We start from the raw sequence: 72,089 nt of genomic DNA on the forward strand, positions 1-72,089 counted from the left end.
AAAATCAAGAGTCATATGATTAAGTGTCTTAAGTCAAATGGATTGACTATGACTATGTCTGATAAAGTTATTAAAACTAAAATTATGTATTTCGAATTGTACCACAAGAAAGCAAATTTTTTCTCAGTATAGCACCAATGTTGTCATGTTCTTTATCCTGTCCCCAAGTACTCTTCTCTGCCTTCCTGACAGTAATAATTCTACCAGAACAACCAGATCTCACTGATGAATGTTCAGTCTTATGTGAATTTACCAGTCTCAATTCTAAACTGTTTTATACCATTATGTCACGTGTTAACCTCATCAATATTTTGTATATTCCACATGTCATTTGAATAGTCAACAATAAAGTGTCTCTACATCAGGAATCATGTATCCCCAAGAGACCAAGAGAAGTTCAAACACATAGGAGATAATAAATAACTATGATAAACAAATTGCCACAAAACCTGTACATAAAATTCTGTCTTCTCTTTAATGTATATTTTATCAAATCCATCTGTATAAACTTCCATGTCCAGATTATTATGAGTATCATATAAATACATGCCAACAAAAGGTACAAAGAGCTATGATCAAGCTTACTCAGCATGTGATGTAAGCATCAGAAACTAGAACATCTTCTCAGAAAAAAGAAAGTAAACTAAGATTTGAATCCTGGTGGTGAGTCATGCAAAGGTCTGATGATCAACACCAGGGTTACCAGCTGGTACTGATGAACCATGTCAGAAAGGTGTCCCCAAGTCTAATCACCTGTTCTCTCTGAAACAGAGTAGCAGGGAGGCAGGAAAAGTGTCATGGGTTTCATTCTCTGCCTTTAACACAACAAGGAATTAACACAAGAGTAGCTCACAACTGAAGAAGAGCTAGACTTCTGGAATGCCAAACAACCTAAGCTTAGGCAGAATAATGAAGCAGCGGGCTGGGAAACACTCACATTCTCAGCAACTTGGGGTTCAATTTCCACAGGTACAGGCAATGTTTCTTCCCAAAGTAACTTCTTTCCTTAAAACCTCCACTATTAAACAGTTCAAGTGCTCTCCAGGTTATGGACAGAAGAGTGGCAGGAATCATTAAGTAAAGCAAAGAGAATTTCTACATTTATGAAAAAAGCCAATTCATCTCAAATCATCCAAGGAGAGTTCTACCTAATTATATTTACGTTAGGGAGGGCCATGTTGACCTTTTTTGCTTTATTTATTTATTATTCTTTTGTAAAAATCCAAAATTTATTTTAAAATGCCCTATAGCTGTGAATATTTTCTATTTATGTATTCATTTACATCCCAATATCTGCCACCTTCCCCTCCTAGTACCCTCTCATGCAGATCCTCTCTCAACTCCCTCTCCTTCTCCTCTGAAGAGACTGAGCCCTCCCCTAGGTATCACCCCCACCCAAATTCCAAACACTCATCCCCACCTCCCCCTATCCCATCTTTGGCACATCAAGTCACTGCAGGACTTGGTGACCCCTGAGGTCAGATGAGAGGCCCCAACTAGGGGAAGGGGAGCAACAGGTAGACAACAGCCTCATGGCCAGTCCCCTGCTCCAGTTGTTGGGGATGCCACATAAAGACCAGCTGCATATCTGCTACATACATGTGAGCGGCCTAGGCTTGGTCCATAGTCACACTTTGGTTGCTGGTTCAGTCTCTAGGAACTTCCAAGACTCCATGTTAGTTGACTCTGTTCATCTTCCTGTGGAGGCCCAGACCTCTTGGCCCCTCAAATCCTTCTCTTACCTCTTCCTTAAGACTCTCTGAGCATTGTCTATTCGTTGGCTGTAAATCTCTGCATGTCTTTCCACTGTCTGCAGGGTGGAACTTCCCAGAGGACAGTTATGCTAGGTTCCTGTCTCTGCTGGCTATGCTCAAAGGAGACCAGACTGAGAAGTGCCCACATTCATTTTTAAATACAGTTTATTAAAAAGCTTCAATTTCATAAAGTTCCTATGCAACTCAATATTGGGTTATGCATGAAATGGACATGTTAAATCTAATATATTGCATTTAAATACTTGGCAATTCTAATTATACTTTATTAAGAGAATGTTATTACAGTTCAGTACTCCATGTAGTTACCCTACAAAAACAACATATCAGAGTAGTACAAAACCAAACCCACTCCTACAGAGACAGTGATTAAGGCCTCACAAAGTTCATTCCTGCTGAGTCATTGCAACTCACTGCCACTCTCCAGTCTAACTGTCTGAATTGGTTTTTATGTAAAGCACTCTTCACATTCTTGGTTAGGTTAGTTGGTTAGGTAGTTAGCTAGCTACAAAGTTACTTGTCAAACAACCTTTTATTTGCATAATATTTGAGTCTACTTATTCAATTTTCCAAAACTTATATATGTAGATGTCCAAATATATTCTGTTACTGAAAGTCAACATTACAAGAGAATAACAGCCAAATATTCCTTTTCATAGTCTTCGCTGAAAAGATTCATTTCTTCAACCTGCTTCAAGAAGCCCCATAAAGCCAGGAGTCTTAAACTGAGCACAAATATGTTCCTCCAGTTACATTATACCAGAATATGCCAGAAAGAATCAATATGTAGCCTAACATAGAGGTGACTTATCTGCCAAATGTTGTTTCTGTATAACTTACAATCAATTTGTTTTCACCAACTGTGAATTCCATTTGAATAGATTAGAAAGGACCTGATGGGTTGATGATTGAAATGATCGCATGCCTAATCTTGGCTTTGTACCTTAACAACCATTGTCACTTGAGAAAGTCAACCTTTCTGTGAAATGCTTCCTTGCATATAAGATAAAGATCAAATTTCCATATTTCTGCTTTTCTTGAATATGCTAAAATAAGGTGCAAACTACTGATTTCCCATCTTAGACTCTACTTCCACTTCAACTATACATTCATCCTTCCATTAGCAAGTAAGTAATGATCAGTAACCTATATGTCAGATGCCACTAAGTAAAGTGTTTTAACTGTCTTCTAAACTACCATGATGAGATGTGGAAAGCAATCTTGCAACCAATACAGTGTTATTATTACTATAATGGGGGAAAAGGCTCAAGAGTTACAGGAAAACAGATATAGAGCTCTTTAATGGTAAACAAAAGTCACATAATAATGTAAATGTTTTGATGACTTCAAAAATGAATCTCTCTCTCTCTCTCTCTCTCTCTCTCTCTCTCTCTCTCTCTCTCTCTCTCTCTCCCTCTCTCCCTCCCTCCCTCCCTCCTCCTCCCCTCCCCCAGTCTCCCTCCCTCCCTTTTTTTTCCAAATTACCTGTAACTTGCCTACTTTAATGGATATTTGGCCTTCCTTAATGACTCCTTGCAAACTAATACTCCAGCAAAGAAAACATCCCTCTAAACAGAATTTCCCTCTGACTACATAGCAGTAACCAACTAGCTAAAATGAAAACACTTTATTTCTGCTGTAGTGTGACAGCAATTCAGATGATGACATTGAAATATGGAGATGGCCTAAGGATATACAGACAATAAAGTCATCCAAAGGACCTATGAGTCCCAACTCTCAAAATATAATCTAGTTTTTAAAAGGGGATTATTTGTGAATTAGAGAGGTAACATAAAAGTGCAGGGAGGTATAAAAATAGAGGCTTACAAGGGATGGATATGATCAAATTATGGAAAATGTAATAAAACTTATTTTTATAATAAATACTAATGGAACAGTCTAAAAATAAACTATTTGATAATGCCTGTAGATACCATGGGACTTCATCACAGCCTTTATTTAAATGGGCTTGAATTTTTATTTCAGTTTGTTTTCAAAAACTAAAAGAATATATTTTGTAATGCATGATAGCACATTGGCTCAAAAGCTTCTGTCAGCAAATGTTTAACAGTGCATTTGGACAGGCACTGATGCCAGCACTGTACATCTAACTAGACACTTGGACTTAGGTTTTAAAATAGATTAATAAACATTTCCTTTTCAATATCTTCACATGACTTAGACCACAACAGATGAACAACAGAATGCAAAATTATTATAGGAAGCCTTTCATGAAGTTAGTATGTTAGACAGCTAACATAGAGGCAGTGGTTATGAAACACATGCCCTACAAGGCATGCACTAATCAATAATGGACTCGTTGTAAGCTTTCTCTAACATATACTTCATATATTAGAACTGAATGACACATTATATGTTTTAGCCTCACAGGTTCAATAAGGCAGGCATTTTAGATCCTTGATAAACCATATATGTAATTTTCCTAATTGAATCAATGATGCCAACCATTACATGCAGTTAAAACTCTTTTAAATTATCTCAGACTATAGTGTTTCTCTTGCTTCTGATGTTTGCAGGATAATCCTTGGGACCTTGATGCTGACTTGGCGCTACTCTTCATCTTTGAACATTTCTGAGGGTTTTCAACTGAAGAAAATTCAGTTTGGCTAGATTTTCAATGCTCTATTTCTGGACTCATTCACCCTGTTCCTGGCTTATGACAGAACAGAACTAGAGACGACAAATGAATCTCACTTTCAGTTCTAGAGTAGTAAGTACTCCATGAACTGTTGTGTCAATGTGCCCTTTTTCTGTAGTAAGTTATAACTAGGGTGGGAGCAAAATGCTCTGTGTCCATTACGATGTCAACCAAATATTCTGGACATTGCTGTGGCAATTTGTCTTGCAAATACTATCACATTTAGAGAACTGCAGGGTGTTCTGTGTCAGAGGAGAGATTTATGGAAAAACCTATACATTGTACAAAGAAACCTAAAAACAGATTCCATATGAAATTAGTCATAAAAGAATCACTAGCTCATAAGGTAGTGAACAGATCTTTGGGTAAGAAAAATATCAGAGATAAAGTGCTCAAAAGGATTAGCTGATGATCACAAGACAGAATCACTTTGAATAACCTCTCTGATACCATTTGGAGCCCCTGGCAACTCAAGAAGGAGGGCTAGCCTGTCCAAATAGATAAACATAAACTTACAGTCTTACATAATTCAAGTATTATCAATAATGTTGATAATATTGGAGGACAGAGACCTCAGGCAAAGCAGGAGATGCAGAAGATCTCCAGTACTTTTGCCCCCTCCAGGGATCTCTCTGTCCCATTAGTAAGCTTGCTGAGATGGATTAATTCCTTTGTGACCTCCAGTGTACATGTGCAATCTAATTCACACAGAAAGGAGCTATCTCAGCACATCTTTTGACCTAAGGATTAGTACAAGTCTCTTGGCATCTTTTTATGAACTGTAAGACATACAATTCAAGGTTTAATTATGGTTAGCGATTTTATTAATGCATATTAGAGTTTGCTACCTTATCATACACACCACTAATACATATGTCATCAGGTCAGTCATAAGCATGTTTTTACTTTTCCCCTTTTGCACATGAGGTAAACATCTGATATAGATAAGAGACTAGTTTCTGTGCCAGATGCTAATCCCTTCTGTCTTAGTTAGAGTTTCTATGGCTGTGAGCAGACACCTGACCACAGCAACTCCTCTAAATAAAAACATTTAATTGGGCCTATCTTACAGTTCAGAGGTTTAGTATAGTATTGTCATGGTAGGAAGCTTGGCGTCATACAGGCAGATATGGTGCTTAAGAAGTACCTGAGAGTTCTACAGATGGCAGGAAGAGAGAGAGAGAGGGGGGGTGCAGGGGGGAGGGAGGGAGGGAGAGAGAGAGAGAGAGAGAGAGAGAGAGAGAGAGAGAGAGAGAGAATGAGAGAGAGAATGAGAGAGAGATACTGGGCCTGCTTTGAGCATCTGGTAAGTTCAAAGCCCCCCTATCCCATACAGAGAGAACTTCCTCAAACAAGCCCACATCTACTCCAATAAAAATAGCCTCCTAATAGTGCCACTCCTAATGGGCCTATGGGGGCCATTTTCATTCAAACCACTCCATATTCCACACACTTATTGTTTTTTTTTCATTTTAATTTTTATTTGTTTGTTTGTTTGTTTGTTTGTTTATTTATTTATTTATATGTGCCTAAATGAGTTTTTCTGCACCTAATGAATGCACATACCTGAGGGGAGCAGAAAGTATTGGAATCTTTGCAACTGAAGTTACAAGCAGAAGAATGCCACCCAACATGGGTATTTGCATGTCTTCTTCAAGAACAGTAAGCTCTTAACTGCTGATCTATCCATCTGGTCCCATTCTCCTATTTCCTTTAAGTGACATGATGGAGTTGTGATGACATTATCACTACAAAATAATTACATTTTATTACATTTTTATATTGAAGTGTTGGCTTCATCTGAAAATTGATTTGATTTTTGACTATTCTGATTACATTTAAATGTTTAAGTAAATGATTCTTGGTTTTGTTGTAGTTGTTGTTTTAAGATTTGTTTCTTTGTTTTATGTATATGAGCATGCAGGTCGGGCGTGGTGGTGCATGCCTTTAATCCCAGTACTTGGGAGGCAGAGGCAGGCAGATTTCTGAGTTCAAGGCCAGCCTGTTCTACAGAGTGAGTTCCAGGACAGCCAGGACTACACAGAGAAACCCTGTCTCGAAACCCACCCCCCAAAATGTATATGAGCATGCTGTTGCTGACACACCAGAAGTTGGCATTGAATCCACCATGTAGTTGTTGAGAATTGAACTCACGACCTTTGGAAGAACAGTCAGTGCTCTTAACTGTTAAGCCATCTCTCCAGCCCACATTTTAATTTTTAGATGACAATAGTTACCCATATTTAATGGGAACAGGTCAACATTTCAATAAGATGTATAATAATCAGGTCAAGATAAATAGCATACCTATTACCTTATAAATTTGTCATATTTGAGTGTTTGAACATATTAAATCTCTCTACTAGCTATTTTGAAATAGTCAATTACTGATACTCAACCACAAGTATCCTGCTATGCTAGACGAAACTTTAGAATCTATTCTTTCCTTTGGACACTGTTATATATACTTTCTGTTTCATATATTTTTCTCCACACTTCTCTCCATTCTTTCCAAACTATGGAAGTTGCTCTATTCTCATTCTCTGTGACAGCAACATCTCTGTTTCCTTGTGTAGTAGGTACTTGCATCTCTGCATCTGACTTAATTCACTTAGATAGCCCGCCCCATTCATGTTATCTCAACTTATAAAATTTCATGACATTGAAGGTTAAATCTATTCGACTGTGTGAATAAGCCATACCGTCTTTATTCATTCTTAGATCCGTGAATACCTAGGTTGATTCTTTATCTTGCCATTGTAAACACTAATGTAAAGCTTACTACTGAAGGCATCTTTTTATATAATGTCATTTTCCTTTAGGATGTATTCCATGTGTGAATTCAGGTCATTCTCCTCATTTTGAACCATTACTTATTTTTACAAGGTTGAATTGCTTTGGTTCCTTATATTTTCTGCATGTGAGTCTCTTTTAACTTTCTTTTTTTTTAAATCTTCTCATTTTTCAGGTTTTTGTTTTCCCTGATATCTTCTCACAGTATGGGAACTTCTTGATTTGATATAACATCATTTGTCAATTTTGGTTTCTAAAATGTCTCTTATAGTCATGGCTGGCGTTACACACATAAAACAGGAAATGTGGTGGGTCTCAGTGCATTATGTTTTTATATGCTTTGTTTTAGTGGAATTTTATTAGCTGTACATTAGGATGGTAAAGTTATTAATATCATTTTGTGGCTATACAAGATTACACTTTCACTTGGTTCAAATTTATTTCTGAGTTTATCAACTTTTCTATTTGCTTTAATAAATATTGTGTTGATTTTGATTAAATGTGCCTTATATAATTTTTATTGTTTCTCTAACAAGATATCTGTATTTGTCAGTATTTACCATTCATATTTTGAGTTATTCGATTTTAATTTTTCTCACAATATTCCACGTAATAGACTCTACATATATAAATGCTTGACTTTCCCCTTGTGATCTCTGTTTTGTGTCATTTTTAATTTATTATTTTCTCCTTTTGGGTGGTTTGCAATTCCATGTCATATTTGATCGAATTTTAGGTAGTATTTTACAGGTATCCTTTCATAATGTCTCTGAATTGTTCTTGTAGCTCTACAATATTCCTTGTGTATGGTTCCACTCTTGGGCTTAAATAGTAGATGCTTAAGAAGCTCGAGTTAGTGTCATGTCCATGGGACTTCATCTATTCCACTGAATTCCAAATTCAGCTCCAAAGGTGAACGTTGATGCTCCAGGGCACTAAGATAAATTTATGATAATAACAGCTATATTTGGATTGACTTAAGAAATTTTCTTTAACAACATAAGGACCTTATAAAGTTTTCTGAATTTTTAACCAACTCCAGGCAATATATTCGGATAACTCACACTGCTGCCCTTTCCCTTCTTTATCTGCCTGTTAAAACAAGAATAAAAACATGAGAGGGAAAGGAGAACAGGAGTGGGTAAATACTTGCTGAGAGTGGATGGATTTGCCAAATGTATATGAAGGAAACACATCTGGGCAAAGATGTGGATGCATTCAAGGAGCAAAGTGAGAAGCTATTGGACAAGATTTTTACAATAGAAAGACTAATTCTTAACAGATTTAATAAAAATTGCGAGTCACAACAATTTTCAGCTGCTGAAATATTTACTCTGTTCCACATTAGCTACTGAAACATACTTTCATTTACTGTTTGTCTGTGGTGGCCATTAACTCACTCTCTATCCAAGGATGCTCTTGAATTCTAGTTCCTCCAGATTCTTTCAATGGCAGCATTACAGGTGTGAACCTGTATGAATCATCCTTTATACACATACTGGACTTGAGAGTTTAAGGGCAGAGTCATGAGTTTTTGGTAGTTAGGAGGATTGAAGGATGCTCTGGAAGAAGTTTAAGAAAGAGGATGAATATAATCAAAATACATTTTATGAAAGTTTCAAAGAATTAATAAAAACATTATTTTTTTAAAAAAATAAGACACAGTTAAATGGCATGATCACCAATACAATGTAATTTTGCTTTTCAGTAATTAAAATTTATTTTCTCTTCACTTATTTTTCTTAAAAGGCTCATCATATAGGCTATGCTGAATTCATATTTATCCTCTGCTTGTTCAGGTTCTTAGTACTGAACTATATGTGAATGTCACCTAACACCAGTCACCTGGCACATGTGAGCTGCCCCCTCGCTCTCTCTGTCTGCCTGTCTCAGTCTCTCTGTCTCTCTCTCCCCTCTCTCCCCCTTCCCTTCATTCCTTCTTCCCTCCCTCCATGGGCATGTGCGTGTGCGTGTATGTGTGTTTAGATGCGATGTTTCCCTGGATAGACCAGGCTATCTTCAAACTTGCATAATCCTGCCTCTTTCTCCCATGTACTGGGAGTACAGGCATGTGGCACCTTGCCTTTGTATCATTATCTTTATATCTTTAAATAAATGTAAAGTATTCAAAAAAGATGGAATTAATTATCAAAAAATAATACAGAACTTGCTTGTTTTCCAAATAAACTACTGAGTTCCAAAATTTTAGTAATTTTCTTCCTGAGAAGACATTTAATTTTGCATATCCAGTCTTTATGTAGATGCAAGAAGGATGGTGAATGAAACTATGATAACATTAACAAAGATTTTGTGAGTTTTTTCTGTTGGTTATAGAAATTTTTAAAGCAGAATATAGAGACTAAAAATAAAACATATATGCATGTTACCTTGATTTCAGAATTGTTAAAATTGGTTAACTATACTGTTTTAAGAGGCAATTTAAAATAAATTATAGGCCTCCTTACATCTCCACTTTAAATATATTCAGCCTGAATATCTAAAAACTGAAATGTGTTTATAAGCATGATATGGTTATCACACTTAACAAAAGGATAGTGATTCTGTATTTGTTTTTTTTTTTTATCTATGGCAAACTGTACTTCACACTCACACTTCACGTCTCACTTTCCCAGCCTCATTCACTCTGGCTAAATGGATAATTAGCCATTCAAGGAATCATGGCTTGCTTTGCATTCTCATGGCTCCTGGGAGTCTATTCATGTCAGGTTTCCATTTCACAAGGCTGAACACGAACGCCTTCTTTTCCCTGTAGCTTTATCTCCCTGTCTTCTGCATCAACACAATTGCTTTCTCATAGTGAGATTGATTCTTATATCACTTTGTGTTACCTGAAAAGATAGCTTTTGCATCTGTGCAATCAATTAGATTCAATCTCCAGTGATTTTTTTGGTATAAGTTTTTCTACATTTTGATGCTGTGTGTTTTGGACCATATTACACTAGGAAGACCTACGTGCTCTCCTTCCCTGCCATTGTGACGATAGAGTTTACCTCTGGCTTTAGTGAGTCACAGTTCTCAATGCAAATGCCCCTTTCCCCATTCAACAAATATATATAAATCATTAAGAAACCTGCTTTTATAAAATAGATACTACACACAAAGAAATTTAGTTAAGTTTCTGGATCTTAGCACTGGTAGCCCCTTAACGTTTACTTTCTAACTCAGGATTATTACAAGAAAGAAGTAATGATTAATGTTTGCTGTGGTTTGAAGACAAAATGCCCTCACAGGTTTATTGCGGAGAGTCTGCTCCCTAGATAATAATGCTATTTTAGTAGGTTCTGGAAACTTCAGTAGGAAGGAATTATCTGGAAGACGTATGACAAGAAGGCCATATTCTTGGTAGTTATATCTGGCTTCCTGACTCTGGCTTTCTCTCTGACTCCATTTTATGAAGCACAATAAGTACCCAGTGAGAGCTCTTCACTAAACCAGGAGCCCAAGTAAATCTTTGCTCCCTTGATTTGTTGTTGCTGCTGGTCTTTGTTTGTTTGTTTGCTTACTTGCTTGTTGGTTGGTAGGTTTGTTTGTTTTTCAAGAATTCACAATAACAGGAAACTAAAAGAATGCTCTCCCCTGTATTGAATATAAAAATCTACAGTATTCTATAATAGGTTATACTATTTTTCATAAGCAAAAGAGTGCTATTAAAGTCTCTGTAAACCGTCTATCTCGGCGTTGTAAGAGTTTCACACCTGTTCAAGTACACGATGTGTCAATTGAATACAGTATTTCTCTACCAGGAAGTTTTTCACAAATTGATGTTTTGTCAAAAAATCACACATAGATTCACAAACAGACTGAAAATGATTCTTATTAATATGCAAATCAGTCACACCTGCCTACTGGTGTGATTTTGACAGTTCCTTTTACCTTCAATTCCATTATGTTAAGTACCTAGCAAGTGGATCAACAAATATTAACATACATTAGAGAATGTACACAGAAACGATTCAAAGCTGGGCATGTATACACTAGGACCTTTAGACTATGACATATGTTATATGCAAAATACAAACTGAGCTTAGAAATTTGGAAAAAAAAACTTGCTTTGAAATATTGAAATAAGTCATTACCAATGTATTTGGAGTAAATCAAACTTAGAGATGAGATATTGTGGTCAATATACGGTTTTAATTTTTTTTTATCAAGTCTAAGCCTGAGCTTTTTATAAATGCATGTAAAGGTTATTGACACTTGTTAATCTGTTTCATTTTTTGTTTTGTTATGTGACATTTACTCTCTTTATGCCTGAATTTGGGGCTTCTTTCCAATTTATTTGAAAGAAATCTCAATAAATATGTGAGGTCTGTCTTTTGCACATCGTATAAAAAAAATATATTGCCAGGATTTTTCTCAGCTGTTGAATTGCCTATTTTTTTCTATATGTGTCTTTTAAATTTATAATCAAGATCAGTACCTGTATGATTATTAAGTATAAAGTCCAATTTAAAATGCTTTCTTTATGCCAAATCTATAAAATGTTAAAACAAATTTGTGACAAGTTTCAAATTTATGTATTTAATCTATGACCCAGGAGGAAAGGATATTGAATTATAATGTGAAATAACAGTTAACAAATAGCTATCCAGTTTGCCCAATATCAAGAATAAAAAGGTACAGTTGTCCCCATTAATTTGAAATGCTATCTCTCCCACATAATCAATTTCTAGATATACAGAATTCCCTGTATATATTTTATACTCTGTTATATTAATCTGCCCATGTCTGTGTATCAGTTATTTAATTACTGAGGAGTCATCTTTTATTTCAAGAATTGTCAGTAGGTGTTACCTAGCTTTCCTGAAATTCTCAATGCCTTGAATTGTGCCTTGATTTCTTCTTAACACCTTTTACATAACTTTTACACATCTTTTATTTTATATTTCCTATTTTTTTCTGAAATGAATTATCTTCCATTGTCTTCCAATTTATATAATGTGTATGTTTCAATATAAAGTGCTAAGATACACTAATTAAATACAGTTGATAAATTACATATTAATTTTAATTCATGATCAGTTACTTAATTTTTTATTATTATGGTGGGATTTTTTTTCAATGTTCCACCACATATGTTTACTTCCTTCACTATTAACATTAAAGCCTTTAGCTGCTTTCTTCAGTCTAGTTCTATTGATTTATGTTTTTAGGACATATTTTCAGTTTTAAATTTTAAATATTATATGTGTTCATAAATTCCTATTAGACAAGCATAGAAAGAAGTGTTATAAAAGTGCTAAGCTTTATGGCTACCATCATCCTCTTTAGAGAAAGTTGCTGGTCACCCCTTTACCCTCTGCATCACATTTCTAAAGATTTACTCCATGCTCTTTATAATTGTCATGGTTTCATCTACGATGGCAATTGCATCATTACTTTTCTCCAAAGTTTTGTTACCTAACATAGATCATTAAAAACTAGGGAACAGTTTTCCCTGTCAGTTGAGTTTCCTAAATAACTCATGGTTTGATTATCTGTCTTTGAAGAAACAAATTTTCTTGATTACATTCGTGCATCCAGCACTTGCTTCTCTCTATCACTTAAATTAATATATATATATATATATATATATATATATATAAAACATACATGGACACAGAGTTAATATTAAATCTGATGATACACTCAAGAGTAAAGCAGGCATTTTATCTGAAGAAAATTACCTACAATTATTTATGTTTTTGTACAGAATTGTACATATTCAAATAATTTGAATTAAAATGACAAAAATGAAAATGATAAGCAGATTCTCAATCATGGTTGTATAATTGTATAGTCCTTTGTACTTCATTGATAGTACATTTAGAAAAATATCTATTAGGATAAAAGTTACTTGAACATATTAAATTGAATTAATCAATTAAGTACTTATAGAATATTATATAAACAGATGAGATCTATACAATATCCATTAGCACATACAGATAGTCAACAAATCTTTTGCTTCAAAACACATAATATTGCTGAACATCAGGAAATTTTGTGCAATCATTTACTTCACAATAATGAAGCCTTAGCATTTATAAATGAGTAAGAATTTTTAAAATTATATACACCTTATAGATTTAGAAAGTCATAATTTTACAACTGTATTAAGTTAGATATCTCATAATTTTGCATCAGTGACCACTAATATCACTCAGGTCACAATTATACCCTCCTTGATGATAAGTAAGCCTTCCTATGAATAGGGTATATTTAAAGACTTATTTTGTTTTTTTGATTTTGTGTAGGTATGCATGTATATCTGGTTATATTCACATCAGTAAAGTTGCCTATAGAGACCAGAAGAGAGTATATGTTTCCCTGGAACTGGAGTTAGGGGCAGTTGTGAGCCTCCAGACATGGGTGTGTCAAACAGAACTTGGATCCTTGACAGAAGCACGGTGTGCCATTAAATGCTGAGTCCTCTCTTCAGACCCTAAAGTAGACATTTATCATGTGTTATATGATCTCTTCCTACCACGTGTACTTGATTACAACTCGCTTCTAACTGTAGACTTTCTTTGAAAATCAGATCTTTGTAGATATACTTAAGATGTGAATTTACATGATACCATATTATATTGGGATAACCCTGTACTAATCCCATTATTTTTTAGCAGAAGAAGAGGATAGATGTAGAAATTCAGAAACAACCCTCCTGAGAGAAAAACATGTGACCATAGATATAGAATTGCTTGTGATTAAACATTAAGTCACGAAACATAAACATTCACCAGCATTAAAGAAGCAAGGGAGAAGGGAGAGATTTGCTGATTCTAGACATGGTGTTTCCTAACGTGTGTGTGTGTGTGTGTGTGTGTGTGTGTGTGTGTGTGAGAGAGAGAGAGAGAGAGAGAGAGAGAGAGAGAGAGAGAGAGAGAGAATAATGAATAGTGATTACAGAAAAACAGGTTATCAACTTGAGATGGGGGAGGACATGAAAAAGCTAAAGGGAAGAATGGCAGGAACCAAGCTATGTAATTCTATTTCAATTCAGAACATAGATCAAAAATAATGGCTCTGGTTGACATTTATGTAACCATACATTTTGATAATTAGTTTTTTATGTTGTAATTTTCCCAACATGATATAAAACACATCTTATCATGTAGTTATTGTAGGTAACCAAAGGCAATACAACAGCTCGTACTGTTTTGCATGCCGCTGGGGCCTCCCTGAACAATAAATAACTCATGAAATATCCATATGTCCTTACATGGTGATTTTCATTTAATAACCCATATATTCTGGATGTAATATTGTATAGTCATGCAAAGTAATTCTGTTCAAACTCATTTCTATAGTTATATTTTAAAACTGGCTTACAATATATTAGGTTTTGGTAACACTCTCCAATGTATCTAGTTTTGGTTAACCCACTCACTAGCCCCTCTACTCTTTATACTCTGTCCCCATCCTTAATCCTTTAAATCCAAATAATCCCCATCTTCAATTTCACATACATTCTACTATCCTTTCTATTTATTATTATTATTAATTATTATCATTATTATTATTATTATTGATTTTTCGAGACAGGGTTTCTTTATACCCCTGGCTGTCCTGGAATTCACTTTGTAGACCAGGCTGGCCTCGAACTCAGAAATCCTCCTGCCTGTCTTCTGAAATGCTGGGATTAAAGGAGTATGCCACCACGCCCGGCTTTCTATTTTATTTTTAATTCAGTTGTGGCTTACTTTTCTAATGCTGTGACAAGACATGATGGCCAAACCAACTCATAAAAGAAAGCATTTAAATGGGCTTATGAATTTAGAGCATTTGAGTCTGTGATAGCGCAGCAAAGACATGGCAGCAGGAATAGGTAAGAGCTCACATCTTTATCCACAAGCATAAGACAGAGAGATAAACACTAGGAATGGCATGAATCTTCTGACATCTTAAAGCAGACCTCCAGTGACACAACTCCTCTAACAATGCCACACATCCTAATCTTTCCTTAAAAGTTCCACCAACTGGGATCCACACATTTACACATAGGAATTTATGCGCGCACCAGGGACATCTTAATCAAACCACCACAGACTTTGATTTTAACAGGGTTTTTCCAACATGCTTCCTTTGCATTTTCTCTACCTGTCCCAATTCCCTCTGTATTCTTGCTCGCATCTCTGCTTAAGCATTTTCACTCCTTGCTTTCTGCCTATCTACAGGCTGTTTTGCTTTCCTAATCAATGTGGTCCACTTGTGCTCCAAGTTAAACAAACAAAATGTGGGTTATAAAGCTGGGATCCTTCCATGAAACCACAGTAAACTTTTGTCCAGTTCCATCAATTAACACTGGAAATTTCATATATTTCTTCACATTTGGGAAATCTTCCATCATGTCTATTTGCCACATTTTTTTCTCATTCACTCATCTAATTTTAGAAAATTTTAATTGGTGAATATTACTATTTTAGTCCTGTTGATGTTTGTACATATTGGTTTAAATTGGGTGTGAATGTAGACATCTTTCTACTTATTTTCAATCTTCCTAACTTTGAAAAGTAAGAACTTTAAATTTGTCCTTATAGATTATCTGAATTTCATTAAATATTGTTGTAATGCCTTTTGTAATAAAAATATCTTACCTTTTAAAATTGTAATATAACTACATCATTTCCCCCCTTAACCTTCCTTTTTTCAAGCCTCTCCCAGGCAAACTCTTGCCCTGTCTGAAATATACATACTCCTTAGCGAGGGTGCTGTTTGCTTTTATCCATGGGTTCTATAGGCATATCTGTTTTTTTTTTTTTTCTGAAAAGTCAGTTATTTTCCAAATAGTCATGTTATAAATATTTGTTCTGGAATAACTCACACTTTTTAGGTAGATATAAGTATTACGTGGGGTCACTTTGTTTCTGCTGAAGAATTTTCTTAAGCATCTTGTAAATTGCAACTTTACCGGCAACAGATTATTTTGGCGTTGACAGTGTAATCTGAAAAATGTATTTCACATTGACACTGGGTCTTTGTTTCTGTGCCTAAGGCATGGCATTCTATTTGCTCCTGGCACTCATAATTTTACTTGAAGAGTTTACATTCTTTCATTTGGCTTCTAATAAGTTGTTGCATCTATGAAATTGTTTACGTTTTCTTATCACTGAAAGGTATACATTAATTGCTTAGCATATAGGATAACAAGTTTCTCATTGGTCTTATCCCACTAGGTTTTCATTGAGAAATTTCATCTCTGACTTTACAATTTCCATCAAATATGGGAAAAGTTGAGTTAGTTTTTCTCCAAGTATTTCTCTTTTCTTCCTGTTCTTTTTTGAGTTTCCCTTGCACATTAACTAGAGAGCTGGTTATTATTTCACGTTACTGAGTGTCCGTCCATTTCTTCGTGTATATGTGTGTAAAACTATTTTTTTAACTTTTTCAACAGAATTTTCTGACTGGAACATTTATTACATTAATCATTAGATACATAAAAACAAAGAACCATCACTTATAATTCATGCTTCTCGTGTATGTTACTCATTTCCATTTTTCACATAGGAATTCAAGTTTAAAGGATCTTATTCGATTTTAGTGAATTCATGTAGTAAGTACCATCCAGCCATTGTACAAAATACTGAGTTTCAGAGTGACATTTTCAGTCAGGTTCTAAGATATTTTAATCATATCCACACATGCCCCATCACCCTCTCCTGTTCCTTTCCTATTTTCACTGAACAACTTTGTCTCTCTAATAGACAACACTCCTACTTTCATGTCATTTTTAAGTAGGATGAAGAATTACCCTAGTGATATTTTTAGGATCGCTTATAGAGATATAAGTGGTTGGTAATTTACAGGAACATGAATAATTTACCAGTGGCTACACCACTGAAAAAATAGTCTTTGCTGCCTCCAGAAACCACTGGCTGTGAATGGACAGGCATCTCAATATATCGCAAGACTAAGTCCTCATCACAATTATTTGCCCCAAAGTGACAAAAAGCATGGAATAAGAGACAAGAGATAGAGTACTATGGAGAAGAAGAAAGGAATAAGGGGGGGGGGGGCAGGGTTGTTTGCCCCAGAAGGACAAAGGATTGCCTCTGGATAGAGTGGAGACAGATGTGCCCATAGGCAAGTGGCAGTTTATGAAGGTAAAATGGGAAACCCTGATGAGTTGGTGTGTTTGTTTTAATTTGGCATGTTTATTAGGTAGGTCAAAGAGGAGTTTTGATTGCTGAACTTCAATATTTTGATAACTGGACTTTGTCATCAGCTTCAGGGGGGAAGAAGTAGCCAGATAAAGGAATAGATCTTAATTTTTAGTTTTAGGAATGTAATATAAAGTTTTTTGGGTTGTTTGTTTGTTTGTTTTTCAAGGAAGAGGAGTATAGTGGAAAGCCAAAGCCTGCCAGAGCCCTCTTTGCCATGGTCTGGCCTACTAGAGTCCTCCAGGCTGTCTATAGGTCCTCAATTGGGTGTAGGGTCTTTTGAGCTCCCTTCATCCTCTATTACAAGATTCTGACAGATTCATTCTCATGTAGATGTGTAGCAGGTGACTCTAGCAGCTGTGAGTTCAAGTAATCAATGGCCATGACTTTGAAGTCTGCCCTACCACTCCTTGGAGATGTTCCTCTAGTTGTGGAGGGAGTGATATGAATATTTTATCGGTGGCTGAACATTCAAAAGTCACATATTCTTAGCACTTTGACTAGTTATGTGTCTGAAGTTAGAGCACTACACTTAGCAAAAAAGACCACAGTTGTGAGCAGAATTAATCTGTAACTATAAAGGTTTAATTAGAAGGCAATTTGATGGATTAATGATGACCACTTAACAAATCAAAACAGTACCGTCTTCACTAGAGTCTATGGCTTTTTAGCACTCAGCCATGGGCTTTTTTGACCAGCTTGCAACACCAGCTCACTGATTTCTTCTGCCATGTTTTCTTTCTGTTAGTGTCATCTAGTAAAAATATTATTCCAAATATTTTATGTTTCCTGTCCAGAATTCCATTCTGATTTTTTCCTTCATATTTTCTGTTTCTCTTTTCCTACATTTATGTGTTACTTGAGTATGTGGAGTGCTATTATTTAGATATATTTTAATGTGTTGCCTGGGCCTCAAATATTATTTAAAGGAACATTGGGAGGTTTTAGGAGCTTTAATATGGCTGTGACATTTGGAGATGGGGGATGCTGGAAGATGATGAAGATTAGATAAAGTCATCATGATGGCATCCCGGTGAATGACTGTCTGTAGCATTATTAGTAAAAGGAGAAGGACCACATGCATTAATGTGTGTCCCCTGACTATTGAAATATATACCTTGACTATGGGACTCTTGCTTTGGTAAAGTTACTACCAAATGATACTCTTCATTATTGGGTCTCCATATACCAAGCCAATATATATCCCTTTAATTTTAAAATGTGGCCTGGATGAAAGATTTCATTAGGATAATACAAAATGGACTTGGATATAAAGCATGTGGAAATTTTTAGTTAAAAGTTCAAAGCTTCATGTCCCATTATATCTGCACCACTACTTGGATTTTCACTGATTTTTCTTTGATGAATGATATTTTCCTTAGTCTTCATGTCTAGTAAAATAAAATAGTTTATGCTGAACTCAGCTTGCATTATTCAGAGTCTGCAGTGTGTTATCTTATTTTGTTAGACTGAAGTTGTCTACAAGTTCATGTAACACTTCTGGAAGTTGTTTTCACACTGACTTTCCCCTGAGGGGTATCTTTCTCACATTCCAGTTAACTCCAGGGTTAATGTGACCTTTCTGCCAGTCCTGATGGATATCTATTTTGCTCAATCAGTTCTCTCAACCAGACTCATAGGAAGTCAAATAGTCATTATCCTCGTGAGAACTTAATTGGCTTTGAGTTATAGAGAGCTTTCCTTTATCAGCAAATGAGTTTGTCTTGCATGCAATGAGGTTTCCCCACATGAGTGTTTACATCAAAAAGTCAATTTTGGCTATCTCTTCTCTCTCGGTCTTGGCAAACAATTTCCAGTCAAGAAATTTAAGTCTTTTATTTTTGTGGGTTCCTTCTCCTGCTTCTGCTCTAACAGCAAAACTACAGGCTGAATTCAGCATGACCTTTTCCATAGGTACAGCAGGCATGTTCTGTCTCACTTTTAACACTACAAAATGCTGTTTTATATAATTTGGGTTATTTTAATGTTGTTCTAAAATTCCTAAATAAACTTTTTGTGTTAAGTTTTCACATTCCCTGATGAAATTTAAATATAATTCTCTAAAATACTCATTAACATAAAGGTCTGTAGTCCTTGAATTTTTTTCTTGAATTTCTATTCCTTTGTAAATAATTATATTTCTTGCAACAGTTATTGAACATTTCAATAATATGCTATCCTGATCATTGTAGTTGCCTTTGTCATTTTCATTGTTAAAAGGTCCATAGCCTTGTCTCTTTTTCTGTTAATTCATCCATTTCAGTGGTTCAGGATTATTGATTCTCAGTCTAGATCAATAGATTTTGATAACATCTTTTCAGATTGGGTCTTCTAGGGGTATGCATTTGCTGAACTCCTGCAAAGTGTTATAACTGTCTTCATCACAGCAAAATTCAAATATTGAATTCTAATCTCCTAGATATGGCTTTAGAAGGTAGGATCTTTGTAAAAGGATTAGATTATGAGGACAGACACTTCAAAATATGGAGAGAGAGAGAGAGAGAGAGAGAGAGAGAGAGAGAGAGAGAGAGAGAGAGGCAGAGATAGCAAGAGGGAGAGACAGAAAGAGGGAGAGAGAGACACAGAAAGAATAAGATATTATTTGAGATCTCCCTTATTCTTTTGATATGATGATGATACTCAAAGGGGGTTAAGAGTTTATTCTGGAGCTGAACATGTCCCAATAATATAGATCCAATTTTCCTCAATATCAGATCTTGGCATGGTAACAATTTCATAAAACACTTACAGTAATATATCAAAGAAAATCATACATCAAGGATCTTTTCAAACATATTGTATAGTGAGTTATAGCAAAGGAAAGAAATCTCTGCTCTAAGCCTCGGATGTTCTCTGATGACACTCCTAGCCTATTGGTTGGTAGAAGCTAAGAGTATTCTAGGTTAGCACAATACAATTATTTTACCTGAAAGTCACAGAGATTTAGGCTAAACATAAGGTAGAGCAAGGGATGGTTGTTGTCCTACTTTCATTTCTGTTTTGTAATAATATATTCTGGAAAAAAAGAGACAACTTTGAGGATAAGTTTATTCTGTTAATAATTTTGAATTCAAAAAGCATCATTGTATGGAATCCAAGTTAGGAATCCAGAGGATCTAGCTTCATCCACAGTTAATAGCGGAGGGAAATGTTTTCTGTTTGCTTTGCTTACACTTAAACCACTGAGGTCCCAAACTCAGGGAATGGTACCACTCTCTTTTAGGGTGGATCTTCTCATATCAGTTAACATACTCAAGGCAGTACCCCACAGACATGCACACAAACCACCCTGATCTAGATGGTACCTCATAGAGCATCTCTTTACAAGTGTTTCTAGAACTAACAATTAATCAACATAGTTATTAAGATAGTCCATAATAAATTTTTCAATACCTGTTAGTTACCTCTCTTGTTATTGTAACAGAACACCTGAACCCCCCCCCCAAAAAAAACCCACTTTAACAAAATATTGGTTTATTTTGGCTTATAATTCTAGGGTAAATGTGACATCAGGAATAGGAGGTAGCTTAGGTAGCTTGTCATAATGTCATAATGCAAAAAATTGTTGATTCAGCCCTTCATTTCACAAACTCTTTTCTACCCAACCCAGAATTCCAGATTATAGAATGGCACTACCCTCATTTAGGTTGGTTATTCTAAAATCAAATTCCATAATCTTGAAAATCTGGATAATCACACATATATGTGTGTCCAGAGATTTGTTTCCATGGTGACTCAAAATCCTAATACATCCAGAGATTTGTTTGCATGGTTATTATAAATCAGTCAAGATTAACCACCATGACATCACTTAACATGTACATCACCTGCCACCAATATATAAGGTCATAGAAAATGGCTAGTAAATGTGAAAACAAAGCAACAAGGAGAGCTAAGTGGAGATAATATGGCTCCTAAATAAAATAATGGAACCCTGAATTGGATAACTGATCTGAAAATGTGTTATATGTAGTAACCAAACTCAATATTCTATATTGATATGTCCTTACAACCTTCTTATTAATAACCAAATGATTTATATTTTTAATACACTAAAGAATTATCCACATCCTTTCAGCTTTCAGTTATTTCTGGATGTTTAATCCTAGTTCCATGTGGCTGTTTTGGCAATAGTCAATTGCAATGAACATGTGGTATTAATATTTTTTTATTATAATGAACTTCAAAAGGCAGAATAACTTTTTTTAAAAAGAGAGAAAATCTTTAACCACATATTTCTGGATATTTCATGCAAGAGAATCAGCGTTAACTTGGTTCTCAAAGTAACATTGTGTTAACATTTTTTCTGGAGAGACAAAAGGATATCCAGTAACCCCAGATGGGCACCAACAGACCAAAATATTCTTTCATCAAAGTTCTTTTTATTCTATTGGTCTTTCTTAGAACAAAGAAACAGGTTTACTTAGAGGATTGTGGGTAAAGCCAAAACAGAGCATCACTAGAGTTTCATTCCATCATGAACGATAACCTCATGGAAACTGAGTCAATGGAACCCCACTTTCAATCAACCCTTCATTTTATAAAGTCTAGCAGCCTCCAGGATCACTAATACTTGGAAGAGGGAGTAATAGCTGGAATTATAGTCAAAGACATTCTGAGTCTTCTCAGGACGTATGAGTTCTGTATCACAGAATTGCCTACCACTCTATTGTTTGGATCCAATTGTACTGACAACAGGGCAGAATTTAACTTAGTCATATTATGACCTGAAGAAAAAGCTTCCATGGAATAGGATCTCATGTAGATGGGGATGGGTGGATGGCTTTACTCTGGTGAAAACCTGTGAAAGAAAGAGATTATATCTCATGTCAGAAAGCCTACAAAGTAGTGGTTCCATATCCTTTTCAAGATTGTAGTCCTGGTGGACAAACTGTCATCTCGCAAAATTCCGTTTCTCAAAACTGTCATTTACTAGCATTATTTTGGTAAATTCTAACACATGAATTTTTATAGTACACTGGAACCACATTTAGAGTGTAATCATGATGATAAGGTACTATCACTGGGTAAAAAAGACTGATTTAATCTTCTTTGACATATAGATATTGATCATTGATATCATCTTTTTAAATTTTCCATATCTTGGGTTGGAGCTACAGTACAGTGGCAGAGTTCTTGGCCAACATATGTGAGGCCAACATATGTTTGAAGTCTAGCATCAGACATTAAATAGATGAAAAGTCAATAAGATATAAAACAAGCATTCCAATCCTTGCATTAAATTTGAGTTCAACCATACCAGGGAGGTTAGAGTAGTTACATTAAGTATAAACACAAAATTCAGATAGTTCAGCTCCCATCTCTTGACATGTGACACTCACTTGTCTTACATGACATGTGTCTCTCAACTCTACTTCTTCCCAGTAAATGAATAGTAAATGAAGAAAAGAGTAACATTATAGGAAATGGTGTGAATCGCTATTAATTGGATACTACTGATTTTAATAGTTACATCTATATTTCTACATAGTAACTACATTTAATACTTCACAGAAACTGAGTACAACTTGTGAGCAATGTACTCTAGAAAAACTAAAGAAACAAAGTTATAAATATGACGCAAATAAATATATGTGAATAAGGCAATTTTATCTTTTCTGAACTGATAATCACAAACATCTATTGTGCGGCATAGAAGAACCCTTAGTTAATAGCAGTATAATGTGAGTTTAATGGATGTCATTTTTCAGACATTTGAATATTTAATTGCTTTCCTTTCAGCTTCATTAGCACGATGGCAACTCTTCAGTCATTTCAATTTTAAGCAAAAAAAATTAAAAAGGAAAGAAAAAGCTTGTAACTTCTTCTGTTTTCAATATAATGTGCCTTAATGAAGCCATCACACAAATCCAGACAATGATACTTTGTAAAATGTGGAGGATTTATGTGTTCTGAAGGGAAATAAGAATTGCACATGCATACTTAGCAGGAACAGTATGCTTCATCTACCCCAGGCTGTAATGTAAATGTTGAGATGCATATTTTCAGTTTCTTTTATATATCTTTACCTAAGATATCCCAAGGAATACATTTATTCACTCATTTAAAAAATACTAATTGCTAATTTATTCAGCTCAGACCCAATCATGTAAAAGTAAATTCAGTTGGAGCTAGAGAAATGGCTTGGCAGCAGGTAAGAGCAAATTTGCTGCTCTTGCAGAGGACCTGGATTTGGTTTCAGCACCCATGTGGCAGCTCACAATCACATATAACTCCAGTTCCAGGGAACCTTCCTCTTCTGCTCTCCTCATGCTTTTAAATGCATGTAGGCAAAATATTTATACAAACAATAATTCAAAATAAAATTTCAATTCAAAATAAAAACAAATAAATCTTTTAAATACTATAAACTCACTAAAATTATATTGTTTAATAGAAGCTTAAATCTTAGGCATATTTAAGTACTATAATACATTTGTTTTGGAATTCATATGTGTGTATGTGTGTGTGTATATATATATATATATATATATATATATATATGTGTGTGTGTGTGTGTGTGTGTGTGTTTGTATAAATGTGTATACAGGAGGCACACTCATACACACACATACACACACACACAAAGAGAGAGAGAGAGAGGGAGAGAGAGAGAGAGGAAGAGAGAGAGAGAGAGGAAGAGAAAGAGAGATTTGTTATATAAAGTTGGCAATTGAATCCAGACCTGTCTCTTGACAGTACTTATATGCTATGCCACTGAGTCATACACATAGTATATCCCACTTACCCATACCTCTGTGTGTGTGTGTTTAGACTATTAAAGTACTTTGAAATTGTATAGTCAAAAACAGGAAGATAACAATTTTCTAAGGATAGTATTTCTTTAGAAGACACCGACACCTAAGGAATAAGAAAGAGTGCCTCAGACGAAGTGGTAATGATGCCAGTGTGCACAACAACACAGGATGTAAGAAGCTCTGAGCATAAGGGGACCAGAACATAAGTACACATATGGCATACTGAGGAAAGAAGCAGAAGCAGCCACGGCTGAGGTTTGAGGAAAGCCAGGGCAAAGCAATAGATTACTTAGAATATTAATGCAATTTATTTTTGGAGTAAAGTATGTGTAAGCTAGTGAATTACTATTATTTCCTATTTTCAGTAAAATACTAATAGCCAAACTGTCTTTGGAGGCTATATAAACAAACAAACAAAGCCTCCTAAAATCCTATATTTCACTCAAGTTCTTTGTCTCCCTTCTGTGACTGATTTACCTAAATTCCTCTGAGTCTTTCACACAGGCTCTCTCAAGCCCATTCTCCTCTGCCCTTAACTTATCAGGAAGATTTTATGCAATGAAGTCACATTTGAAGAAATTGAAGAAATGTCTACAATTAATAACCCAGTCATCTGTTCCATCTACTAAATACTTCCATTTCTTGAGTCTTTGAAAATGCTAACACAAAAATGAAAAATGTGAGATTCTCCTGCAACTATCCAGGGAAAATGAAGGTGATACTGTGCCTCACAACATCAGACTTCATCAAATTATATCTGTGTCCATCTTTTATTCCTGATGCAAGTGTGTGACCAGTGACATTTCCAGCAGAGAATACTTTAAACAAACACACTGCCTAAGTAGCACTTCTTCCTGAGATACATACAGAGTGTTTTCGGTCTGGATACTGAAAACAAAATCTTCTTAGTTGTATTTCTTCTCCAAGACAAATATCTTAAAGCATGTAAAAGAATCAAAAATAATTTAGGTTGTCCAGGACAGAGGAAGCAGCTAACAAACGAACAAGGAAACAGCAAGCTCGGGAGGGCAACACCATTGCTTTTGATTCATTGATGTGAAAACTGGACACTACTAGAGGTGGCTCTCAGAAGTCATGTCTCAGGTGTGATCAATCCTTTATTATATACCTTGAAAAAAATATCCTGTATGAATTATCTTCCTAATATGTGTTTCACGGTAGACAGTTTTAAATATTTTACACAGAGACCTTCAAATGTGATTGCTTCTCCTAAGTCCTTCCACTTGTTTTCTATGTCCTGAAGCACTGACGAACCATGTCCATTTGAACTCTTCAACTATGGGGACAAGAATTTTGCCCTTAAGCGCTGATGGTGAGTAAAGTTCTCTGACTTAGGTCGGCTAGCTAACTATGAAGGGATGTGACAACAGCAGAGATGATTTCACAAACTCCAGTTTGCACCACTACACTCATGAGAGAAACCATGAGGAGAGGGTGAGGAGAAGTGCACTAGACTGAGGGAAATCTATTCTAGTAGAAACACAACCTTGTGCTATCCTGTGGAAAGGACCTTGTGCTATCCTGTGGATCCCATCAAGCTTGCCTGCTGTCAGCTACCTGAGCTCATCTGCCTACAGCTGAGCTGTAGAAATACAAGAGAATCAGTGTTTGTTGTTTCACCACAGACACTTCACATTTGCTGAAGATGATGCAGAATAGCAGCTTTACGAGGAAAATCACCTCTTGTCTGAAACATTAGCATCTCGGAACCTACCAACGGTAACAGTAGGAAACATGAAGAGGTAATTTCAACATCACAAGGTATTGGAATTTCATTGAAACAACCATGAAATGTCGTGTAAAAATATTTACATCCAGATGTAGTCCTGCTAGGTCCTTTTTTTTTTTCTTTTGCTACATTGTATACAAATGCCTTCCATAGCATTATGTATGCAAATGTTTTTCTATACATTTTAAGAAGAAGCAATGTTGATGTTACTGTGCTGGTTGAGAGAACCTCAGCTGAGGAACTGCCCCATCAACCTGGCTTGGTGGAGTAACTGTAGAACAATTTTTTGATTGCTAATTGAATGTAAAGGACCTAGCTGAATGTGGGCAGTGCCACCCATAGGCTAGTGGCCCCATGCTGTCTAAGAACAGAAGCTAAGCATTAACCTGAAACAACATTTCTCTGCTTCAACTCTTGCCTTCAGGCTCCTGCCTTGAGATCCTGCTCTGACTTCCCCCGGAGATGATGAATTGTTATCTAGAAGTATAGGATGCGAAATAAGCTTTTTCATCCCAAGGTTGCTATGGGTCATGCTTTTTTTTAACAACAATCAAAGCAAATTAACACAAGTAATTATTGCAGATTTTTATGTTGTCTCTTCTCTCTACACTTTTCTTACCCAACATCATGTGTTCTCCTTTTTCTTAAAACCTGAGTGTACTTAGTCCTCACTGTATATACATGGGTGTGGGACCAAGGACTGAAGCATGGGTAGACTTTCAGGGGTCAAATTCCTGAGTAAAACAGCATTTCTCTCTCCTATCAGCTACCAATTGCCAATAACTCTACCGCCAGAGGTGGGGCTTCCTGAGTCCTCCCTTACCCGTGCTGGGATTTTTCACTGGCTTCATCTTACATGAATCTTCTACCTGGATGCCAAGCTGCTATGAGCTCATGTGTAGAACTTCCCTGTCACATCTGGAAAGTAGCTTTTCTGAAGTCATCACTACCAGTGGATAAGAGTATTAATATTACAAATATTAGCCTGTTATAGTCTAATATCAGCATTATATCAGGATATTTCCTACATTTTTTTGTTATGGAGACCATCTGTATTATCACTTTAGTGAAAAAAAAATGATCGGAAAATACATATAATTTTGTAACAAATGGTGGAACTTAAAAGCCGAGTGTCATTGTTATACTATAGTTCAACAATTCAGGAAGTAATGGGAGGAAAATTAATGTGAGTTCTAGTCCAGCCTAGGATACACAGTGAATCACAAGTCATACTGAGAGAGAAAGAGAGAAAAAGATTAGAGAGAGAGAGAGAGAGAGAGAGAGGTAGTGATGACTTCAGAAAAGCTACTTCCCAGATGTGACAGGGAAGTTCTACACATAAGCTCATAGCAGCTTCGCATCCAGGTAGAAGATTCATGTAAGATGAAGCCAGTGAAAAAGAGAGACCCTCCACAAACAAACAACAACAACAACAATGAAAAGTAGGATTTAGAACTGAACCATGAACAATCTAATTCTAATTTCTGTGAGTATTATCAGTAAGGGTTCTAAAAATTATAAAAATATCTGGATATCAGACAAGAACACTAAATAGTTTTTAACTCACAGAAGTCTGATATAAATATTTAGAAAAATTAAAGCAATATATGTTTGAGGGTATATGAACCTCAAAGGATTACCTTATTACTGAAGTAATGGAACTGTTAAAAATAAAACTCAGTCCACAGACTTCAGGTGGATGCATAGTCTCTGTTTGTCTGCTCTGGCTGTGTTTTCTATTCATACAGTAGCCTAAATTCAGACTTTACTAATTGGATATGATGATATCAGTTTATCTGCAATCCACTTTATGGCTGCCCATCACTTCCTTGCCATAGTGTGGGTAATCCATGGCTTACATTCCATTTCTTTTGCAAGGTGTACACTTTCTTTCAATTTCAAACAGTTTATTTGCCTTGAAACCTAACTTATCTAAGTGGTTTAAGAAATGTTATGTCTAAATTGGTAACATGGAATTTGGAGGAGATGGGAACAATTCCCTTTTGATCACTGCATTAAAACTAACTTACTCCCCCCTTTGTTTCCACTAAGAAGTGTTATGTTTCACAGAACACTTATTGTTTTATTGACTAGGTTATTTATTCACTTCACACCCCAATCAATCTCAGCTTCCCCTCCTTCAGCTCCTCCCAGTCCCTCCCTCTCACCTCACCTACTGTCTCTATCCCCACTTCTCCCCAGAAATGGGGAAGCCTCCCATGGACATCAACCAGACTCAGTACATCAAGCCATGACATAACTAGGCCCATCCTCTTCCCCTGAGTCAAGACTAGGCAGCCCAGTTAGGGGAAGGGGATCCTAAGACAAGCTATGTAGTCAGAAACAGCTCCTTGCTCTGGCTTTAGGATTCCCACATAAAGACTCAACTGCACAACTGCTACATATGTGCAGAGGGCCAAGGTCTGTCCCACCAATGTTCTCTGATTAGCAGTTCAGTCTCTATGAGTCCCCATTGGGCCCAGGTTAGTTGACACTGGAGGTTTTCTTGTGATGTCCTAGATCCCTTTGCTTCCCTCAATCCTTTCTCTAGGGTTCTTTAAGCTCCACTCAATGTTTAGCTGTGGAATTCTGCATCAGCTCCCAACAGTTGCTGGGCTCCCTCTAATGCCTTTTATGCTAGGCTCCTGTCTGTAAGTTCAGCAGAATATCATCAATAGTGTCAGGAGTTTCGACCCTCTCATGGTATGGGTCTGCATCTGGGCTGTTGGGAACAAAATAAGGGGGACCCGGGGAGAAGTGGGGGAAGAAAACTATGCTATGTCCGTCTAGAGTTCCTGTGCTCTGGACAGGTGGACGCTGGGAGACTGCCAGGCACTTTCTACATGGCTCCAGGTGGAGATCTAAGCCTCTAACCCACGCAGAGAGGGGTGGAGAAGGGGCCCGGGGACCCAAAGGCGACATCCTGTTGCCCTGGGGTTATAGGAGAGAGGGATGAGGGAAGGAGTTCCCAACACTGGCGAAAGTGGTGCAGTGGATAAGATGGAGCAGAGACTCTCTATGGTTTAAGAGCTTTATTATAGAAATGCAGGGAGAAAGACAGAATGTAGAAAAGAGAGACAGAGAAAGAGAACAAAGAGAAAAGAGAGAGGAGAGAAGACAAAGAGAGGGGGGAGCGAGGGGGAGAGAGAGAAGAGAGAGAAGTGAGAGGTAAAAGGACAAAGGAGTGAGAGAGCAAGGTGGGGGCCTAACAGCCCCTTTTATGGTCTTCACTGTTGCTAGGTAACTGGGAAGAAGTTTAGCCTGAAGGTCAGAAGCTTGGGCCATTGCTTATGTGACTACTGACAATGCTTCTCTTGTGGGGGCTGTGGGAGGTGGTAACTTAGGCAGGGGCCAAGAGTTCCAGGAGCATGAGGGAACACCTCATGTAGATGTCAAGTAGGTGAATGACATGTGTCATGTAGGTGAATTATGACCACCAGGGTTCAGACTTCAGCTCAACTGGATACCAGCCTGCAATTCCCCACACTGGGCCAGTCATTTGTTGGCCTTTACCTCGAACTCTGCTTCATCCTCCTTCCCTGTACATCCTATAGGCAGGATAAATTGTGTGTCTAGCTAGGGCTTTGTGACTGGGTTGGTGTCCCAATCTCAATTGGAAGTCTTGCCTGGTTACAGGAAATGGTCTCTCTAGGCTCCATATCTCCAATTGCTAGAATTCTTAGCTAAGGTCACCTTCATATATTCCTGGGAGTTTCCATCATCCTAGATTTCTAGATCTTTTCAGAGATGCTTGTCCCCAATCCAATTGTCTTTCCAAGGAAAAGGAGGGATGAGGCAGTGAGGAGGAGAGAGAGAGAATACTGTGAGACACAGTACATTTCTGAAAGCCTCTCTGTTAAACAAAACAAACATTCATTCAGACTTCCAGTGGATTTGACTTTTTGTAAAGTTTATTGATTCTTATTCTTTTACTTTATTAAGTTTGCTATTAAGTTTGCTATTCAAGTTCTTTGTTGAATTTCAAGTACAGACATATTCTTCAGGTCCAACGTCTCCATTTGTGTCTTCATGTCAGCAGCCTCTTGTTGGGACCCTCACTCTCACTACTTATTACTCTTGATCTGTTATGGTCTGTGATAATTATCTGAAGTTCTGTTCAAAGAGTTCATAATTCCACTAACTAGAGTTAGATACTGAACTCTCATTAGCTTCTTTTGGTGACATCATTCTCTGTGATCCTTGAAGGCTTGAACTGATAACAATGCATTTAAAGGCCTGGCAGTGGTGGCACATGCCTTTAATCACAGCACTTGGGAGGCAGAGGCAGGTGGATTTCTGAGTTCAAGGCCAGCCTGTTCTACAGAATGAGTTCCAGGGCAGTCGGGGCTATACAGAGAAATCCTGTCTCGAAAAAACAAAACAAAACAAACAAAAAAACAAAAACAATGCATTTAAAGGAACTATCACTTTTCCATTTCCTTAGTCTAGTTTCCAGAGACAAAGACATGATACTGCTAGGATTCCCAACTGGTCAGAACGTCCTGGTGCCAAGTCCCTAGATTCTTTCAGCTGAAATCTATGGAAACTGATACACCTTCAAACCACCTTGAACTGGACACGAAGTAACATTGTTTTTACTCATTATAAGGATTATACTTAAATTCAAAAACAGGGAAGAAAATAGATCTCTTAGGAAAACCACCTATACAAGCAAATTAATGATGGAAAAACTGCCTCTTTCTGAAAGTCACACTATGCCTTCACCACATTGCTCTGACGCATGGATTATTTGCTTTCTCATTTGGAATGATGTAAACGAGAAAGTATCTCATACCTGCTATAAGTCTTAGCATTATACCGCAGTATACCAGCTAAGGAAGTGACCAGTGGATGTTTTTATCTTTGTGACTAAAGGTTTAAACATAGTTTGTGCACATTAAAGAAGATATTCAGAATGAAAACATTGATCTGAAAATACTCAATGTCAGTCATCAAAGTTCTTAAATAAAACATTAAGTCATTAAACATTAAAGATTTTGAGATATCTGCAAGCTCTTCAATATATAGAAAAATATTAAAAGAGAGATGCCGACAAATATCCCAGTGCACATAGTCATTCAACATTGTCTCCTTATGTGATTTTTAAAGAAACCAAAATTCTAAAATTGTCACTATATCCATTCATTTGGAATTTTATTCAGACTTTTACATTAGAGTGTCCGCTTAGTATCAAAGAGAATTGTACTTTTTTTTTTTAATCAATGAAGTTTACTTGCATATTTTGAAGCAGATTTAAGTAAATAAAATGGATTTAGATTGTTAAGTAAATAAACTGGAGAATATTTACATATTATTTTTATGATCACTGGGTCATTTTGTAGCCACTCTCTGTTACTTTCAGGGTTCTTTTGTTCCCCAGCCTTTATCCCCTGGCCCAGTTTTACTCCTTATCACCAGGTTAAGAGAAAGGAGAGAGGGATGAAAGAAAGATAGAGACTGCAAATCTAATTTACTTCTTCTTTATTCAGAGCTGGTATTAGTTACTTTATATGTTCTTCATTTTTCAATCTTTTATGTCCTTGGTCTCACCCCCTATCACTAGATAGGAGATAAACGAGAAAGTATGGAAGAGGAATAAATATCCCTGAATCTGATTTCTTTCTTTTGTTTTTTTCTGTGGGCATGACAACTAAAGAGTTGCAACAAACCCCCTGAAGGACCAACAACAATGAACCTCACTTTGGGGGCCCTAGCATTTATTAGCCTCTGAAATCCCGGAATTAGAAACATCACAGGATCTCAGAAACTATCTGCAGCTGGGAAAACCATTAGTTTGTAGAGAACCAGGCAAATCATAGTCAGCTGCTGCAGACAGTCTGAAACAGCCCCATACTCCCACACCTGGGACGTTAACAAAAAGACATTCTTATAATATTTCTGTGGTTTTTAAATAAACCAAATGTTTGTCACTATATCCATTCATTTGGAATTTTATTCAGACGTTTAGATTAGAGTGTCTGCTTAGTATCAAAGAGACTTGTACTTTTTTTTAATCTACGAAGTTTACTTGCATATTTTGAAGCAGATTTAAACTACTAAAAATATAATTTATTACATGATTTCTAGTTTCCTTACTTCTTCTGTTTTTCTGTCAGAAGAAAATTTGCAATTTACATATTTGCAAATTAATCAAGATACACACACACACACATTTCTTAATGTTGATAGTTAACTCTTAATTATTTTTCTGAAAGCAACCATTTCTCTCTATTCGCTCCACATACATCATGCAAAGGTGATCATTTTGTACAAAAAGTAGGAAGAAAGAAGAAACACACAATTCACTTTATCAGTGTTGTGCTTATGTAATGAGAAATCCATTTGTCAAATGTGCATTTTGGTGAAAAGGTAAAGAAAGCTGTTCAATATTGGTAGGTTAATAAATTTGAAGTCATATATAAGACAACAGATTATCTAAAGGGATTAAACACTGACTTTGGGAAGAGTGACAGCAATTCTCCCATTAGGACATAGTAGTCAGTATTTAATCTTTCAGTAGAACTAAAATATTAGAGACAAAAATGGTATTATAGATATGAAGATCAAATAGACCATGTAACTTAAAAGTGAAGCAATTTTGAGGAGAAAAACAAGCTACAATAAAAAGACATAGAATTTTTGTGGATTTATTTATGTCTTTAAGAGCCTGCATTTAAGTTTTATAATTCAGCAAATCACCATCTTAGTTTCCAGGAATACAATGATTAATGTTTTGTCCTTGCCCTCAAAAAGAACCTATTCTGTTGGGAAAGAACTGACATTAAAAATATAATTACGATTCAATTTCCAGAATGATACAGAGAGGGGTCATGCCGAATGACTTTACTAACTCTGAAGGAGTCACAGAAAATTTTGCAAAAGGGATAAATTTGTACTGAGAGGGTAAAAGGGGGTTTAAAGGTCACTGGTTTAAAACAGCTGGAAGAGCAATTCAACAGAAGCCTACAGAAGCTTGAAAGAGAGAGGCTTCAGTACCAAAACTCCCAGTGACTTGTATGATTAGAGAAAAGATGGAGGTACCTCTTACAATCCTAATAGCAGGAATCATTAGGCTTTCTTTTTAATTGCTCTAAAGTTAATACATACATACAGACACACATACATACATGCATACAGGCATACAAGTAAATTCTGCTGTATTCATTTAATCTTTATTATTTACTGAAACCTTCATTTAGATGCTTTTTGACAAAAAAAAGCAAATAGGTCATTATTCTTAAATTGCTTAGAGTTTTGCAATTTTACTTACAAGTTTATTATTCTCATGTAAATATCAAAATGATTAAATTCTTTGTTTCTTTTTTTGACCTTTAATGTAGGAAAAATATTGAGAGATAAGAAAACATAGACTTTCCAACTATCCTAGCTCTTCTATTGTGAATTATATCAAAAAATATTTTAAAATGTTGAGAAAACTATTATTATTATATTCCTAGATATAATGTATTTGTTTGCCACTTACTGTTACCTCAAATTTTATATTAGCTTATACAAGAATATTTTTAAAATATTGCTAATATTCATAATTAGCAAAATTATGACCTACAGTGACCCCCGGGAGCGGGAACGAGACCAGCATGATAAAAACAAAAGGCTCCTGGACCCTGCCAATACCCAGCAGTTTGACGACTTTAAGAAGTGCTACAGAGAGATCCTCTACCGCTGGGGTCTGAGAGAGAAGCGAGCAGAAGTGCTGGTTTGTGTCCTGCCCACCTGACCCTCACAAAGGGATCGAGTTTGGCATGCACTGCAGTCACTGCTAGAGCGAGGTCCGTGGCACCTAGTGCGCCATCTGCAAAGGCTTCACCTTCCAATGTGCCATCTGCCATGTGGCCGTGCGGGGTTCATCCAACTTCTGCCTGACCTGTGGGCATGGTGGCCACAGGAGCCGCATGATGGAATAGTTTCGGACCCAGGAGGTATGTCCCACGGGGTGTGGCTGCCACTGCCTGCTGGAGAGCACCTTCTGAACTTAAAGGACAGTGGCATTTCCGGAAATCCCAGAGGACTCCATAAGTGCTGGAGAAGGCTCTCTGCTGCTGGTGGTGGAAAGTCCTAGAACCAGGACCATCCTCGTGATTTAGGATGGAGAGTATCCTCTCACAGACTGTCACGGCATCCGCTCGTGATCCTGTCTGTTCCCTTCTCTTTGGCTGCCGGGCATGGATGTTGCTAGAAGAAGGGAGGGGGACGCACAGAGCTGAACCTCCTGCCCTGGCTGTTGAGTCCACAGTGGATGTTTTCATGAGGAAAAGCACCTGTTTCCAGAGCCACCAGAGCTAGCATCAGCCTTCAAGATGCTGTCCTTGAACCAGGAACGGGCTCTCCAGATGCCAGTACAAAGGCACACACCAGCTGCAAAACAGTCTCCTGAGCCAGAAGACGCTGGCTCTTAGTGCCATCCACAAGTGAGCTACGGTATCTGTGACTTTAGAAGTTGGCACCTTGATGATGGCCTTATAAAATACAATACTACAGTGTAATTTATGATGGACATAAAAATTTTTTGCTAATATTCATAATTAAGTTGACGTAAACCTTGTGTGTGTGTGTATATATATATATATATATATATATATATATATATATGAATGAGAGATATCTATGATTATCCCTATGATTTATAGATACCAGTATTCACCATTTAGGGGTAACAGGATACTTGTGCCAAGCCTCATTAAAAGCACACTTAAAAACGACTCTCCCTGTTTGTTGATCTATTAGATGGAGGTGGCAAATTTAGAGAAAAGCCTCAAGGTTGATACTAGAGAGGAAAAGAGGAAAATGCTTTTCTTACTTCACTTTATATCTCACTCACTGCTTCCCTCCTGGCCACTCCCTCAATCATTCCCCCATCTTTTTACCTTTGAGTGAGTAGAGGTTCCATGGGTATCCCTCACATCCTGGCACATCAAGGCTCTGCACATTCTAGAGAGAAAAACTTAATATTCTTAAAAGAATTTATTGTGTTGTTTTGTTAAGTTATATTTCTTCAAACCGTTATACTGACAACTAAGTATTTTCTCTTCTTTTCCCTTTTTTTATTAGATATTTTCTTTATTTACATTTCAAATGTTAGCCCCTTTCCTAGTTACCCCTCTGAAAATCCCCTATCCCCTCCCTCCTCCCCCTGTTCCCCAACCCACCCACTCCCATTTCTGGCCTTGGCATTCCTCTATACTGGGGCATAGAGCCTTCATAGGACCAAGAGCCTCTCCTCCTACTGATGACCAACTAGGCCACCCTCTATTACATATGCAGCTAGAGCCATGAGTCCCTCCATGTGTTATCTTTGATTGATGCTTTAGTCTCAGGGAGCTCAGGGGGTACTGGTTAGTTAATATTATTATTCCTCCTATGGGGCTGCAGACCTCTTCAGCTCCCTGGGTACTTTCTCTATCTCCTTTATTGAGGACCCTGTGCTCTGGCCAATGGATGGCTATGAGCATCCACTTCTGTATTTGTCAGGCACTGACAGAGCCTTTCAGGGGACAGCTTTATCAGGCTCCTGTCATCAAGCTCTTATTGGCATCCACAAGAGTGTCTGGTTTTGGTGGTTGTTTATGAGATGGATCCCCAGGTGGGGCAGTCTTTGGCTGGTCATTCCTTCAGTCTTGGCTTCACACTGTGTCTGGGTTTGGTGGTAGTTTATGGGATGGATCCGGAGGTGGAGCAGTCTCTGGATGGTCATTCCTTCAGTCGCTGGTCTGAACTTTGTCTCTGTAACTTCTTCCATGGGTATTTTGTTCCCCCTTCTAAGAAGGATCGAAGTATCCACAATTTGGTCTTCATTCTTCTTGAATTTCATGTGTTTTGCAAATTGTGTCTTTGGTATTCTGAGCTTCTGGGATAATATCCACTTATCAGTGAATGCATATCATGTGTGTTCTTTTTGTGATTGAGTTACCTTATTTAGGATGATATCCTCCAGATCCATCCATTTTTTCTAAGAACTATTTTAGGACTAGGGTGGATATGTATGTTCTATTCCAGTTTTAACCAACTACAAATAATACATGTGGTAACATGGTGCAAGATGTATCTAAGAATTCATAAACATTTTGGAGTCATGAGTTCAACCCTGTGACTTATGTCAGCTGCCTCAGGTTCACTGGCTCAGCCCTATTACCTGTTGTCAATGAGAGAGGCTATCCTAGGTATGATATATTTTTCCAATATAGTTTTAAAAGATTAATACCCACTGGATTACATAGTATGAATACATATTGAAAGGTACTAAATATTGCATGCTAACACTCGAAATGAGAGGCAAACTGAAATTTAAAAAAAAAAATAAGATTTACACATTCCCAAAACTCAATCCTCTATCACTGGCAAGGATGAGACTCTTTCAGAAGCTGGAAAGCCCTTGGAGCTCTTCCATTGCCTCTCACCTCTACTCAGCTTTGTATGTGGGTAGTTTTTCATCTTCTCTTACTCTGGATGTCATTCTTCTCCTTATTCAAGATAAAATAACTGAAATCCTTCATTTCTGTCCACAGAGTGTCAGCAGCAGCAACAGGGAGTGTCAGCTGAAGTCATGAGAGTCGTGATAGAAGGGGACCCAATTTGACTTTAAGTAAAGAGAACGAAGCATCACAACAGATAGTGCATAAATCACAGTCAGTAATGGCCTAGAAGAAGTTTCATCAAGTAGAAAATGGCTGATGTGCAAAACTGATTCCAGAAAGGTTAAAAGGTCACTATAACAGGTCTGCCTCATAGCTGATGCTCTAAAATTTTACACTGCCATTTAATACTTTACATGTGACTGCACTTCAAGATGGATCTTTAAAATGACAAGTAATTAAAATGCATCCATATGAATTGGAATTGGCACACTGGCTGGTGAGCACATAAAGACTATATGTATACAAAGATGGCCGTTTTCAAATCAAGAATGGAAGACTCAAAAGACCCTGCCAACATGTTTATGTCTGAACATTTCTAGACTCTAAAGTTGAGAAAGATGTGTATGGATAGCTCTGGGGCTAATTGTATTTGAAGTTAATTCCATTCTCCTGTGAGGGGTTGAGAACAAGGAATGAGCCAGCACTCAGGTGATTTTCTGTAAACTTGCTTCCCACCTTAATTTATAAATAAAGGCTAGAGCCAGTGATTGGGTGGAGAAAGACGGGAAGGTGGAGAGGTGGAGATAAAGATTTTTGGAGAGAGAGAGACAGAGACACAGAGACACAGAGACAAAGAGACACAAAGACAGAGAGAAGAAGAAGGAGGAGGAGGAGGAGGAAGAGGAGGAGGAAGAGGAGGAGGAAGAGGAGGAGGATGACAGGAGAAAAGAAAGATGAGCAGAAGCTCATGGCCTGTAGAAACCATAAGTTATAAGGAATCTCTTTTATTATTATTATTAATTAGATATTTTCTTCATTTACATTTCAAATGCTATCTCCTTTCCTAGTTTCCTCTATGAAAGTCCCCTGTATCTTTCCCCCACCTTGCTCCCCAACCCAACTACTCCCACTTCCTGGCCCTGACATCCCCCTATTATGAGGCATGTAATCTTCGCAAGACCAAGGGCCTCTCCTCCCATTGATGGTCTACTAGGCCATCCTCTACTACATATGCAGCTAGAGACACGAGCTCTGAAGGTACTGGTTAGTTCATATTGTTGTTCCTCCTATAGGGTTGCAGACCTCTTCAGCTCCTTGGGTACTTTCTCTAGCTCCTCCATTGGGGGCCCTGCGTTCCATCCAATAGATGACTGTGAGCATCCACTTTTGTATTTGCCAGGCACTGGCATAGCCTCACAAGAGACAGGTATATCATGGTCCTGTCAGCAAAATCTTGTTGGCATCTGCAATAGTGTCTGGGTTTGGTGATTGTTTTGGGGATGGATTCCCGGGTATGGCAGTCTCTGAATGGTCCTTCCTTCAGTCTCAGCTCCGAACTTTGTCTCCGTAACTCCTTCCATAGGTATTTTGTCTCCCATTCTAAAAAGGAACAGAGTATCCACACTTTGGTCTTCCTTCTTGAGTTTCATGTGTTCTGCAAATTGTACCTTGGGTATTCTAAGTTTCTGGGCTAATATCCACTTATCAGTGAGTGCATAACATGTGTGTTCTTTTGTGATTGGGTTGATAATGTGCCTCATAGGGGGAAGATGGTAGTGTAGCAGTAGATCTGCCCAATCTAGGCACGCAGTATGTAATCATATTAACTGTGTTGTGTTTTCATTGCCAGGGCTTATTTGGGTAGGAGATTTACCACAACAGAGATACATTTCTGTTGTGTAAGACATTTAATGTGTAGGACTTTGTTATTACAGTATCATCAAACTAATATGGCCTTTCAAAAGGGAAGCTTATATATATATTAAAATCATCTCACCTTTAATGAAGAATTGATAATGGCAATCCCAAAAGATCACCAGTATGACATGATTTCACCAGTATACATTCAGAGGATGACAGAGATGGCTGACTGTATCCCCCAAGGTTTGTTTTCACGCAGGGATGAGAGAATCCACATGTAGACCCAAGTGATGCTATGTAACCTTGCCCCGAGTTATCCTTAATTGGTGAGTAAGAATGCCTGCACCCTATAACCTGGCAGAAGAGAAACAGGCAGAGTTTGTGCTCCTGGGCTTGGGGTTTGAGGAAGATCACAAGAGAGGAGGGAAGACCACAGAGAACAAAAAGGCACCATGGGGTAGGTGAGTTCTGAAAACATTGCCACGAGGGCTGGCCAATTGGAATTAAGAGCAACCCAGCGGGAATTTGGCAAGTTATAACTTGGGGTTATTGATAGAGAAGTAGACATATTAGCATAAAAGGTAGATACATGCTCAAATCTAGTGTTTAAGGCTTACTATAAATATAAAGGTTGTGTGTCTTTTATCTCGGAGCTGAATAATAAAAGGTGGGATAGAAACACTGACTTGAGATTAAGTGTTTAATACAACAAGGGAGGAAGCTTTTCCTTGGATCTTTATGCTCTGCCTTCTGGACTCTCAGCATTTGTCATTTCAGACAGAGCTCTGCAGCTTTCTTTTTCCACTGTTGACACCTCTCTAGGCTGTTTTCTTCTGCCCTTTTCTTTGTATAGAAATTCTTTGTGTCCGTACAAATTAAAACTAATCGTTCTATTACAGACTGTCATACTCCAGTCATGATAGTTTGCAATAGAGCTAAGTACTCAGCCCAGAAGTGAGTTAGCGTTCCTGTTGCCATTTTCATCTACTTCGCTCCTATAAATACACCTATGATGTTTAATGTCAGATAGTTCATGTTATAATTAAAAATTATAGTAACTCTATATGTACAAGTTACATGCCAATGGAAAATAAATGTGCTTAGATTTTTACGTTAAGAACCTTCCTAATTAGACATGCCAGTAATCTCTGAACTTGGGAGGTGAGTCTGGAGGATTGATAAAATGAACACCATATTTGATTGATAAAATAAAACATCATAACATCATATAACAAAGTACAGCATAATAGCATCCTAAGTGTCAAGGCCAAAATATTGTATGTTTAGTATGAAAATCTTCAAAATAAAATTAAAATAGGAGAACATTTGCAGTATAGATTTAACCTGATGCTTTCAGAAAGATTAAAACTAATTTAAAGTGATGAATGTAAAATTCAGAGTAGTTTATATTTCTTTGATTTTTATACTCAGTTATTAAATTAATAATTTATTCCTCCTAAAAGTAGCCTACTCTACCTACAGTTAATGAATCCACATGCATACAAGATAATTGAAAACAATATATATCTGTGTAGAATCTATAAATATTCTTGTTGTTGCTGTAAAATATAACATTAATGATGTTTAGACTTCACTATGTGTGATATCTGATCTAGTGATTATGTGAAGTATTCAGAAGAATATGTACTTGGAGTCACATATCCTGTCATCTCGCATAAACACTTGAGTATCTGAGGATTTTTATATATAGGAACACTTAGGACAATTCCGTAGGACATTAGGCATTGGCTGTCTTTTTTTTTCCCAGATATCCTAGAGTGTGAGAAAGTAGCTCAGAGCTAGGATGGTACCTTGGAAGCAAGGCCCTGGGTTCAATTCCAGCACCACAAACATGTAAATAGTATCATAAAGATTAGCCTTCCAAATCTCCCTTGTTTTCCTTGTTATACATAGAAATGAGAAAAAATAACTATCTTCATGTCAGGAAAAAATGTTAAATTTTCTATATAAAAATAACATTTATCCTGTACAAACTTTGTAATTTCTCAAGTCCTATATCTTTCTCTTGACCCTATGAAGAAAACAATGCATTTTGAGTGGCTCTTAAAACAAGCAATTTTTTCCTTAAAATATGTTTAAGAGTTTAAATACAATCGAATGTTACTAAGTACACTTCTCACAAGCAATACAATTATACTAATTTATAAACTTTGGTGTATTACTTTAAGATAAAAACTGGGAGAGTGAGAATGAAGTATGTCACATAAAAGCAAAGATGATTTTCTAGATCAGCTTAAAGTCTTCATATTGTTAATACATTTTAAAATATTGAAGTTACACTCATATTCTTATGAACTCCTCAACATAATTCTTGGTATATGATATAGTCCTTTCTGCTTTAAACTATAGCATCATGTGTATATTATTTACTGTTTTGCTTAGCCACCAGTTACATTTCAATTAACAAGCTATCCGTTGAACTCTATTATGTTAAATAATTATGTTCCTTTTAAAATATTAACATGAACTTAGAGTCTTCAAAATGTCTTCCTTATTTGTACATGGCATCTACTCTGTTGTCATATAAGTAACAAAGGATTTTCACTGTTCTTCCAATGAGCCAATGATACACCCATGGAATGAAGAGTGAAAGCTGCTTCTGATCGATAAAATGTCTTGAGAAATAGTCTTAACATTTCATTTGGCTAAATATTTTCTTTCCTATTTTGCAAGATGAAGCATAAATTATAGCAGAAAGCCAAACTGATAAATTCTGTTCTGAAAGTCAGAAAAAACTAAAGGAATATTATTGATCATACCTTGGAGACAAAGTACAAAATAGAAGCTTTGTGTCATCCATTTTATAGGACATTGAGAATTAGAATTCACATCAGCCTGCCCCTGCCATAGAAGGCAAGGCAAATTAAATCAGAATTTTAAACTCCAAATTGATATAATCTATTTGTGTAGATAAAGCCTCAAACTTCCGTCATGTCAAATATATCATCTTGGGCAATTTGTTTTCTTATCGTTTTTTTTTTTTTTTCCTTTGGCATTTGATGCTGTGACAAACCAAAGAACAGAGCTGATTTCCCTTGGAGAATTTAATTCACATCTGGTATCTTGTAGAAAGCTTTGCTGACAGAAATAGTAACCAGACTATGAAATCACTCAGTTTAAAAAACATCTTTAAATATCAAATACTTTACTTGCACACAAATTAAAGTTCCAGGAGAAATGTTTCAAAATGACTTGAGTATTGATACAGCCCAAATTGCAAAAATTGCACACAATTTTAATTTGGAACATATAACAAGTAGGAGATAGATAGATAGATAGACAAATAGACATATACACATACACACACACACACACACACACACACACAAAATGTATAAAGACCTATTTTCCAAGCAGTGAATGTGTACAATTACATACACTCCTAAGATTATGAAAAGTAATCACATCAACTGTATATTTTGTGTGGAATCTGAACAATAGAGTTTTAGCAAGAACTGACCTGTTTTATGTATTTAAGTACAACATGGGACAGAACAATGCAGATTTCCCTGAGTGTCATTCCTTATCAAGGTTACACTTCATTTGGTACAATTAGATAAGAGTGGGTAGTGGTAGAACTAAACCCCACTTAGTTTCTGCAAACTAGAATTAGGTCAAATGTCATGCTAGATATAAACAACATAACAAATGTGCTCAGAAATCTAGAAAATGAAGACAAATTTTATTAATGCAACATCTGTTTCTCTAAAAGAATGTCCATTCTTTTGGAACCAAAACCTCCCCAAAGCAACAGAATTTTCTACAAGGTTGAACTTTCAATTCAAGTAGATCTGGGGTAGAGGATAGGGGGTGGAGGATGCTGGGAGGAGAGGAAGGAAGGTAAGCAGGAGAAACTGTGGTTAGGGTAGATTGAATGAGAGAAGAATCTATTTTGGATTTAAAAAGAAACAAAATAATACAATAAATAAAATCTCAGAAGGTGTTACTTCTAAGTATAATTGCTTTAAGGTTAATTCCCAGTAAAGCACTTTATGTTGTTTTCTGTCAGCTTTATACAGTAAACTGTCATCTTGCTATGGCAAAGCCCATTTGCTCAGACTGTCAATTCAATTGACTATAATTTACATAGTAGAAAACCCAAGTACAATAATTAAATTGACGACTTTAAAGAGAGCAATGGTGATCATTTTCCCTTTGTTATATTTGATTTACTATTAAATTTGAATTAGGAGAGCACAGAATATATTTTATTTCTTCAAATGTATAGTCTAGCCTAACACACAGAGCTATAGAAACAGGGAGATGATGTACATGGTTTTTTAATTTATGTTAACAAATGAGAAAATACATAGCTTAATTTATACTAACCTCAACTAAATTATGGTATTCAATCTTTAGAGGGAACAATCCAGAACCAAAAGTTAATTTTTTAAATTTTTCTATGACTGTATACATTTTTATTCCATTACTTTAACATATTTTCTGGATTAAAAGAACAATAATTTATTGGCATCTTATTCCTCAAGTCAGCCATTTGATAAAAGATCAAGAGAAGAGGAAGAGAGTGAGGAGGGGGCAAGCAGAGCCTTTCATAGTAAGTTAGGCATATTGGGCTGTTGCCAGGTAACTATGGGGCGGAGCCTAGATGAAATGCCAATGCAAACCCTTTTTTGAAGGGAAATAACAAAAGTCAGATCATGCTAGCTCTCTACAGCTAGGCTCAAACTGGCACATTATCACTCCTCCAGCATTTTACAGGTCAAAGAAAGCCTCAAGGTAAATGCACACCCCCACTCATGAAGAAAGGATTCTACGCCTTAGTGAACTAGTTCATGCTTAAGGAAATAGGAAAGAGACATGCATGAATGAAGAAGAATCAGGATTTAAAGCAGCATTTCTCACTTTTTCCATGTAGAAATAATATGTAGCTGTGATGGAAATTTCTGCCAATACAAAGTAAGAATGAAACATGACCTGGGGGATGGGGGGAATAACTCAGGGCTTAAAGCATTGATGGGCCAAGGGTGTGGCTACCTAGTGCCTGAGATAAACACAGACAGGCCAGCCTTGCACATCACCTACACACACACACACACACACACACACACACACACACACAGAGACAGAGACAGAGAGACAAACAGAAAGACAGAATCAGAGAAACAAAGAGAGAGACAGAGACAGAGAGAGACAGATCCACAAAACACTGGAGTAAGAGTTTTAACTGGCCAGCAGAAGGCTCCAGTCCAGGGAATTGTGAAGAAAGCATTCCCTCAGAGATACTTCTTTCTAATTTAAATTATTAATGCTATTCTTTCTCCTGCTGCCTGCAGATAGTAGTACAAAAGACAGCATCTAATAATTGTTTTGCTAAATGGATAGAATAATAGAGTGCCTCTGAATTCTTTTCTTTGTATCCCTGGGTTAGCACATCTCTCAAATCTAATCATCATGGAATATTCTTTTTGAAGGAGATGTAAGACAGAGACTCACACTGCTCAACATACAGAGAATGAGCAGTTCTTACATGCTTTTAATGGGCTGGGCCATTTATATTATGCCTTCTACCATCAGGGCTCAGAGTCACCGAAGAGGAGAGACTGCAAGAGCTACTGGTAGTGGCTGGCTACAGCATATTTGCTAGACATTACAGCACCATTTAACTTGAATGCACCTAGCCTCTGACTACATGCACAAGATCAAGCCAGCCAAAACCACAGCATCACTAGAAGAGAGGTTGACAAAGGTCCATCTGCGATGCTACTGGCCACAGCTGCTGTTGTAGAGAAGGCCCTAACACAGAGCCATTCACACATCTTTTTTATTACTATATTCTTCATAATAGCCAGAAAAATGGAAAGTCTATCAATCTGTCAAGATAGATGGATTAAAAACATGTACTTATGTCCATTGTAATTTTATTTAAAATATAAACAAAGATAAAAATCACGATATTCACAAGATAAGAGGCAGGATTGGAAGTCATCTTGTTGAGTAAAATCAGCAAGGCTCAGAATGGCAAATGCTGCATGTTTTTCCTCAGGTGCAGATCTACATTTTAATTCTTACCTATGTTTATGTTAAGAAAACATATATGTGTTTTATTTAAACATTTATTGGATATAGGTGTTGAAACTACAAAGGGGCTATGAAATGGGGAAAAGGAGATCTAAAGTGTGAAGTGAAATAAAACAACATAAAAATGGAAAACAGAAAAACATGTGACATTAAATCAGAAGTGTTAGATATAAGCAAGGAGGAAGGAGACAGGAAAAGGAGGTGACATGCTTGAGGAGGGGACCAAAAAGAAGAAAGTATATCTCAAAATGCCATAATGGAGCCTAACTACTAATAAAATCTAAATGAATAATAAATCATGGCTTAAAAAAAATGAAATCGTTCAAAGTAAATTTGAAAAGAGAATAGGGAACCAGAGAAATGGTTCTGGGCATAGTGGGATAAGCTTTCTGGTGATGAGTGTGGATTTTTCCCTGGCCATTGTTTGAACTACTGGAATCACACTTTTGCTCTACATAGTTGTTTCAAGCAATTCATTTCTTTTTCTTTTTCTTTCTTTCTTTTTTTTTTTTTTTTTTTTTTTTTTTGCTTTTCAAGACAGGGTTTCTCTGTGTAACCCTGGCTATCCGGGAACTCACACTGTAGACCAGGCTGGCCTTGAACTCAGAAATCCGCCTGCCTCTGCCTACGAACTACTGGGATTAAAGTTGTGTGCCACCAGTACCCGACTCTCCATTTCATATCTTGGCTTTGTTTGTTTGTTTGTTTGTTTTTGTTTTTGTTTTGTTTTGTTTTTTTCGAGACAGGGTTTCTCTGTGTAGCCCTGGCTGTTCTGGAACTCACTCTGTAGACCAGGCTGGCCTCGAACTCAGAAATTCGCCTGCCTCTGCCTCCCAAGTGCTGGGATTAAAGGCGTGCGTCACACCTCCCGACTCCATTTCATATCTTAAACAGTGTGTCACTATTCAGATTTCTTCATAATGTCTTGATTTACAGTAGTACAAAATACTTTATTGAAGAATAGAAAAATATTATTAAAATTTAATATTGGTATTATTAAATTTTAATAATAGTAATAAAATAACATGTTATTTTAATTTTAATATACAAATGATATTATTCACATAATTATGTCAGTATAGACAATAGCCTGCCTGATAATTTATAATATATTTTTCTCTTTAATCTTTTAAGAGTCAGGGTGCATAGATGACAAATGAGACTTCTGATATTTCTGATTTCTTGCTGAAGGAAGCCTCTGGATGAATGTCAGTTAAAGTGAGTTCAGGTCTTAATTATCATGACTTATATTCTAGCATTGATTCTAAAAAGGCAAGTTCCTGGAGGAAATATCACAGTACTCCTAAAAGATGTCTCTTCAAGGAGATAGTTCTTCAGGAAATTGCAGTGATGCCCTCAGTAAAGTTGGTCTTATTCCAAAGATGTGTGTATGTTTGTAGGCAAAGCATAAAAAGAAATCAAGCATGTTAGTGCTATGAAAGTTACTCTCTACTTACATTTTAATTCATATATTGAGAGCTTAATAAATGCCATTAAAATAAAAGTTCAGTCACATAAGAGGGATCTTAACTCAAAGGGAAATAAAGCTTAAAGTTAAGAATATGGTTCAGTATTAGAATGCTTACCTAGCATGTCCAAAGCCCTGGGCTGGACTGCCAGAGTCAATGGAGAGAAATGTGAACACAAACACTAAAGAGAGAGATTGTCGGGGCTGGCAAGCAGTGGTGAAGTCTATAAGAGATGAGAAAGGAGGGAAGAGAAGATGAAGAGGAGGAGGAAGTAAAAAAGAAGAAGACTAAAGTAGGTTGAGGGCAAATAATAGCATATGTGTGTCATAGAAACAATATCCAAAGCAAATTTCAAATTCTTCTACTAGACCAGAAAGCAGTATTTTGACAAAATTGTTACTAGAAACATGGGGCATATACCCATTAGAACTTTCAAAATCAAAAGACAACCACAAGTTGTCAAAGATACTGATAATTTGGATGTTCTCAGATGTTGGTAATGAGTACGTAAAATGATGTAGTGACTTTGTAAGACAGTTGTGCAATTCCTCCAAGTGGTGGATAGGAATATACACAAGTAAAATGAATATTTGTATCCACCACCACCCCCAAAATCTATAGAAACATCTTTATAACAGCATTATCCATGAAGGCACAATTTGTCCATGTCCACCATCTGACAATTGTACACACATACAGAAGAGTACTCTTTGAAAAATACTAAAATATGAAGTTCTGATATGTGGTATACATGTTGGAGTCCAGCTGTGGTTTTGTGTCCTCTGCTTTCTCCCTCTCAGGTTGTCCAGAGCTGAAAGATGAAGCAAAGTCCAGATTGGGTGGGGCTCTGCAGGATTCTTTGGGGTGTGGAGAAGGCCTTCTCTGAGCATCTTAGTGGTATAGCTCTTTTACAGGATGCTCTTAAATGAAGCAGCTGTCTTAGATAATCTGAGCTTGTGTGCATATCTTTACTTGGGATGGGCTTATAAGCATACACTTTATTCAGGGTAGAGCAAAAGTGTCCATTGACCTTGGAAAGTGGGAAAGAGAATTCAGGGTAAATGAAAAAATTGGCTAGAATTCCAAGTTCTGTGAATGACTCATTTGCATGGAGATGCATTCCAGGTCCCAGGCACTTGCTGGACAGGTTCTTATGGGTAGTTGGGGAGGAGGTTTGTAGGTCTGCCAAGGACTACCCAAACTTCCCAGGTAGAAGATGGGAGTAGTCTAGATCTCCAGACAAAGTCAGAGAAGGGGAAGCACCGCTGGTTGTTGTGTCCGGCCAGCAGCTCACATGTCTGGGTTCTAGTCTGGAAAGGCATCTTGGAATCTGGAAGAGAAGAGGGGGCTACGCGGCGAGAGAGAGATGAAACCAAGACAGTCATTCTGATCAAGGTTCAATTTTAATGTCAGCAAACACGCTTTATAAAGAAGAGGGAGGCCCATTCCTAGCCAAGTAAAATTCTTTTGAAGTAGACATATCAACCTTTTAGTGGGAACTCTCGAAGATAACAGCTAACTCCGGAAAATCTTGGAAGAGAACCGGTTTGGCCTCAGGCAGGTTGGGCCTTTGGCAGGTAGTGGCACATCAAAGGAGCAGCACAGAAGGTGGCTCACAGCCAGCCTTGCTAGGCTGGAAGAAGGTAACAGCTGGTAAAGGGAGTCCTCTATTTTGTGCTGTGCATAGAGGAGCAATCCAATTATGGTAGACAGTGACTTTAATTAGCAGGATTTACCCACAGTAATACATGCTATCACACAGATAAACTTTGAAAACATTGCAGAAAAGAAAAAAAAATCACAAAAGATAACAAGATGTTACTTTACTACATGTTTGTATTGTGCTTCTCTGGTAACCTGCAGTGTTGAAAGTATGTCATTTCTTTAGCCATTTGTATATGTTGTCTATTTAAAAAGGCCCATTGAAACCATTGGCACACTTTATAATTGACTTGTCTTTACATTGATTTCCAAGTCAAAGTCTTTCAGTGAAGTCTGAACAAAAGTCCTTTGTGAATGTGGATCTATTTGCTGATAATAGAGGGAACACATTTGTCATCCTCCAGCAAATATAAGATGGGAACTATTCATAGATACTCCTTATCAGGATCAGGTCATTTTGTTATGACCCTAGACAGCTTAGCACTTTTCATCAACGGTGCTTTTTATGAGAATAGTAAGATAGCCATGTGTGATTGTTGTTGCTAATTGCCCACAGGACAATTGACTCTGGAATCACAGACAAGGAATCTCAATAGAAAATTGAATATCTATATAATTCTGGCTTACGCTGGCCAGTGATTATTTAATTGGATTAACTGAGGTGCTAAAATGTCATCATCTGAGCCTTGGACTAAATGAATGAGACAGAGATAGGAGAGGGAAAGGGTCAAGCAAATATGAATTAATTCATTGTTCTCTCTGCTCTAGACAAAAAATAATGGCGAGTATACTGGCTTCAAGTTGCTGCTGCCATTGCTTTCCCATGATGACAGACGATAGCCAGAAGTTGTGAGTCAAATAACCCCCCTACTTCCTAGAGTAACTTTCCCCAGGGTATTTTAACACAATAGAAAATAATATTAGTGTAATTTTATTATTGGTTTCCTTCATGCAATAATAAAGTACATATCCCACTGACACGATTTCTACACTATCATTGTCATTATTGAAGGAGGCTTAGAAGTTTGCTGGTATTTCTGCAAGAACATGTGTTTAGTGTCACAGAAGCCTCAGGGTGGCAGCTTTATAATTACACTTTTACCTTGAACAGTATTGTCAATATAGCTTAGTTAACATGTGAAATAAAGAGTTTTTCTACTAAACTAAGGAGCAGTGGTTAAAATTCAGGAAATCTGGAGACAGAAATGTTGTAATATATATTAGTAATTATTTGTATCAACATCCAAAAATAACAGGTCCACAAATTATCCAAAAATATATTCATCTCTTATGCTTGATTTCAAACACCTTTGATAGGGTTCATTGTTGTATATTTTGAAGAGATAAAATTTTTCTTTAAGAATTAAATAATAACTTATGAATCATTTCTGATCATAATAAATCTATCCATTGTTATCAGAAAGCTCACAGAAACAGTTAAAAATGTGTTCCTCATTTGGGCCTGTATACTTAAAATGACCATCAATTCTTAGGTTACAAGCTACCCCCCCCTTTTTAAAATTTTTTATTGTTTATTAGATACTTTCTTTATTTACATTTCAAATGTTATTCCCTTTCCTGGTTTCTCCTCCTAAAACTACTATCTCCTCCTCCCTTCCCCTGCTCACAAACCTACCCACTCCCACTCCCTGGCCCTAGCATTCGCCTACATTGGGGCATAGAGCCTTCACAGAACCAAGGGCCTATCCTCCCATTGATGACCTACAAGGCCTTCCTCTGCTGCATATGTGTCTGGAGCCATGGGTACTTCCACGTGTAATTTTGGTTGGTGGTTTAGTCCCTGGGAGCTCTGGGGGTACTGGTTGGCTCATATTGTTGTTCCTCCTATGGGGTTGCAAACCCCTTCAATACTTTGGGTTCTTTCTCTGGTTCCTCCATTGAAGAGCCCATGCTCAGTCCAAAGGCTAGACGAAAGCATTCAACTCTGTATTTGTCAGGCACTGGTAGAGCCCCTGAGGAGACAGCTATATCAGGCTTCTCTCTGATCCCCAAGTGGGACAGTCTCTGGATGGCCTTTCCTTCAGTCTCTGCCCTACACTTTGTCTCTGTATCTCCTCCCATGGATATTTTTCACTCTTCTAAGAAGGACCAAGTATCCAAACTTGGTCTTCCTTCTTCTTAAGCTTCATGTATTCTGTGAATTGTATCTTGGTTATTCGGAGCATCTGAGCTAATATCCACTTATCAGTAAGTGCATACCATGTGAATTCTTTTGTGATTGGGTTATCTCACTCAGAATAATATTTTCTAGTTCCAGCCATTTGCCTAAGAATTTAATGAAGTCATTGTTTTTAATAGCTGAATAGTACTTCGTTGTGGAAATGTAGCATATTTTCTGTATCCATTCCTCTGCTGAGGGGTATCTGGGCCCTTTCCAGCCTATGGTTATTATAAATAAGGCTGTTATGAATATAGTGGAGCATGTGTCCTTATTACATGTTGGAGCATCTTCTGGATATATGGCCAGGAGTGGTATAGCTGGATACTCAGGTAGAACTATGTCCAATTTTCTGAAGAACAGCCAAACTGATTTCCAGAGTGGTTGTAGTAGTTTGAAATCCCACCAGCAATAGAGGAGTGTTCCTCTTTCTCTACATCTTCACCAGCATCTGCTGTCACCTGAGTTGTTGATCTTAACCATTCTGACTGGAGTGAGGTGGAATCTCAGGGTTGTTTTGATTTGCATTTCCTTAATGACTAAAGATGCTGAACATTTCTTTAAGTGCTTTTCAGCCATTTGGCATTCCTCAGTTGTGAATTCTGGATGTCCTTGCATTTGGAGCATAGATGTTCAGATTTGAGAGTTATTCTGGGTAGATTTTTACTTTGATGAGTAGGAAGTATCTTTCCTTACCATTTTTGATGACTTTTGGATGAAAGTCAATTTTATCTGATATTAGAATGGCTGCCCCCACTTGTTTCTTGGGACCATTAGCTTGGAAAGTTGTTTTCCAGCCCTTTATTCTGAGGTAGTGTCTATATTTGACACTGAAGAGTATGTCCTCTATACAGCAAAATGCTGGGTCCTGTTTACTTATACATTCTGATAGTCTGTATCTTTTTGTTGAGGAATTGAGTCCATTGATTCTGATATATTAAGGAATAGTGATTGTTGCTCCCTGTTATTATTGATGTTGTTTTTATGTTTGTGTGGTTATCTTCTATTGGGTTTGTGAAAGATTACTTTCTTGCTTTTTCTAGGGTGAAGTTTCCCTCTTTGTGTTGGTGTTTTCCATCTATTATCCTTTGTAGGGCTGGATTTGTGGAAAGATATTGTGTAAATTTGGTTTTGTCATGGAATATCTTGGTTTCTTCATCTATTGTAATTGAGTGTTTTGTTGGGTATAGTAGTTGATTTTTGTGTTCTCTAAGGGTCTGTATGAGATCTGCTCAGGATCTTCTGGCTTTCATAGTCTCTGGGGAGGAGTCTGGTAGGTCTTCTGATAGGTCTGCCTTTGTATGTTACTTGACCTTTTTCCCTTCCTGCTTTTAATATTCTTTCTATGTCTTGTGCATTTGGTGTTTTGATTATTATGTGACTGAAGGAATTTCTTTTCTGATCCAATTTATATTGAGTTCTGTAGGCGTCTTGTGTGTTCATGGGAATCTTCTTTACGTTAGGGAAGTTTTCTTCTATAATTTTGTTGAAAACATTTACTGGCCCTTTAAGTTGGGAAACTTTGCTTTTTTCTATACATATTATCCTTAGGTTTGGTATTCTCATTGTGTCCTGGATTTCCTGGATGTTTGTGTTCGGAGCTTTTTGCATATTGCATTTTCTTTGACTGTTGTATCAATGTTTTCTATGGAATCTTCTGCACCTGAGATTCTCTCTTCAGTCTCTTGTATTCTGTTGGTGATATTTGCATCACCAACCTATGACTCCTGATCCCTTTCCTAGGTTTTCTATTTCCAGTTTTGTCTCTGTTTGTGATTTCTTTATTGTTTCTATTTCCATTTTTAGATTCTGGATACTTTTGTTCAGTTCCTTTGCCTGTTTGGTTGTGTTTTCCTATAATTCTTTCAGAGATTTTTGTGTTTCTTCTTTAAGATCTTCTACCTGTTTACCTGTGTTCTCTTGTATTTCTTTACAGGAGTTATTTATGTCCTTAAATTCCTCTATCATCATCATGAGATGTGATTTTAAATCAGATTCTTGCTTTGCTGGTATGTTGGGGTAACAATAGTTCACTGTGGCGGGAGAACTGTGTTCTCATCATGCCAAGTAGTCTTGGTTTCTGTTGCTTATGTTCTTGTGCTTGCCGTTTGACATCTGGTTATATCTGGTGTTAGCTGGTCTTGCTGTCTCTGACTTTGGTTTGTCCCTCATGTAACTCTCTGCAGCAGTACTCCTGGGAGGTCATTTCTCTCTGTGAGGAATTTGGTTATGGGGAACTGTGGTACAGGGTTAACTCTGGGGTTGAGACAGATCCTTTCCCCAGCTGATCCTTGGCTCCTGTGTCCTAATGGCTCTGTGAGTGTCCTTCTTGGGCCAGAAATTTAAAGAGGAGTGGTGGTCTTACCTGTGCTCACAGGTGTGTAGGCACTTCTGGGAGACCAGCTCTCTCCTGGTGGTATTTGTGTATGTAGCTTTGTGGCACAGGATCATCTCTGGATGCAGAAGGAGACCATAAGATTCCTGTCCCAGGCAGCCCCTGTCCAAGGTAGGGACAGCTTCTGGAGCATGTGCCTGATATAGTGGCATCAAGTCAGCACATTAGATACATAGTATGGGAAAAGCATCATGTCAGATTATTATATATATAATCACAAATTATAAAGCATAGAGAAGTCATAAATGTACAAATAGAGTGCTTGGTCTTCCTCTTCATGAACTAAGATTAACTAGATTAATGCTTTCACAAAGCTTGTGTGTAAAAGAGGCACATGGTGCTGCTCATTAGAAAAAATAAGGAAAATTCAAGAAAGAAAATGATTATGCCTCAAGCAGAACTCCAGCCTACCTATATTTTCTTAAACGTGTTGTCTCAAATGACTAAACCATATCCAGAAATGTCTTCTGACATAACTTTTATGAGTTTACATTGCTTCCTATATGTAGTTCAAAAAGGAGCTGAACCCAGCATATCCCCACTCATATGATCTTGTGGAGAATATCAACTCATGTCCCCGTTAACTGCACTTATTCTGCAGGGAAAGCATATGTGTTCAAGTCTAATTTGTTTGCTATACCACTAATATAAAAGAGAATTTATGATGTTTTATACCCGGAATATGATGAGAATTCAAGACTCTTCATGTTGATTATTTTATTTTTTAAAAAAATCCCTACTTTGCTATAACTCCAGAGCTTTTCTCTACTAAAACCTGTCGGAATGGTATTAAGTTTCCTGTGGCAGTTTTACTGTGACTTCTCATCCAATATTTTTAGTAATGAACCTGTACAGCTACAGGACATTACTATTGTTGTAAATGCAGCCTTTTGGCATAACAGTTTTATAGTCTCTCATATTTATTTCTCCTAGTAGAAGAAGCATTTGGGAGTAGTGTAAAGTACAAACGAAAACATAGAAGTGAATTATGGATTCTTTTGTTGTTTTGTACATCTTTACTTAGAATTATTTTATGGATTAGTTCTAGGGTTTGGTAAACTACAGGAAAAGAAAGTTGAGGAAGAGAATTTCCACTATAAGAGTTCCAGTGGTGGAACAAAATGCAGGTGTTCACTGAAGGCCTGATATTGTCAAGCTATGGATAGTGTGGTTGGTCTAGCATTTTGCCATCTGCACATTGTGTTTAGCTAGTCAGAATGTGGACCTTTCTAACATCCATTACATATCAGGGTCACTTTATTGTGATGACTACATAATGGAATTCTATCTTTTTTTTTAAATGTTCTCTTTTTCCTTTATTTTATTGGATATTTTATTTATTTGCATTACAAATGTTATCTCCTTTCCAGGTTTCCCCTTCAAAAACCTGCTATCCCATCCTCCCTCCCTCTGCTTCTATGAGAGTGCTCCTCCACCCACCCATCCTCTCCCATGTATTTTCACTTATGAGTTATAGATTGACATAAGACAGCCTAACACAAAACCTAATTGCTTGAAGTGGAAACAGCAAGAAAAAGAAGTTGAATTCAGATAGGCTGTCTCACGTATTTGGGACCTGTCTCACTCCTAGCTAAGTGTCTCTGATAGCATAACATGCAAACAATGGCCTGGGTAGCTTTGGCAGGCCTGAACCAAAGTATACCCTTGAGAAATTACACCATGCAGCAGATCTAGTGTAAGAGGCTTTTTTGGCGAAGGGGAGAGTGAAAACCTGACCCAGGATGGGGACATGATGGGGAGAGAGAGGCAGACAGACAGACAGAGGGAATGAGGGAGAAGGCAGAGAGGGTAGAGAGGGGGACAGAGAGAAAGATCTGGGACTGCTGGAGGCCCTTTTATGCATAGCACAAGCCTAGTGCATATCACAGGCAGGTGATGACATAAACAGCTGCTAGGTCCCTGAGAGCAGTCCAGTGAAAGGGACTGCTTACTAACAGTCTCCACCTATCACCTCAAGAATTCCTCCTTGTAACAAGAGAAGTCATTCTTATTACTATCTCATTAGCAAATATAGAATTTAGTGAGTTTCTTAAGGTTCTATAAATGGCAAATGATGGACATAGCATTCTGAGTGAGTTTGACATGATCACACTACATCATATTTGAATTTCTTTAAAAAGTAAAAAAAAAAAAAGATGTATAATATCTGAACAGCTTTTTTTAATTTTCATGCAATTTCAACCTTTTTTTTAAAAATTACCTTTAATCATTTTTTTTACAGTCCAGTTGGTATTCCCCTCCTTGTCTGCCCCCCTCTGATAGTTTCTTATTCCATTCCTCCTCCCCAGGCTCCAATAGAATGTCCCCACCCCTTTCTTACCTCTCCCCTCTTCACTCTACCACTCTAGGCCTCCCACTTATCAAGGGTTAGGTGTTTCCTCTCACTGAAGCCAAACCAGGAAGTCCTCTGCTGCATATCTGTCAGGGGTCTCAGATCAGCCCATATAAGCTGCCTGATTGGTGGCTCAGTGCCTGAGAGATCTCAGGATCCAGGTTGGTTGAGACTCCTGGTCTTCCTATGGGGTCGCCCTCCTCCTCATCTTCTTCCAGCCTCTTCCTCATTCAACCACAGGAGTTCTTCACTTCAGTTCAATGGCTGGGTGTAAGTATCTGCATTTGTCTCAGTCAGCTACTTGTTGGGCCTCTCAGAGGACACCATGCTAGGATGCCATCTCTAAACACACCATAGCATCAGTAATAGTGTCAGGCCTTGGAGCCGCCCCTTGAGATGGATCCCAATTTGAGCTGGTCACTGGACCTCCTTTCTCTTAGTCTCTTCTCCATTTTTGTCCCTACAGTTCTTTCAGCCAGGAACAATTCTGGGTCAGAGTTTTTGACTGTGGAATGGCAACCCCATCCTTCCACTTGATGTCCTGTTTTTGTACTGGAGGTGGACTCTACAAGTTCCTTCTCCCCACTGTTGGGCACTTCATCTAAGGTCCATCCCTTTGAGCCCTGAGAGTCTCTTACCTCCCAGGTCTCTGGTATATTCTAGGGGGTCCCCCACATCCTACCTCGCTAGATTCCCTGTTTCCATTCATTCTGCTGACTCTCAGCTCTTCACTCCTGCCCTGCCCCCTGCATACCTGATCACATTCCCCTTTTACCCTCTCACTACCCTCTCCCATCCAGGTACCTCCCCTCCCTGGTTCCCCTCCCCACCCAGTGATTGTTATTTTCTCCCTCCCAAGTGGGATTGAAGCATCCTCACTTGGGCCCTTTTGCTTGTTAACTTTCTTGGGTTCTATGGATTTTATCCTGGGTATTCTGTACTTTTTTGACTGATATCCACTTATAGGTAAGTACATACCATCCATGCCCTTTTGGGTCTGAGTTACCTCACTCAGGATGATATTTTCTAGTTTCATCCATTTGCCTGCAAAATTCTTTATGTCCTTGTTCTTAATAGCTAAGTAGTATTCCATTGTGTAAATGAACCAAAGTTTCTGTATCCATTCTTCTGTCATGAAACATCTGGGTTTTTTTTTTTTTCCAGCTTCTGGCTATGACAAATAAGGCCTCTGGATTTGGAGTTATAGATGTTCTGGGCCATCATGTAAATGCAAGGAACTGAACCTGAGTCCTCTTCAAACACAGCAAGTGCTTTGCTGCCAATCAGTAATTTTTCTTCTCTAAATTTTCCATGTCTGATTTTAAATGAAAGATAAATAAAGTATGGAACTTGTTGTCAAATGCTCACATGTCTGAAAACTAGGAAATCCTGTAAAATGATCTTTTATTCACCTGATGTAATTGTTATCTCCCAGGTTTACCACCTCTGTCTGCTAACCTAGGCCTAGTTCTGGAAACCTCTAGCCTCTGTGCAATCTAATCTAGGCCTTGAATGTTTTCAGCCTCTGAGACTTACTGCTGAATAAGCACACCCTTTACTAGTTCTTTCTGAACTCTGCATGACTGGTCAATCCAGGTGTTCTGGATAAAACTCCTCTCCATCCTAGCTGATTCAATCTGGCTTCTCTCCCCCAGCTACTCCTGAATTGTTCTGCTTGGTATAAAACTCCAGAAATCTGTTCTATCTTCTGGCTCTTTCTTATTTCATTCTCTGGCTGGTTCTGCCTTCATCTATGTCTAGCTTATGAACTCTCTGCTACCTGACTCTGTATAACTGCCCCAGTAAAATTTCCTCTTTCCTCTTTTTCTCTGTACCTAAGCAACATCCCTTTCCTCTCTCTTCTCATGAGAGGAAGGCATATCCTATTTTGTCAAATCCTTTTCTGATTTGTGACTTTGTCTGGCACTCAATTAGACATCACTTTTAAACATGGCTGCTTCCTTCTACAAACTAACTTTACCTTTATTGTTTGGGACTAAAGGTGTGTGCTAAGGCTGAGCCACTCTGCAATCAGAAACAGTTTTTATTCGATAAATAACACAATCCAGAGGTGAAAATGTGACCAAATACCATACCATGCAACAAAATCCACTTACTAATAAACCAATAGGAAAAAAAAACACATCACAGTGGAAAGTATAATTTGGAATCATTGAAGTACTGTGTTGAACACTTGAAATAAAGCTAAAATTTTAAGGTAAAGGAAAATGTTGGCAGTAAATATGAACAAAATTATGAAACAATTTGAAGAAGCAAAAATAAATGAAAAAAATAAAACTGACCTTTTAAATACAAGGGAATGATCATAATATGAAAACATATTAAAATGAATTTATTTGAATTTAAAAATATAACAATCCGAGCCTATAATAAATACCAATGTAAAATCTAACACAGATAATGAATGCTAGTGAATTAGATACAAAATATTAAAATGAAAAGCACAAATGTGACAGCTATTCTTGGATGCTAACTGTCCCTCTTAATTAATTAAAATCTGAAAATGAAGGGCACCTTAGTAAGGATTTTCTTTTTCTAAATTTGAAAGAGGAAGACCCACTTCTCAGAATCTTGAGACAGGGAGATGCACCTTGAATCTGGGCCATATCTTCTGCTGGAAGCCTCTATAAGGATGTGGAAGAAGGAAGCTCCTGCTCTCCCTGCTTGCCCTCACCCTCCTCACAAGGCCATTCTTTCTCTAGCCTTGGCGTCTACTTCTTGGAGATCCCTGTGTATACTGAAAGCCAGCTGACAAAAATAGTTATTATACACTAAATAAGACGAGTCATTGTTTTTAGGAATGAAAGACTGTAGTAGAATATTGTCATCACCTTTATGTTAATGTTCACCAAAAGTAAATGGAGAAATTATTCAAAAGCAAGGCAACCAATAACTACAAAAGAGGAAATGGAGATCCAACAAACTAAGATCATTTAGATAAGCTAGAGATGATCAACTCATAACTAAAACAATTCACATGAAGAAAATCTCTATCGCAAGTAAATTCTACCAAACCTTTGGGAATGACCACAAAAGTACACCATAGCTGCTAAAATCAATGACCTTTCATAAAGACAGTTTATTTCCTGCTGAACACAGTTCTACACAGTTTGGGGGGGGGGGTTGTTGTTATTGTTGTTGTTGTTGTTTTGTTCTATGTTGTTTAGTGTTTTAATTTGTGTGGCATATTTGAACCCATTCATGTTACTGACCGTATGGGAGCAGTGGATGTTCCAACTGAAGAAGAAAGTGTGATAAGTATAGCATATGTGCAATTCCCACGTGACTGATTCAGGTCAGTTGGGCTGAGATAAGGTGTCTCCCTGTGCACCCATCCTTTCCAAGACTCGTATCACTGTCATCCCCAAACTCAGAAAGAGTTCAGTTAATCTTTTGACTTTGCAAAATCCCTGACAGCACAAAGAAAACTCAATGAAAGCTGCTGCCATTGACCTACTCTAAGATAGCACGTTGTTAAATAATATGAGAAAATGATGTCATTTTAGCAAGAGAAACATTATGTCAGTGGGGATCATTCCTGAGTTTCCTCGGTGCAATGGCTTCACAGTTGAGTGAACAGAAACTTTTCTATGATGAATTTTGTAGAAAAGATAAGAAAAAGAATTAATATATCTGTTAGTAATTTTAATCACAAGAACAGTTAAGATGTGATTTTAAAAAAATTTATTAGATATTTTCTTCATTTATATTTCAAATTTGACCCCAAAATTCCCTTATACCCTCCCCCAGCCCTGCTCCCCTACCCACCCATTCCCACTTCTTGGTCCTGGTGTTCCCCTCTACTGGGGCATATAAAGTTTGCAATACCAAGGGGCCTCTCTTCCCAATGATGACCGACAAGGCCATCTTCTGCTACACATGCAGCTAGAGACACGAGCTCTGGGGGTACTGGTTAGTTCATATTGTTGTTCCACCTATAGGGTTGCAGACACCTTCAGCTCCTTGGGTACTTTCTCTAGCTCCTCCATTGGGGGCCCTGTGTTCCATCCTATAGATGACTGTGAGTATCCACTACTGTATTTGCCAGACACTAGCATAGCCTCACAAGAGACAGCTATATTAGGGTCCTTTCAGCAAAATCTTGCTGGCATATGCAATAGTGTCTGGGTTTGGTGGCTGATTATGGGATGGATCCCTGGGTGGGGTAGGCTCTGGATGGTCCATCCTTAGCTCCAAACTTTGTCTCTGTAACTCCTTCCATGGGTATTTTGTTCCCTATTCTAAGGAGGAATGAAGTATCTACCCATTGGTCTTCCCTCTTTTTGATTTTCTAGTGTTTTGCAAATTGTATCTTGGGTGTTCTATGTCTGGGCTAATATCCACTTATCAGTGAGTGCATATCTAATGACTTCTTTGTGATTGGGTTACCTCATTAAGGATGATATCCTGCAGATACATCCATTTGTCCAAGAATTTCATAAATCCATTGGTTTTAATTGCTGACTAGTACTCCATTGTGTAAATGTACCACATTTTCTGTATCCATTCCTCTGTTGAGGGACATCTGGGTTCTTTCCAGCTTCTGCCTATTATAAATAAGGCTGCTATGAATGTATATAACAACTTTATTAAGAGTCCCCAATATATTTAAAGCATTTACAAAGTACTTCCTTTTAGTTGTTGTTGTTTTGGCTTTTATGTATGATTTTGAGAGAGCTTCTCTTTTGGCTGTTCTGAAACTCATTATGTAGCTGGCGTTGAACTCAGAGATTTGTGTGCAGCTCACATCTTCCTCTGCCTCCACCTCTGTCTCTGCCTCTGCCTTGCTGCCTCATGTACCACACTATGCCCAGCTAGTACTTTTGCTTTAATGCATCATTTCCAACATTTTTAAAGAAAGAAACCTATAATTTAATTTGAACATTGGTGCACAGTTTTTATCTCGATACTTGGGAGACAAAGAGAAAGGGAGATTGAGTTTAAGGCCACCATGGCTTATTTATTTATTCTGTCTCAGAAAAATAAAAAGACCAATTGAAATAATTTTAAAGGTACAACACATTGCATACCTACTGACAACTGACTAATAATTTTCACAGCAACTCATAAAATTTTTCTCCATCAGTCACATTGAGAATGCTTGCAAATATCAAGGAATGTGGGTGATATGGCATTGACCATGACGCCATTGCAGTGCAGGAATCAACTGAGTTATTTTTGTGGGAATGAAACTAATGACAAAGAATTGTGCAAGAAACAAATATGAATTAAAAAGTCTCTGGGAGGAATTTAATACACTACAACTTAAATAACTACAATTTGGCTTTTACTAAAGAAATAGATTAGTGTGTGTATGTGTGTGTGTGTGTTTGTGTATGTGTGTGTACATTCATGAATGCACTTGACTGTAACTATAGAGCTTAGAGGACAAATTGGAGAAAGTAGTTTATCTTTCCAGTACATTACACTCAGGTCATCACATTTGGAGGAAGCACCTTTACCATCTGACCCATCTCACTGGCCCAAAGTGTTCCTAAATAACCATCAATCCAATCAAAAGCTTCATTAGAGGATTTCAAGTCTTATCCAGGTGAGGTCCTGTACATGAAGTAAAGGGAGTGAGCTATGATCCAGCTGATGGCTGTTGGTGGTGTCCTGGAGAATGGGAGCAGGGCACGGGGTCAGTGGTCCAGCCCAGGATGAAAGGATTTGGGGGAAAATGCAGCAGTAATGATAGGTGACTAGCACATTCAAGGACTGGACTAATAAACAGAATCAAGAACATAACAGCCAAGGTGCATAGAGCGGGACAGGTTGGTAATAAATGAGGAGAGAGTGAGACTGTACTATTTATGGAAAAATAATATTAAATAGATTTGCATGGTAGTTTCTATATGTAAACATGATTCTTTATATGCAAACGTAGTTTTCTATGTTCTGCCCACGAGGAGAACCTGGGGAGAGAATGAGTATTGAATCTAATCAAAAATGTTTTGGCTATAAAAGAACGAAATCTAACACCCAGACACTAGCCACTAAATTCTACTCTTTATAAAAATAACTCAGAATAACTTCTAAACATGGAATAGATGACAGGTTCCTCCTTGCCCCAGACTTTGCATAATAATTTATAAAATAAGTGTAAGTAAATTCAATAAAGCATTATTTTTTTTGCTGAAACCGACTTCACTGGTCTGTTTGTTTAATGTCAGAAAATGGGATGTGAACACTTGTGATGTGCTACTTGCACACTTGGCAGGAACACTTTTGCATGCAGGTTACTTATGTCATTCTTTAGCTGTTAAAACACATGCATTTACAATGGTATTGTCACTGTTACACTCTGTGCCTGTCCTATATGATGGTGCACAAGGGTGAGAGGCTACAGTCAGTTTACAGGTTTATAAATGAAAGTAAAATGAGCTAGGAGCAAAGCTGACCTTCAGTCAAGGGCAAAAGAAGAGGTCTTATGAGAATAAAGTGGAGAGGCACACTCTGGTTACCCTTGATGTAGACATCTTTCTTAGGATAATAACACATTGAAGAAATAAGTCACACATAATTGGTAATACTAATTAAGGAAAGAATGATACATAACGGATGGAGGAGTTATGACTGTGGATGATTGATGGGATGGCAGTATCTTAGCCAGAGGTTACAACTGCTTTTAAAAATATGCTGAGACTTCAATGCAGTGAGTTTGCAATACCCTACAGACTCATGTCTCTCTCACTGACACCAACATGCTCAACACTGCCCCCTACAACATACCACAGCAGACAAGTATGTATCAGTGTAACTTCACTTGTTCTTCTGAAGTAATTGCTAGATGAGCAGAAGCTACAACCACTATAGGAAAGCATTTCCCCTAAGTGACTACAATTAATTACTTTGAGCCTGCAGGATCTTGCACCATTAACAATTTTCTTTCTCTTCCCTGTCACTCAGGAAGACTAAGCACCCTCAAAGGTATTGGAATTTGTAAAGGCCTAATCAGTGTGATGGCAGTGATATAATGATGGTGATAACTATGAGATAGTAATTCTTACAAGAGCCAGAACTAAGACAGAGGATGTTTCACCTCATATTCAAAAGATACACTATCCAAACTATTTTTATTACCTTCCAATGATGGATGCAGTGAGGTTTAACAACGTTCAGGGTGTTGAAAATTCCATATCTAAGGTAAGTTTAAAACTAATTACTTAAAATGCATGCATTTTAGACATTTAACTATAATAATCAAAAGTTGCATGCCATAAGATGGAAAACATAGGGACATCTTGCTTATATTCCTAAAACCACAAGTCTACAGCCATCTGCCATTTATTTCTAAAAACCTTGTTGATTTTTGCCTAAATATTCTCTGATGCCACAGAAGTATGAAACAGAAAGAGAAAAATGGGTTTCCTCCACAGGTACCAAAGATAATATGTTTAGATTTCTTGCAAGTAATCCAATATGCCTGGAGCTAAAGCTTGGAGTTATCTCACATTTGCATATCCAAGCTGTGCCTGGAACTTACAGATTTGGCCTCATGTGTTCACTTTACTCCTGTCCTTGCAACATCTTTGGTCTGTATCAGAGAAAACTTGTCCACCTGTTTGGTTTAACATTTACTGTTCTCAAAAAATGAACAGTTTGCAAGCCTGATCAATAAAAACTTAGAGTCATGTAGAGAGCACAATGGCCCCAACTGAGCTCCACACTGAGAAGAAAATCAGCAAGAAGGGAAACAAGATCTGTATAAACGAGTATCTAGAGGCTTTGGTCGGTGTACAAGAAAAAGAATGATCAATAAAATTCAACATTGGAAAAGTATTCTGTTGTATAATTTTCAAATGTAATGACAGCCCATTTGCTCTAGCAATCATACTTTAGCAAGACCAAAACAGATGGACGCCTCCATAGTTTGAAACAATCATTTTAGGAATATTCCCGGCAGTGTTTTGGTGTGTTTACAAAGGAACTCAGAAATTATGTAGGGATTAAGCTAAAGTCCAGAGCAAAACATTTTGCTTGTTCTTACATCACATGCATTCTTTTCTCCCTAGTTTCCAGTTGAGGCACCTAGCAGATAGCCCTAGACTATTTATGTTTAAAGATTAAAACATGAAGGAAATTAGCTCAAAATATGCCCAGTTTGAGATCTAGTCTTCCCTTACTCTATTGATTTCTTCCTTTACAAAACTGCCCCTTTCAAAATAGAAAATCTAAATCCTTGTTCTCATTCCTATTTTTTATGGCAAATTTGATAGCACAGTTGTTTTGGTGATTTAAAAAAAAAAGGACAGCATTCACTAACATTATGTTATTTTCATAAATATGTACTGAAGAAGCTGCTATCAAAATTAATATCCTAAGCACAATCATGGGTCCAGAAAGGTCATTCACCCGCATCTATAAAAGTGTAACAGGGTCAAGGGATACTATTTTACTTGGGGTTTTTGAAAAGTAATTATGTAAAATAATTGAAGAAAATTATCCAAGATGAAGCAGATTTTAGTAATAATGTAGAGAACTGAGCCTACCCTCATGAGAGAAAAAAAAATTGACACTCCCACCAAGAGAAGTGTCTGCCAGTCAATCTCAGGAATACATGGATGGTCTCAAAAAAAAAAAAAATCAAGGTAAGAGAATACCCTGAAGGTGAAAGAGAAAGGAGGCAGAATAATGGCAGCATTTGGAGCAGAAAAATAGTCACAGAGCCCAAGTTCCTACTTCTGTATTTGAAGAGAGACTCTGTAGAGCAGGCTGCTTTGAAGTGCTTAGCAGACTTGCTGCTAGCACTTGGGCTTCATGTTCCTGCAAGACCAAAACAGCAACGAGAACAGGGTGGAGTCAACAAGTTATAAAAGGGATCATGAAGCTTGAACACGCTCACAAAGGTCCGTGCTTTAGAAACTCATCTCCTCATTACAAAGGGTGGAGATGGGACTTAGTTGAAGGTGTCGGGGTAATAAGGAAAGTACCCCAAAGTGGACTGGTGCTGCTATCATAGGAATTAGATACAACAGGTACTGGCTTCTTCCCTGTTCCTTCCTCCCTCTTACCCACTCTTGGTCATTTTCTTATGTGAAACAGTAAGACAGCCCATGCTAGAAGTTTGTCCCTCCCATGCCTCTAGAATCACTAGACCATAAATTCCTGTTCATTATAAGTTGCCCTGCATTTGAATGTGTTAGTCAATTTTAGATGCATTTTAGTCAACTTTGAGATTCATAGTAAACTATCATTACAATTCTCCTTAGATTCTTTGTTTGAAAATTGAAAGTTAAGAATTTATATAAATGTTGCTTAAGCAAAACATATTTAGAGTTTATATAATATCATCAGGTAGATTATTTTAATTTATTTTTTATTAGATATTTTCTTCATTTACATTTCAAATGCTATCCTAAAAGTCCCCTATGTCCTCCTCCCACCCTGCTCTGGAGTCCTCTGGTAGAATTTTTAGGGTCACTTATATATACTATCATATCATCTGTAAATAGTGATATTTTGACTTCTTCCTTTCCAATTTGTATCCCCTTGATCTCCTTTTGTTGTTGAATTGCTCTGGCTAGAACTTCAAGTACTATATTGAATAGGTAGGGAGAAAGTAGGCAGCCTTGTCTAGTCCCTGATTTTAGTGGGATTGCTTCCAGCTTCTCTCCATTTACTTTGATGTTGGCTACTGGTTTGCTGTAGATTGCTTTTAGGTAGATTATTTTTAAATATAACTCCAAAAATTGTTACTGGTTTGGGTCCATTTGCAGACTACATATTTCTGACATCATTAACTATCATGGAAGCAGGGCTATCTTACAGCTCTCCCAGTGTGGACTAGGGAGGACATGTAAAGCCAAAATAAATTCTTTATTTTATTTAAATAGGTCTGTTAAAACTTAAACAAAAATGCTGTCTGATTTATTTTTCAGTCATTGTACTTTTCACTCTAAAATGTACTTGAGAGACCCTGCCCAAATAAACCAATAAGATAAAAAATACAAGTGTTGATTCTAAATTGTAGGACACTGGATAGTGCATTAAGTTAAAAAGTGTGCAAAACAAATTCTATGCAGTCACTTTCACATACAAGTGTTAATAAAACAAGCCAATTGACACATGAAATGTGTCAAAAGGAGGACAAAAGGGTGAGGTAAAAAGATAGTAAGAGGTATCCCAAGAAGCCACATAGCAGTCAGCTATATTGTGTGTGTGCGCGCGCGCGCGCGCGCGTGTGCGTGTGTGTGTGTGTGTGTGTGTGTGTGTGCGCGCGTATACATGTGTGTGTGCATGTGTTTGTGTGTGTGTATCATTGAAGTGTCATTCACAAAACAATCTGTTAAGTTGTATGAATAGCTAAATAGATAAAAGAAAGGAACTCAAAGAAGTCAAGTACAAAATAATAATGAATCAATAGAAATGTTAATCATGCTAAATTGATCAAGACATTGCAGATATAGAGATATAGCAGTATGTCACATAAATATATTTAACAATGCATACATGCCTGCATAAATGTAAAGAAACAACAGTGGAAGATATAATATATTAATTCAGCCCTATCCCACATATGCAATACCCACATACAGACAAACTGACCAGTGTGTGTGTATGTGTGTGTGTGTGTTAAAGTCAATATACACACAGACACACACATAGGTATAACTGATGGGTGGAACACATTTATTTATTTATTTATTTATTTATTTATTTATTTATTTATTTTGTTGTTGTTTTGGTTTGGTTTGGTTTTTTGAGACATGGTTTCTCTGTATAGCCCTGGATGGCTGTCCTGGAACTCACTCTGTAGACCAGGCTGGCCTCGAACTCAGAAATCCGCCTGCCTTTGCCTTCCGAGTGTTGGGATTAAAGGTGTGTGCCACCATGCCCGGCTGGAACACTTTTATATAATGAATGGCTGTGGGAAGCCACATGTGCCGTTGCAGGGTGGCACTGGCTTCCGCTGGCCACCACACATACATAGGCAGTAAAGTTTTTTTGCCAAGATGAGGTTTTGAGAATTAACCAAAATTAACCAATCAGATAAGAGACAAGTTAACCAATCAGATGAGAGACAAGTTAACCAATCAGATGTAGGCATGCAAATGAGGTGGTAAGCATAACCCAAGCACAACCAATCCGGGTGTGAGACACACCTCTCCTAGGCCTATATAAGCAGCACCAGTTCTGGGCTTGGGGTCTCTTCACCTCTGCAATCAAGCTCTCCTAATAAACTTGTGCAGAAGGATTCTGTTGCAGCATCGCTTTTGCTGGCGAGTCGGGGGCGCGCAAGAAATGGCCTGACCCAATTATCACTTGTGGAGCTATCAAATTTTAAATTCTACTCTCTTGCCAGTGTTAAAGAATGCAATGTCTTAATATTGGCAATAGTCACTCAGCTGTTCACGAGAGTTGTTGAATTTAGTCTGCCTACCTAAATAAAACACATTTCTATTGTGTATTTTTTAACTGAGAACTCCCTGAACTTACTTTTTTTTTCCAGTCCTGGTAACCACCATGCTCTGCTCTGGCTATTATATAGTTATCAGAATGTCTCAATATTTTAAGACTGATGCATTCCTATCTGTTAGTAATGGTGTAATCACTAGGAAGAAGTGAGAAGACATTGATTTCTGTGCTAGATAGTCTAGATATTTTGGAAAGGTATTCTAGTTTGCTTTTCTAGTGTGATAGCGCACTCCATCCAAAGCAGTCTGGCCAAGTTACAGCTCATCATCAAGGGAAAAGCAGAGCAGGAGCTCAAGCAGTAACTGAAGCAGAAACCACAGAGCAATCTGCTTCCTGGCTCCCATTCAGCCAACGCTCAGATTCAGCTCCAACCCACCTGCCTAATGCTGGCACTGTCTACAGTGAGCTGGGCCTTCTGACATCAATGAGCAATCAAGATCATGTCCCAAAAATGTCTCCCTGGGCTTATCTGATTAAGGCAATGCTTCAGCTGGACTTGCCTCATCCCAGGCGACTGACTCTTGGTTTTGTCATGTTGACAGTAAACACTAACCAGGACAGCAGGGGATTAACATTTTATGTAAACTATTGCAAATATAATTACTCGTATGCTTTCATTGAAAACCAAGAACTTCCTAATTGTCTTGTGTTCAGATCAACATGTCTCCTTAGCTTATAGTCCCTCACAGCTCTAGACAATTGATAACACTTACTAGGCCACTGGCTAACACATTAAACCATAAACTGTTTAGAAATATTTCTGTGAGCCTTCATCAAATTCAATGAACCTCTTCCTTGAATTTTTTGCCCTCATAACTGATGTCTAAACCTGCATCCATGACGCGTTTATCCCTAAGCTAAACAAAACCCATTCTAGGTTTATAGAAGACCTCCTCATATAAAATTACAGCATGAAACATGGTATTTGTTATTGCTTTCCTTAGTCCATCCCACAGGAAGTTTATTCATACAGAAACCAACATTATAATACAGACTGGAGTTCAATATAAGCAAGCAATTAGACTTATTTAGGAGGTAAAAACATCTCAGAAAATGATCTATGTTGTGACAAAATGAACTTGACTGTATTATAAATATGTCAAACAAATTCTCTAAAGGAATCATGGGAGAATGATGAAAATGAGCTTAAATGAGAAAGAGAGAATGGACAACATGTAATCAATGCATCTTGGTTTAGAAAATGATTTCCCATGGCTGTAGTCATTAATAATTCCAGTACTACTCTTCATGGAAATTAGAAATGAATAATTAAATACATGGCTGGAAGTTGTGAAATCCAGGCAACTCCATGTTGCAGTGAAGATTTACTGATGAAGCTGACTTAAAGCAACGATCCCCACTCATAAGAAGCACAGTTATTACACAGATCCTACACTATTCTCCAATTTAAAAAGTTTAGGCTTCTGTAAAATATCATCCAAAGATTTGCCACAATATATAGCAAGTCAGCTGTAAAATCATTGATACAGAAAGTAAAAAATTATTAAATACAAGAATATGTACTTACATACAAACATTCATCTGTGCACACATACAATCATGAGTGCTAGCAAGGAGCTGGAGGAGAAAATTAAAAGAGATTCTAAAATCTCATTCTAGAAATGTCTAAGCAACTAAAAACTACTCAACTTTCCAAAGATGAATAGCAGATGCCTCTCCAGAAGATTTCCAGTCTTTTGAATGACATTGAATGAATAACTGTTGAGTTAGCCAGGATTTGTGCTAAAAAAAACTAGCATACTCCAGTCTCTCCAGTGTTCAGATGGCCTTGCATAATGAGACCTAGTCATTCTCTTTTTATGATATATATGCACCCCATCAGTACTCTTCCATTAAAGAACCCTGACTAAGATGCAATTTAATGAGTTAATAGGTAAAGGCTATTTTGTTCCTGTAACAGTATTATTATATTCTAGCACTTATTTTACATAGTGTTTGCTCAATTTCTTATCCATTTTTTAATATTAAAGGCACACCTTATGTCAAACACTTTGGAAAATGTTTTTAAAAATATGTTTCTGCTTAAATTGTCAATCATTATTTTTTCTTCCAAAGATAATCATTACATAAATGTAATATTATTGTGACAGTGACCAAATAGTGACTTGAAATTATCCATTTTTTTGTAACTTTAGATTTGAAATCCATGTAAGTCTGGTTAATTTGCCTTAAATAGTTAAAGTCATTTGGAATAACTGCAAATAAGTAGTTCATACATCTAAGACACATCTAAGAATAAAAATGTTAGATCACTTATCACATATGCCAAAAGTTTCCTTAATGACACTTTTATGTTGCAGGTAAGCAAAGATTAACCTGATTGGACTTAAGGTTCACTCAATAGGAGGAAATTCATGCTGGGTACCATGAAACTAGCCAATCACCTATGGCTGGTTAGAACATGAAACCCAAAGGAGACTCTACTACTGCCACTTCCCCAAACCAGTAAAATAACTAGATCATACATCTAAGACATTGATGAATACAAAATTTAGGTCATTTTTCACATTTATTCAATCAATATCCACTGTTTTGTCACATACTAAAATGTGAGTACAACTCACACAACTCAACATCTACTTACATATAGCTCAAAGGGAGTTGGGAATCAGATTGTGTGGAATAGGCTAACATAAAAGGCAAATCAATGCTCTCAAACTGACTTCAATACTTCAATAGAGCTCAAATGATTCCTTCAGTGAACAAATTAAAAACAATGTTCAGAAGACAATTTTATTAATATTTGAATTTTTCTATAAGCAGAAGCCTTTATCTAACAATGGGCATGTAATACAGAGGGCTTTGTCTAATGCACAAGATTTCACTATAAACATCACATAACTGAAGAAAATAACAAGATTCATAAGGTTATATATATGTAGTGAAATTTTATCACAAAATAAAAACAAAGCAATTAAACAAAAAGACTTGGATGTTGGAAAGTGTTCTCTAGAAAAGATTCAGGACTAGCAGAGGTAGGAAGAAGATAAAGGATTGGAACTAACATAATTCACTATATGCGTGTATTAAATTGTCAAAGAACAAATCCAACCAATGATAAAGAGAAATGAGACCAAATTCCAAGCAAAAAGGATAGCTTAAAAAAAAACTGTGGGAAAATTATATTTGGTAAGAGTAAAGAATGTCTTTCCCCATCACTAAAGCCATCTGAAATGCAACGATATTTTTTGTGTTGTTTGGGCAGTCACATTATCAAATTAGAAACGTATTGAAGTAATTTCTGAAATAGAGTGAATAATTGAACTACACTACTTACACTCTTCAGAATGTCCTCACATCTTTGCCAAGTGATCAAGTGCTATTAGACATTCCTTCCCACACTTTCATATATAGACGACATCTTAACTTATTATCCTATGTGAACATGAAAAAAGGATGTGATAATATATACATCTTATGTATGGGAAAGATATACGCCAAGTAGTATTAGTAGGTATGTGGGTGTCTGTGCCTATATATTTGGATATGGCAGCCATAGGCTGATGCTGGGACAACACTACAGTCCCTAAGATGCAAACTGTAGTATATTGTAGGAGTCTACATGCATATGTGAAAAACTTATGATAAAGTAAATTTTCCTAAGATTTGTTTTAAAACCAAAGTTCAGTTTAAAAATATATGTGCAAGGTATGGACAAATGTTGTGTGTATAATTTAACCCTACAGCTATATTAACTTCTCTGCTAATCAAGATATGGCAATGGGATTTTCATTTAACAATAACATCTCCCTGAGGTGATAGAATTCACGTAGTTAAAGAATGCCTTAATTTCTCTTCCACTTTGGCTGCATTTTTATTCTAAGCAACCTACCCACACTTTCAAGTAGAAGAGCAAGAGAAATTCAGAAACTGAGCATGGCAGTACAGGATAATGCAAGAATAATTCAAGAAAATAAGTAACTGGAACGTGGTACCAACTTTTTCCATATCCTAGCACATGCACAATAAGATAATGTTTGTAAAGTGCATTGAGGTTAAGAGAGAGTGCATCAAGGGGAAATTTCAAGTGCCACACTCCTAAGACCCTACCAATCCATGTTTGTCTGCTTCAGCACTAAGTCAAGTTATCTCTACATGAAACATCTCCTTGCCTCTAATAACAAAATTTAAAAACCGAGACCCTAACTTACCCCTACGATTTCTTAACAAACGCAATAAAAAGCCCAGTAAGACTTAGGATGCAAACATATTCCACATGTGAGCATAAGTAAGCCATATAATCCTAGAATTCAATACAAAATTATTAGTCATGCAAAGGAGCAAACTATTATCCATCATGAGATGAAAAAAAAGAATCAATCAGGCAAAATCAGCCTAATTTAAAGCTGAACCTCGTCAAAACTCAGAACATCTGGATCATCAAAAACACCACTACAAGAATGCAAAACAAGATGGAGACTGGGAAAACATTTGTAAATCAAATGCCTGATAATGAATTTCTCTGTAGAAAACAAAAGCACAACTCTCAAAAGCCAGTAACGATATAGAAACTTTATTATGGGCAAAATATTTAAGCATGTATTCAGCAAATAGAGGATTCTAAACCTGATCAGGGAAATACTTTTTACAAGTTTAGGGAAATGGCTGAGTTCTAATGAGGTATGTACTTATTAGAATTACAGGATTGAGTATAATTGTTTTATATATTGACTAATGTCTAGGAAAATTATTCTCAAGGATAATATTTATTTGGGGCTCACCATTTTGGACATTTCAATCCATGACTAGCTTCATTATTTGCAATGAAACCAAACTTTTGGCAGAAGAGTGTTATAGAGCAGACATACTAACCTTGTGGCTACTGAGAAGCAAGTGAAGGAAAAATCAGGAGGATCCAGGGAAAAGATTACATTCATTCAAAGGCATGCCTCCTGACACCTACTTCCAGCCATGTCACAATCTCTACCACATCCCAACAGTGGCATACATGTATGAATCCCTCAAGAAAGTAATCTGTTGATGAAACCACAGCTTTCCTGATCTTGTTATCTCTGATAATGGTATCGGCAGCTGGAGACTAAGCTTTCAAGAAGAGCCATTGAGAGACACTTCAAATTCCAAGTCACAGTACCATATGTGTAACTAAACTACATAGTATCTATTTTCTATAATTGGAATTCATTGATGGTGTATATCTCACAAATGCATGAGCAATGACATTACTTGCTACAAATTGTGATTGTCTAAATCATCCTGTGTTGACCACCAAGTCGAAGCCGCCTTCCTGGTACCTTCTACTAATTCAGATTAAACCCAGGAGTAAGTGGCTTTTGTTAGTGACTTTTCTTTTATTTGAGCAAGGTTAAAGGCCAAAAGCTTCCTGGATTCTAGAAACTATATTTACTTGACACCATAGTGTTGTCATAAGAGTATCTACTCTCTGCCAAGCACTGCAAAAATCAATTTCAAGAGTGGAAGAAATCTTTATTGGATTTACTGCTTGCTCTTTCCCTAGACTGCTGCTTCTGCAGACCACTCTCCTAAAGTGGGAGCTTTGTCCTTGGTTAGTGTTTAGTTACTGTGTTTGTAATGTCCTTTTTATTATTTTGCTTGTAGAATGTCTATGAATTCCATGCTAGAGTCAAAGGACAGTAAAAGTCACATAAGTAAACTGTAAGCAGAATGAATGTTTGAATAGTCTGGAATGCCTGCCAGCCTCTCTCCTTAGTAGATACATTTCTTATGCTCTTACTGAAGTCAATCATGAGTGACACACTTCTAATTTATAATTTTCCAGTTGAATTGTATGTTATGATATTCATTGAAATGTCTTCATCTTCAGCCACACAAAAGAGAGACAGAATAAAATAATTTTAAATGATGGTTAGTTTGGCAAAACAGGTATCTGGTTCAGAAAGCATAAATGCCAAAATATTTTATGACTTAGTATCCCTGAGTTCACAATTTCAGTATAAGAAAGGCAGAAACACCCATTGCTTGGCACAGACAGCAGTAGCATGCTATGGACAGGGTAGACGGGGTGACTTCAGTATTTCTTCCTTAAGGGTCTTGGAGGCAGGAGACCCCATTAAGCACAAAACCTAATGACCTTCTGCTTGGTAGTCCACTGTGGGTGGAGTTAAAGTATGGTACAAAGGTCTTTCTAAATGTTAAGAAATAAATCTAAATCATTGATCCAAAGGAAGCAAGATTTAAGAAACGTACAATTAAATGCAGGCATTTCCAAAGAAATGTTTTCATTTTGGTTTTTGACCAGACATGACAATTTGAAAGCACAATGTAAATTTCTGAGCTGTTGAAATCTACTTGGTGTGCACATGCAAGAGAATGATGTCTTATGTGTATAAAGATTCCCATTGAGCAGAAAATTTCCCAAGTGTCTAGACTCTGGTACCATCCAG

Source organism: Mus caroli, chromosome 18, assembly GCF_900094665.2.
Source record: "Mus caroli chromosome 18, CAROLI_EIJ_v1.1, whole genome shotgun sequence".
NCBI lineage: Eukaryota > Metazoa > Chordata > Mammalia > Rodentia > Muridae > Mus > Mus caroli.